This window comes from Haliotis rufescens, unplaced genomic scaffold (genome assembly GCF_023055435.1).
Source record: "Haliotis rufescens isolate VD_foot unplaced genomic scaffold, xgHalRufe1.0.p SCAF_12, whole genome shotgun sequence".
Lineage (NCBI taxonomy): Eukaryota > Metazoa > Mollusca > Gastropoda > Lepetellida > Haliotidae > Haliotis > Haliotis rufescens.
The window spans coordinates 27,835,350-27,907,438 of record NW_025963802.1 but is presented as its reverse complement, the minus strand read 5'-3'; the positions used below and the strand labels follow the sequence as shown (position 1 = coordinate 27,907,438).

Sequence of the window (72,089 nt, the reverse complement as noted above, 5' to 3'; positions counted from 1 at the left end):
ATATCGCTTGTAGTTGATGTCTGATTGTCCAATGGATGCACTGGTGTCATATCACTTATAGTTGATGTCTGATTGTCCAATGGGTGCACTTGTTTCATATCACTTATAGTTGCTGTCTGATTGTTCAATGGGAACACTGGTTTCATATCACTTGTAGTTGATGTCTGATTGTCCAATGGGTGCACTGGTTTCATATCACTTATAGTTGATATCTGATTGTTCAATGGGTGCACTGGTTTCATATCACTTGTAGTTGATGTCCGATTGTTCAATGGGTGCACTGGTTTCATATCACTTGTAGTTGATGTCTGATTGTCCAATGGCTAGCACTGGTTTCATATCACTTGTAGTTGATGTCTGATTGTCTAATGGGTACACTGGTTTCATATCACTTATAGTTGATGTCCGATTGTTCAATGGGAACACTGGTTTCATATCACTTATAGTTGATGTATGATTGTTCAATGGGTGCACTGGTTTCATATCACTTGTAGTTGATGTCCGATTGTACAATGGGAACACTGGTTTCATATCACTTATAGTTGATGTCCGATTGTACAATGGGAACACTGGTTTCATATCACTTCTAGTTGATGTACGATTGTTCAATGGGTGCACTGGTTTCATATCACTTGTAGTTGATGTCTGATTGTCTAATGGGTGCACTGGTTTCATATCACTTGTAGTCGATGTCTGATTGTCTAATGGGTACACTGGTTTCATATCACTTATAGTTGATGTATGATTGTTCAATGGGTGCACTGGTTTCATATCACTTGTAGTTGATGTCTGATTGTCTAATGGGTACACTGGTTTCATATCACTTATAGTTGATGTCCGATTGTACAATGGGAACACTGGTTTCATATCACTTGTAGTTGATGTCCGATTGTCTAATGGGTACACTGGTTTCATATCACTTATAGTTGATGTCCGATTGTACAATGGGAACACTGGTTTCATATCACTTCTAGTTGATGTACGATTGTTCAATGGGTGCACTGGTTTCATATCACTTATAGTTGATGTCTGATTGTTCAATGGATGCACTGGTTTCATCACTTATAGTTGATGTCTGATTGTCCAATGGGTGCAGTTGTTTCATATCAGTTATAGTTGATGTCTGATTGTCCAATGGGTGCACTGATTTCATATCACTTATAGTTGATGTCTGATTGTCCAATGGGTGCACTGGTTTCATATCACTTGTAGTTGATGTCTGATTGTCTAATGGGTGCACTGGTTTCGTATCACTTATAGTTGATGTCTGATTGTCCAATGGGTGCACTGGTTTCATATCACTTATAGTTGATATCTGATTGTTCAATGGGTGCACTGGTTTCATATCACTTGTAGTCGATGTCTGATTGTCTAATGGGTACACTGGTTTCATATCACTTATAGTTGATGTCTGATTGTCCAATGGGTGCACTGGTTTCATATCACTTATAGTTGATGTCTGATTGTCCAATGGGTGCACTGGTTTCATATCACTTATAAATGATGTCTGATTGTCCAATGGGTGCACTGGTTTCATATCACTTATAGTTGATGTCTGATTGTTCAATGGGAAAAGTGGTTTCATATCACTTGTAGTCGATGTCTGATTGTCTAATGGGTACACTGGTTTCATATCACTTATAGTTGATGTCTGATTGTCCAATGGGTGCACTTGTTTCATATCACTTATAGTTGATGTCTGATTGTTCAATGGGAACAGTGGTTTCATATCACTTGTAGTCGATGTCTGATTGTCTAATGGGTGCACTGGTTTCATATCACTTATAGTTGATGTCTGATTGTCCAATGGGTGCACTTGTTTCATATCACTTATAGTTGATATCTGATTGTTTAGTGGGAACACTGGTTTCATATCACTTGTAGTTCATGTCTGATTGTTCAATGGGAACACTGGTTTCATATCACTTGTAGTTGCTTTCTGATTGTTCAATGGGAACACTGGTTTCATATCACTTGTAGTTGATGTCTGATTGTCCAATGGGTGCACTGGTTTCATATCACTTATAGTTGATATCTGATTGTTCAATGGGTGCACTGGTTTCATATCACTTGTAGTCGATGTCTGATTGTCTAATGGGTACACTGGTTTCATATCACTTATAGTTGATGTCTGATTGTCCAATGGGTGCACTGGTTTCATATCACTTATAGTTGATGTCTGATTGTCCAATGGGTGCACTGGTTTCATATCACTTATAAATGATGTCTGATTGTCCAATGGGTGCACTGGTTTCATATCCCTTGTAGTTCATGTCTGATTGTTCAATGGGAACAGTGGTTTCATATCACTTGTAGTTGATGTCTGATTGTCCAATGGGTGCACTGGTTTCATATCACTTATAGTTGATATCTGATTGTTCAATGGGTGCACTGGTTTCATATCACTTATAGTTGATGTCTGATTGTTTAGTGGGAACACTGGTTTCATATCACTTGTAGTTCATGTCTGATTGTTCAATGGGAACACTGGTTTCATATCACTTATAGTTGATGTCCGATTGTACAATGGGAACACTGGTTTCATATCACTTCTAGTTGATGTACGATTGTTCAATGGGTGCACTGGTTTCATATCACTTATAGTTGATGTCTGATTGTTCAATGGATGCACTGGTTTCATCACTTATAGTTGATGTCTGATTGTCCAATGGGTGCAGTTGTTTCATATCAGTTATAGTTGATGTCTGATTGTCCAATGGGTGCACTGATTTCATATCACTTATAGTTGATGTCTGATTGTCCAATGGGTGCACTGGTTTCATATCACTTATAGTTGATGTCTGATTGTCTAATGGGTGCACTGGTTTCGTATCACTTATAGTTGATGTCTGATTGTCCAATGGGTGCACTGGTTTCATATCACTTATAGTTGATATCTGATTGTTCAATGGGTGCACTGGTTTCATATCACTTGTAGTCGATGTCTGATTGTCTAATGGGTACACTGGTTTCATATCACTTATAGTTGATGTCTGATTGTCCAATGGGTGCACTGGTTTCATATCACTTATAGTTGATGTCTGATTGTCCAATGGGTGCACTGGTTTCATATCACTTATAAATGATGTCTGATTGTCCAATTGGTGCACTGGTTTCATATCACTTATAGTTGATGTCTGATTGTTCAATGGGAACAGTGGTTTCATATCACTTGTAGTCAATGTCTGATTGTCTAATGGGTACACTGGTTTCATATCACTTATAGTTGATGTCTGATTGTCCAATGGGTGCACTTGTTTCATATCACTTATAGTTGATGTCTGATTGTTCAATGGGAACAGTGGTTTCATATCACTTGTAGTCGATGTCTGATTGTCTAATGGGTACACTGGTTTCATATCACTTATAGTTGATGTCTGATTGTCCAATGGGTGCACTGGTTTCATATCACTTATAAATGATGTCTGATTGTCCAATGGGTGCACTGGTTTCATATCACTTATAGTTGATGTCTGATTGTTCAATGGGAACAGTGGTTTCATATCACTTGTAGTCGATGTCTGATTGTCTAATGGGTACACTGGTTTCATATCACTTATAGTTGATGTCTGATTGTCCAATGGGTGCACTTGTTTCATATCACTTATAGTTGATGTCTGATTGTTCAATGGGAACAGTGGTTTCATATCACTTGTAGTCGATGTCTGATTGTCTAATGGGTACACTGGTTTCATATCACTTATAGTTGATATCTGATTGTTCAATGGGTGCACTGGTTTCATATCACTTGTAGTCGATGTCTGATTGTCTAATGGGTACACTGGTTTCATATCACTTATAGTTGATGTCTGATTGTCCAATGGGTGCACTGGTTTCATATCACTTATAGTTGATGTGTGATTGTTTAGTGGGAACACTGGTTTGATATCACTTGTAGTTGCTGTCTGATTGTTCAATGGGAACACTGGTTTCATATCACTTGTAGTTGATGTCTGATTGTCCAATGGGTGCACTGGTTTCATATCACTTATAGTTGATATCTGATTGTTCAATGGGTGCACTGGTTTCATATCACTTATAGTTGATGTCTGATTGTTTAGTGGGAACACTGGTTTCATATCACTTTTAGTTCATGTCTGATTGTTCAATGGGAACACTGGTTTCATATCACTTATAGTTGATGTCCGATTGTACAATGGGAACACTGGTTTCATATCACTTCTAGTTGATGTACGATTGTTCAATGGGTGCACTGGTTTCATATCACTTCTAGTTGATGTACGATTGTTCAATGGGTGCACTGGTTTCATATCACTTATAGTTGATGTCTGATTGTTCAATGGATGCACTGGTTTCATCACTTATAGTTGATGTCTGATTGTCCAATGGGTGCAGTTGTTTCATATCACTTGTAGTTGATGTCTGATTGTCCAATGGGTGCACTGATTTCATATCACTTGTAGTTGATGTCTGATTGTCCAATGGCTAGCACTGGTTTCATATCACTTGTAGTTGATGTCTGATTGTCTAATGGGTACACTGGTTTCATATCACTTATAGTTGATGTCCGATTGTTCAATGGGAACACTGGTTTCATATCACTTATAGTTGATGTATGATTGTTCAATGGGTGCACTGGTTTCATATCACTTGTAGTTGATGTCTGATTGTACAATGGGAACACTGGTTTCATATCACTTATAGTTGATGTCCGATTGAACAATGGGAACACTGGTTTCATATCACTTCTAGTTGATGTACGATTGTTCAATGGGTGCACTGGTTTCATATCACTTGTAGTTGATGTCTGATTGTCTAATGGGTGCACTGGTTTCATATCACTTGTAGTCGATGTCTGATTGTCTAATGGGTACACTGGTTTCATATCACTTATAGTTGATGTATGATTGTTCAATGGGTGCACTGGTTTCATATCACTTGTAGTTGATGTCTGATTGTCTAATGGGTACACTGGTTTCATATCACTTATAGTTGATGTCCGATTGTACAATGGGAACACTGGTTTCATATCACTTGTAGTTGATGTCCGATTGTCTAATGGGTACACTGGTTTCATATCACTTATAGTTGATGTCCGATTGTACAATGGGAACACTGGTTTCATATCACTTCTAGTTGATGTACGATTGTTCAATGGGTGCACTGGTTTCATATCACTTATAGTTGATGTCTGATTGTTCAATGGATGCACTGGTTTCATCACTTATAGTTGATGTCTGATTGTCCAATGGGTGCAGTTGTTTCATATCAGTTATAGTTGATGTCTGATTGTCCAATGGGTGCACTGATTTCATATCACTTATAGTTGATGTCTGATTGTCCAATGGGTGCACTGGTTTCATATCACTTATAGTTGATGTCTGATTGTCTAATGGGTGCACTGGTTTCGTATCACTTATAGTTGATGTCTGATTGTCCAATGGGTGCACTGGTTTCATATCACTTATAGTTGATATCTGATTGTTCAATGGGTGCACTGGTTTCATATCACTTGTAGTCGATGTCTGATTGTCTAATGGGTACACTGGTTTCATATCACTTATAGTTGATGTCTGATTGTCCAATGGGTGCACTGGTTTCATATCACTTATAGTTGATGTCTGATTGTCCAATGGGTGCACTGGTTTCATATCACTTATAAATGATGTCTGATTGTTCAATGGGTGCACTGGTTTCATATCACTTATAGTTGATGTCTGATTGTTCAATGGGAAAAGTGGTTTCATATCACTTGTAGTCGATGTCTGATTGTCTAATGGGTACACTGGTTTCATATCACTTATAGTTGATGTCTGATTGTCCAATGGGTGCACTTGTTTCATATCACTTATAGTTGATGTCTGATTGTTCAATGGGAACAGTGGTTTCATATCACTTGTAGTCGATGTCTGATTGTCTAATGGGTACACTGGTTTCATATCACTTATAGTTGATGTCTGATTGTCCAATGGGTGCACTTGTTTCATATCACTTATAGTTGATATCTGATTGTTTAGTGGGAACACTGGTTTCATATCACTTGTAGTTCATGTCTGATTGTTCAATGGGAACACTGGTTTCATATCACTTGTAGTTGCTTTCTGATTGTTCAATGGGAACACTGGTTTCATATCACTTGTAGTTGATGTCTGATTGTCCAATGGGTGCACTGGTTTCATATCACTTATAGTTGATATCTGATTGTTCAATGGGTGCACTGGTTTCATATCACTTGTAGTCGATGTCTGATTGCCTAATGGGTACACTGGTTTCATATCACTTATAGTTGATGTCTGATTGTCCAATGGGTGCACTGGTTTCATATCACTTATAGTTGATGTCTGATTGTCCAATGGGTGCACTGGTTTCATATCACTTATAAATGATGTCTGATTGTCCAATGGGTGCAGTGGTTTCATATCCCTTGTAGTTCATGTCTGATTGTTCAATGGGAACAGTGGTTTCATATCACTTGTAGTTGCTGTCTGATTGTTCAATGGGAACACTGGTTTCATATCACTTATAGTTGATGTCTGATTGTCCAATGGGTGCACTGGTTTCATATCACTTATAGTTGATATCTGATTGTTCAATGGGTGCACTGGTTTCATATCACTTATAGTTGATGTCTGATTGTTTAGTGGGAACACTGGTTTCATATCACTTGTAGTTCATGTCTGATTGTTCAATGGGAACACTGGTTTCATATCACTTATAGTTGATGTCCGATTGTACAATGGGAACACTGGTTTCATATCACTTCTAGTTGATGTACGATTGTTCAATGGGTGCACTGGTTTCATATCACTTATAGTTGATGTCTGATTGTTCAATGGATGCACTGGTTTCATCACTTATAGTTGATGTCTGATTGTCCAATGGGTGCAGTTGTTTCATATCAGTTATAGTTGATGTCTGATTGTCCAATGGGTGCACTGATTTCATATCACTTATAGTTGATGTCTGATTGTCCAATGGGTGCACTGGTTTCATATCACTTATAGTTGATGTCTGATTGTCTAATGGGTGCACTGGTTTCGTATCACTTATAGTTGATGTCTGATTGTCCAATGGGTGCACTGGTTTCATATCACTTATAGTTGATATCTGATTGTTCAATGGGTGCACTGGTTTCATATCACTTGTAGTCGATGTCTGATTGTCTAATGGGTACACTGGTTTCATATCACTTATAGTTGATGTCTGATTGTCCAATGGGTGCACTGGTTTCATATCACTTATAGTTGATGTCTGATTGTCCAATGGGTGCACTGGTTTCATATCACTTATAAATGATGTCTGATTGTCCAATTGGTGCACTGGTTTCATATCACTTATAGTTGATGTCTGATTGTTCAATGGGAACAGTGGTTTCATATCACTTGTAGTCAATGTCTGATTGTCTAATGGGTACACTGGTTTCATATCACTTATAGTTGATGTCTGATTGTCCAATGGGTGCACTTGTTTCATATCACTTATAGTTGATGTCTGATTGTTCAATGGGAACAGTGGTTTCATATCACTTGTAGTCGATGTCTGATTGTCCCATGGGTACACTGGTTTCATATCACTTATAGTTGATGTCCAACTGTCCAATGGGTGTACTGGTTTCATATCACTTGTAGTTGATGTCGGATTGTCCAATGGGTGCACTGGTTTCATATCACTTCTAGTTGATGTCTGATTGTCCCATGGGTGCACTGGTTTCATATCACTTCTAGTTGATGTCTGATTGTCCAATGGGTGCACTGGTTTCATATCACTTATAGTTGATGTCTGATTGTCCAATGGGTGCACTGGTTTCATATCACCCGTAGTTGATGTCCTATTGTCCAATGAGTGCACTGGTTTCATATCACTTGTAGTTGATGTCCTATTGTCCAATGAATGCACTGGTTTAATATCACTTGTAGTTGATGTCCGATTGTCCAATGGGTGCACTGGTTTCATATCACTTGTATTTGATGTCCGATTGTCAAATGGGTACACTGGTTTCATATCACTTGTTGTTGATGTCCGATTGTCCAATGAGTGCTCTGGTTTCATATCACTTATAGTTGATGTCCGATTGTCCAATGAGTGCACTGGTTTCATATCACTCGTAGTTGATGTCCAATTGTCCAATGGGTGCACTGGTTTCATATCACTTCTTGTTGATGTCTGATTGTCCAATGGGTGCACTGGTTTCACATCACCCGTAGTTGATGTGCGATTGTCCAATGGTGAACTGGTTTCATATCACTTGTAGTTGATATCCGATTGTCCAATGAGTGCATTGGTTTCAAACACTTGTAGTTGATGTCCGATTGTCCAATGAGTGCACTGGTTTCATATCACTGGTAGTTCATGTCCGATTGCCCAATGGGTGCACTGGTTTCATATCACTTATAGTTGATGTCTGATTGTTCAATGGGTGCACTGGTTTCATATCACTTGTAGTTGATGTCGGATTGTCCAATGGGTGCACTGGTTTCATATCAATTGTAGTTGATGTCTGATTGTCCAATGGGTGCACTGGTTTCACATCACTCGTAGTTGATGTCGGATTGTCCAATAGGTGCACTGGTTTCATATCACTTGTAGTTGATGTCGATTGTCCAATGAGTGCACTGGTTGCATATCACTTGTTGTTGATGTCCGATTGTCCAATGGGTGCACTGGTTTCATATCACTTGTAGTTGATGTCCGACTTTCCAATGGGTGTACTCGTTTCATATCACTTGTAGTTGATGTCGGATTGTCCAATGGGTGCACTGGTTTCATATCACTCGTAGTTGATATCGGATTGTCCAATGGGTGCACTGGTTTCATATTACTTCTAGTTGATGTCTGATTGTCCAATGAGTGCACTGGTTTCATATCACTCGTAGTTGATGTCCGATTGTTCAATGGGTACACTGGTTTCATATCATTTGTAGTTGATGTCCGATTGTCCAATGGGTGCACTAGTTTCATATCACTCATAGTTGATGTCCGATTGTTCAATGAGTGCACTGGTTTCATATCACTAGTAGTTGATGTCCGATTGTCCAATGGGTGGACTGGTTTCATATCACTCGTAGTTGATGTCGGATTGTCCAATGGGTGCACTGGTTTCATATCACTTGTAGTTGATGTGCGATGATTCAATGGGTGCACTGGTTTCATATCACTTCTAGATGATGTCGGATTATCCAATGGGTGCACTGGTTTCATATCACTTGTAGTTGATGTCGGATTGTCCAATGGGTGCACTGGTTTCATATCACTTGTAGTTGATGTCGGATTGTCCAATGGGCGCACTGGTTTCATATCACTTGTAGTTGATGTCTGATTGACCCATGGGTACACTGGTTTCATATCACTTATAGTTGATGTCCGACTTTCCAATGGGTGCACTGGTTTCATATCACTTGCAGTTGATGTCGGATTGTCCAATGGGTGCACTGGTTTCATATCCCTTCTAGTTGATGTCTGATTGTCCAATGGGTGCACTGGTTTCATATCACTTATAGTTGATATCTGATTGTCTAATGGGTACACTGGTTTCATATCACTTATAGTTGATATCTGATTGTTCAATGGGTGCACTGGTTTCATATCACTTATAGTTGATGTCTGATTGTCCAATGGGTGCAGTTGTTTCATATCACTTATAGTTGATGTCTGATTGTCCAATGGGTGCACTGATTTCATATCACTTATAAATGATGTCTGATTGTCCAATGGGTGCACTGGTTTCATATCACTTATAGTTGATGTCTGATTGTCTAATGGGTGCACTGGTTTCGTATCACTTATAGTTGATGTCTGATTGTCTAATGGGTGCACTGGTTTCGTATCACTTATACTTGATGTCTGATTGTCCAATGGGTGCACTGGTTTCATATCACTTGTAGTCGATGTCTGATTGTCTAATGGGTACACTGGTTTCATATCACTTATAGTTGATGTCTGATTGTCCAATGGGTGCACTGGTTTCATATCACTTGTAGTTGATGTCTGATTGTCCAATGGGTGCACTGGTTTCATATCACTTATAAATGATGTCTGATTGTCCAATGGGTGCACTGGTTTCATATCACTTATAGTTGATGTCTGATTGTTCAATGGGAACAGTTGTTTCATATCACTTGTAGTTCATGTCTGATTGTTCAATGGGAACACTGGCTTCATATCACTTGTAGTTGCTGTCTGATTGTTCAATGGGAACACTGGTTTCATATCACTTGTAGTTGATGTCTGATTGTCCAATGGGTGCACTGGTTTCATATCACTTATAGTTGATATCTTATTGTTCAATGGGTGCACTGGTTTCATATCACTTGTAGTTGATGTCCGATTGTTCAATGGGTGCACTGGTTTCATATCAGTTTTAGTTGATGTCTGATTGTCCAATGGCTAGCACTGGTTTCATATCACTTGTAGTTGATGTCTGATTGTCCAATGGGTACACTGGTTTCATATCACTTATAGTTGATGTCCGATTGTTCAATGGGAACACTGGTTTCATATCACTTATAGTTGATATCTGATTGTCTAATGGGTACACTTGTTTCATATCACTTATAGTTGATGTCTGATTGTTCAATGGGAACACTGGTTTCATATCACTTGTAGTTGATGTACGATTGTCCAATGGGTGCACTGGTTTCATATCACTTATAGTTGATGTCTGATTGTCCAATGGGAACACTTGTTTCATATCACTTATAGTTGATGTCTGATTGTCCAATGGGTGCACTGGTTTCATATCACTTCTAGTTGATGTCGGATTGTCCAATGGGTGCACTGGTTTCATATCCCTTCTAGTTGATGTCTGATTGTCCAATGGGTGCATTGGTTTCACATCACTCGTAGTTGATGTCCGATTGTCCAATAGGTGCACTGGTTTCATATCACTTGTAGTTGATGTCGGATTGTCCAATGGGTGCACTGGTTTCATATCACTTGTAGTTGATGTCTGATTGTCCCATGGGTACACTGGTTTCATATCACTTATAGTTGATGTCCAACTGTCCAATGGGTGTACTGGTTTCATATCACTTGTAGTTGATGTCGGATTGTCCAATGGGTGCACTGGTTTCATATCACTTCTAGTTGATGTCTGATTGTCCCATGGGTGCACTGGTTTCATATCACTTCTAGTTGATGTCTGATTGTCCAATGGGTGCACTGGTTTCATATCACTTATAGTTGATGTCTGATTGTCCAATGGGTGCACTGGTTTCATATCACCCGTAGTTGATGTCCTATTGTCCAATGAGTGCACTGGTTTCATATCACTTGTAGTTGATGTCCTATTGTCCAATGAATGCACTGGTTTAATATCACTTGTAGTTGATGTCCGATTGTCCAATGGGTGCACTGGTTTCATATCACTTGTATTTGATGTCCGATTGTCAAATGGGTACACTGGTTTCATATCACTTGTTGTTGATGTCCGATTGTCCAATGAGTGCTCTGGTTTCATATCACTTATAGTTGATGTCCGATTGCCCAATGAGTGCATTGGTTTTATATCACTTGTAGTTGATGTCCGATTGTCCAATGAGTGCACTGGTTTCATATCACTCGTAGTTGATGTCCAATTGTCCAATGGGTGCACTGGTTTCATATCACTTCTTGTTGATGTCTGATTGTCCAATGGGTGCACTGGTTTCACATCACCCGTAGTTGATGTGCGATTGTCCAATGGTGAACTGGTTTCATATCACTTGTAGTTGATATCCGATTGTCCAATGAGTGCATTGGTTTCAAAACACTTGTAGTTGATGTCCGATTGTCCAATGAGTGCACTGGTTTCATATCACTGGTAGTTCATGTCCGATTGCCCAATGGGTGCACTGGTTTCATATCACTTATAGTTGATGTCTGATTGTTCAATGGGTGCACTGGTTTCATATCACTTGTAGTTGATGTCGGATTGTCCAATGGGTGCACTGGTTTCATATCACTTATAGTTGATGTCTGATTGTCCAATGGGTGCACTGGTTTCATATCACTTGTAGTTGATGTCCGACTTTCCAATGGGTGTACTCGTTTCATATCACTTGTAGTTGATGTCGGATTGTCCAATGGGTGCACTGGTTTCATATCACTCGTAGTTGATATCGGATTGTCCAATGGGTGCACTGGTTTCATATTACTTCTAGTTGATGTCTGATTGTCCAATGAGTGCACTGGTTTCATATCACTCGTAGTTGATGTCCGATTGTTCAATGGGTACACTGGTTTCATATCATTTGTAGTTGATGTCCGATTGTCCAATGGGTGCACTAGTTTCATATCACTCATAGTTGATGTCCGATTGTTCAATGAGTGCACTGGTTTCATATCACTAGTAGTTGATGTCCGATTGTCCAATGGGTGCACTGGTTTCATATCACTCGTAGTTGATGTCGGATTGTCCAATGGGTGCACTGGTTTCATATCACTTGTAGTTGATGTGCGATTCTTCAATGGGTGCACTGGTTTCATATCACTTCTAGATGATGTCGGATTGTCCAATGGGTGCACTGGTTTCATATCACTTGTAGTTGATGTCGGATTGTCCAATGGGTGCACTGGTTTCATATCACTTGTAGTTGATGTCGGATTGTCCAATGGGTGCACTGGTTTCATATCACTTGTAGTTGATGTCTGATTGACCCATGGGTACACTGGTTTCATATCACTTATAGTTGATGTCCGACTTTCCAATGGGTGCACTGGTTTCATATCACTTGCAGTTGATGTCGGATTGTCCAATGGGTGCACTGGTTTCATATCCCTTCTAGTTGATGTCTGATTGTCCAATGGGTGCACTGGTTTCATATCACTTGTAGTTGATGTCTGATTGTCAAATAGGTGCACTGGTTTCATATCACTTGTAGTTGATGTCGATTGTCCAATGAGTGCACTGGTTTCATATCACTTGTAGTTGATGTCCGATTGTCCAATGGGTGCACTGGTTTCATATCACTTGTAGTTGATGTCCGACTTTCAAATGGGTGTACTCGTTTCATATCACTTGTAGTTGATGTCTGATTGTCCAATGGGTGCACTGGTTTCATATCACTTGTTGTTGATGTCCGATTGTCCAATGAGTGCTCTGGTTTCATATCACTTATTGTTGATGTCCGATTGTCCAATGGGTGCACTGGTTTCATATCACTTCTAGTTTATGTCTGATTGTCCAATGGGTGCACTGGTTTCATATCTCTTCTTGTTGATGTCTGATTGTCCAATGGGTGCACTGGTTTCATATCACTTGTAGTTGATGTGCGATTGTTCAATTGGTGCACTGGTTTCATATCACTTCTAGTTTATGTCTGATTGTCCAATGGGTGCACTGGTTTCATATCACTTCTTGTTGATGTGGGATTGTCCAATGGGTGCACTGGTTTCATATCACTTGTAGTTGATGTCTGATTGTCCCATGGGTACACTGGTTATATATCACTTATAGTTGATGTCCGATTGTCCAATGGGTGCACTGGTTTCATATCACTTGTAGTTGATGTCGGATTGTCCAATGGGTGCACTGGTTTCATATCACTTCTAGTTGATGTCGGATTGTCCAATGAGTGCACTGGTTTCATATCACTTCTAGTTGATGTCGGATTGTCCAATGGGTGCACTGGTTTCATATCACTCGTAGTTGATATCCGATTGTTCAATGAGTGCACTGGTTTCATATCACTTGTAGTTGATGTCCGATTGTCCAATGGGTGCACTGGTTTCATATCACTCGTAGTTGATGTCCGATTGTCCAATGGGTGCACTGGTTTCATATCACTTGTAGTTGATGTGCGATTGTTCAATGGGTGCACTGGTTTCATATCACTTGTAGTTGATGTCGGATTGTCCAATGGGTGCACTGGTTTCATATCACTTGTAGTTGATGTCGGATTGTCCAATGGGTGCACTGGTTTCATATCACTCGTAGTTGATGTCTGATTGTCTCATGGGTACACTGGTTTCATATCACTTAAAGTTGATGTCCGACTGTCCAATGGGTGCACTGGTTTCATATCACTTGTAGTTGAAGTCAGATTGTCCAATGGGTGCACTGGTTTCATATCACTTTTAGTTGATATCTGATTGTTCAATGGGTGCACTGGTTTCATATCACTTGTAGTCGATGTCTGATTGTCTAATGGGTACACTGGTTTCATATCACTTATAGTTGATGTCTGATTGTCCAATGGGTGCACTTGTTTCATATCACTTATAGTTGATGTCTGATTGTTTAGTGGGAACACTGGTTTCATATCCCTTGTAGTTCATGTCTGATTGTTCAATGGGAACACTGGTTTCATATCACTTGTAGTTGCTGTCTGATTGTTCAATGGGAACACTGGTTTCATATCACTTGTAGTTGATGTCTGATTGTCCAATGGGTGCACTGGTTTCATATCACTGATAGTTGATATCTGATTGTTCAATGGGTGCACTGGTTTCATATCACTTATAGTTGATGTCTGATTGTTTAGTGGGAACACTGGTTTCATATCACTTGTAGTTCATGTCTGATTGTTCAATGGGAACACTGGTTTCATATCACTTATAGTTGATGTCCGATTGTACAATGGGAACACTGGTTTCATATCACTTCTAGTTGATGTACGATTGTTCAATGGGTGCACTGGTTTCATATCACTTATAGTTGATGTCTGATTGTTCAATGGATGCACTGGTTTCATCACTTATAGTTGATGTCTGATTGTCCAATGGGTGCAGTTGTTTCATATCAGTTATAGTTGATGTCTGATTGTCCAATGGGTGCACTGATTTCATATCACTTATAGTTGATGTCTGATTGTCCAATGGGTGCACTGGTTTCATATCACTTATAGTTGATGTCTGATTGTCTAATGGGTGCACTGGTTTCGTATCACTTATAGTTGATGTCTGATTGTCCAATGGGTGCACTGGTTTCATATCACTTATAGTTGATATCTGATTGTTCAATGGGTGCACTGGTTTCATATCACTTGTAGTCGATGTCTGATTGTCTAATGGGTACACTGGTTTCATATCACTTATAGTTGATGTCTGATTGTCCAATGGGTGCACTGGTTTCATATCACTTGTAGTTGATGTCTGATTGTCCAATGGGTGCACTGGTTTCATATCACTTATAAATGATGTCTGATTGTCCAATGGGTGCACTGGTTTCATATCACTTATAGTTGATGTCTGATTGTTCAATGGGAACAGTGGTTTCATATCACTTGAAGTCAATGTCTGATTGTCTAATGGGTACACTGGTTTCATATCACTTATAGTTGATGTCTGATTGTCCAATGGGTGCACTTGTTTCATATCACTTATAGTTGATGTCTGATTGTTCAATGGGAACAGTGGTTTCATATCACTTGTAGTCGATGTCTGATTGTCTAATGGGTACACTGGTTTCATATCACTTATAGTTGATGTCTGATTGTCCAATGGATGCACTTGTTTCATATCACTTATAGTTGATGTCTGATTGTTTAGTGGGAACACTGGTTTCATATCACTTGTAGTTCATGTCTGATTGTTCAATGGGAACACTGGTTTCATATCACTTGTAGTTGCTGTCTGATTGTTCAATGGGAACACTGGTTTCATATCACTTGTAGTTGATGTCTGATTGTCCAATGGGTGCACTGGTTTCATATCACTTATAGTTGATATCTGATTGTTCAATGGGTGCACTGGTTTCATATCACTTGTAGTTGATGTCCGATTGTTCAATGGGTGCACTGGTTTCATATCAGTTTTAGTTGATGTCTGATTGTCCAATGGCTAGCACTGGTTTCATATCACTTGTAGTTGATGTCTGATTGTCTAATGGGTACACTGGTTTCATATCACTTATAGTTGATGTCCGATTGTTCAATGGGAACACTGGTTTCATATCACTTATAGTTGATGTATGATTGTTCAATGGGTGCACTGGTTTCATATCACTTATAAATGATGTCTGATTGTCCAATGGGTGCACTGGTTTCATATCACTTATAGTTGATATCTGATTGTTCAATGGGTGCACTGGTTTCATATCACTTGTAGTCGATGTCTGATTGTCTAATGGGTACACTGGTTTCATATCACTTATAGTTGATGTCTGATTGTCCAATGGGTGCACTGGTTTCATATCACTTATAGTTGATGTCTGATTGTCCAATGGGTGCACTGGTTTCATATCACTTATAAATGATGTCTGATTGTCCAATGGGTGCACTGGTTTCATATCACTTATAGTTGATGTCTGATTGTTCAATGGGAACAGTGGTTTCATATCACTTGTAGTCGATGTCTGATTGTTCAATGGGTGCACTGGTTTCATATCACTTGTAGTTGATGTCCGATTGTTCAATGGGTGCACTGGTTTCATATCAGTTGTAGTTGATGTCCGATTGTCCAATGGGTGCACTGGTTTCATATCACTTGTAGTCGATGTCTGATTGTCTAATGGGTACACTGGTTTCATATCACTTATAGTTGATGTCCCATTGTTCAATGGGAACACTGGTTTCATATGACTTATAGTTGATGTATGATTGTTGAATGGGTGCACTGGTTTCATATCACTTATAGTTGATGTCCGATTGTACAATGGGAACACTGGTTTCATATCACTTCTAGTTGATGTACGATTGTTCAATGGGTGCACTGGTTTCATATCACTTATAGTTGATGTCTGATTGTTCAATGGATGCACTGGTTTCATATCACTTATAGTTGATGTCTGATTGTCCAATGGGTGCAGTTGTTTCATATCAGTTATAGTTGATGTCTGATTGTCCAATGGGTGCACTGATTTCATATCACTTATAGTTGATGTCTGATTGTCCAATGGGTGCACTGGTTTCATATCACTTATAGTTGATGTCTGATTGTCCAATGGGTCCACTGGTTTCGTATCACTTATAGTTGATGTCTGATTGTCCAATGGGTGCACTGGTTTCATATCACTTGTAGTTGATGTCTGATTGTTCAATAGGGACACTGGTTTCATATCACTTGTATTTGATGTCTGATTGTCTAATGGGTACACTGGTTTCATATCACTGATATTCGATGTCTGATTGTCCAATGGGTGCACTGGTTTCATATCACTTGTAGTTGATGTCTGATTGTCTAATGGGTGCACTGGTTTCATATCACTTGTAGTTGATGTCTGATTGTCTAATGGGTGCACTGGTTTCATATCACTTATAGTTGATGTCTGATTGTCTAATGGGTGCACTGGTTTCATATCACTTGTAGTTGATGTCTGATTGTTCAATGGGAACACTGATTTCATATCACTTGTAGTTGATGTCTGATTGTCCAATGGATGCACTGGTTTCATATCACTTATAGTTGATGTTTGATTGTCCAATGGGTGCACTGGTTTCATATCACTTATAGTTCATGTCTGATTGTCCAATGGGTGCACTGGTTTCATATCACTTATAGTTCATGTCTGATTGTCCAATTGGTGCACTGGTTTCATATCACTTATAGTTCATGTCTGATTGTCCAATAGGTGCAATGGTTTCATATCACTCGTAGTTGATGTCCGATTGTCCAATGGGTGCACTGGTTTCATATCACTCGTAGTTGATGTCCGATTGTCTAATGAGTGCACTGGTTTCATATCACTTGTAGTTGATGTCTGATTGTCCAATGAGTGCACTGGTTTCATATCACTTCTAGTTTTTGTCCGATTGTGAAATGGGTACACTGGTTTCATATCACTTGTTGTTGATGTCCGATTGTCCAATGAGTTCTCTGGTTTCATATCACTTATAGTTGATGTCCGATTGTCCATTGAGTGCACTGGTTTCATATCACTTGTAGTTGATGTCCGATTGTCCAATGGGTGCACTGGATTCATATCACTTGTAGTTGATATCCGATTGTCAAATGGGTACACTGGTTATATATCACTTGTAGATGATGTGCGATTGTCAAATGGGTACACTGGTTTCATATCACTTGTAGTTGATGTCCGATTGTCAAATGGGTACACTGGTTTCATATCACTTGTAGTTGATGTCCGATTGTCCAAGGGGTGCACTGGTTTCATATCACTTGTAGTTGATGTCCGATTGTCCAATGAGTGCACTGGTTTCATATCACTTGTAGTTGATGTCCGATTGTCCAATGGGTACACTGGTTTCATATCACTTGTAGTTGATGTCCGATTGTCCAATGGGTGGACTGGTTTCATATCACTTGTAGTTGATGGCCGATTGTCAAATGGGTGCACTGGTTTCATATCACTTGTAGTTGATGTCGGATTGTGAAATTGGTGCACTGGTTTCATATCACTTGTAGTTGATGTCGGATTGTTCAATGGGTACCTTGGTATCAAAGGTCGCTGTCAGATCTAGGAGGGTCAATGAAGAATGGCTCTCCTGTTTATTTGGCATCTAAGTTCACTGACAACACATACCAGTGCCGTCTCTATGTAGTGGTTCGCGCAGTATGAAGATTGGAGCTCAACTGAGAGTATATATTTGCAGACAGTGCGTTCAGAATGCATGAATTTTTTACACAGGTCTGTATTTTGTTAGATTCTTAATTAGTATCCAGGTCATTCTTTTTCAAGAGGATTCTGATAGCTTCCTCCTCGAGGTTCTCAGGAAATGTAACAGTAAACTGGCTTTCACCTTTTGGTTGAGGTTGGTTTTAAGACAACCATGTACTCAAGATGTAGCCTTGTATGCACTGGGTCCAAAAGGAAGGTTGTTTTCTCTGAGTATCGTTTATTGGTTTCTCACATTCACTAAGAGGTTAAAATTAAGAATGACTTCCACAGTTTTGGAGAGGTAGAGATTGAGTTGAATCTGTCACCTGGATAGGCTTTCCCTTATTTTTCTATTTTGCTATCAAAATATTCCGTGAAAGAATTTGTCAAAGCCTTCTTGTGATGTTTAGGCAATTCAGCTGGGGTCCTGCTTTTTTCCAGGAAAGGGAGCTTCCTGTCATTTCACTGGAAAATGTTTGTCCAATAAGTGACTGAGAGCTACATTATACAACTGAGACAGTTCGTTTACACCACGTGGTGGACCACGGTAGTACTGGATTCAAAAGATCGGATTTGAATTCTTCGCTTTTAATACCTTTCACTTTTTACAATTAACCCCGGTCATCTTCCGCATGTATTAGTATGGACCCTCAGATATAGTTAGTCGAAAGATGTGTAAGACACATTCTCAACAAGGCAGACTATTTCAATAATGAGACACAGTAAATATATCAGCCACAAATGACTTTAATTGTCTCTCGCGAAGATTCTGAATCAGTGCCATTGATGACATATGCTCCTGCATATCAATTAGACCATGAAGATGGTTTGGTTAACCAACAAAACACGGACCTAATGGTAATTCCAGATAAGAATGTTAAAGTAAACATTATTTTTTACAATATATTAAGATAATTAATAATCAATTGTGTTCATATTTGTCTGAATTACTCCAACCAAACGTATCCGATGAAACAATTGCAGCGCGCAACTGTGGTCAGGTGTTAATCTGCTGACCACGTCGAGCAGTGTTTGGCAAGATGTGTTTCATTAAAAATATTAAGACATCAGTGTCACAAATTTAGTATCCTTGTGAAAAAGTGTTGATAAAAAAAGAAAATCTATGAGGGAGAGTGGACCCCTGCCCCCAATCCCTGCACTGCATGTATCATGTATGTACATTATTATATCAGCAATATAGTATACGTTTCTGTTTTTATCAAATGGACAAGTATCAGAAATATTTTGTGTTGAAGTATTTGTTTGTCGTTTTATATTCCAGCTATATGACGGCGGTATTTAAATAATCGAGTCTGGACCAGACAATCAAGTGGTTGACATCACGAGCTTCGATCCACGCAATTGGGATACAATGACATGTATCATCCAAGTCAGCGAGCCTGACCACCCGATCCCTTTAGTCGCCTCTTACAACAAGCATAGTCGCTTTTACGGCAAGCATGGGTTGCTGAACACGGCCTGAAGACCTATTCTACCCCGGATCTTCACTGGTCTTGTGTGGATTTAGAAACGACGTAAGGACTCTATCAATTACGTTCGTTTTTGTGTAACATAAACGTCTACGGCCAATGCAACCGTGTTCATGTTTGCATCATTTGGGATCTGCGAGGAACTAAAGTCTGATGAAATACGACAAAGGGCATGAGTCGCAGAACATTCTAGAAAGTGCATACACTCGTTTATGCAGAGTACGCCTTGCGTTATTTAGTCGGAACGGTCTGGATAATCGAATGTTAGCGGAAGTTTAATACTTTTAGCGCAGGCGCAGTTAGTATTCTTTTACATCACACACGTGCTGCTAGAAGGGCACAGGCAATACCTCTAAAATGACAGGTTTAAAAATGATTTCGACTGCACGGATGTCAGCAAGATACCTGAAAAACTCACCTTTCCTTTTGCAACACAGAAATGCCTCTGATTTCTCGCGAAACGTAAGTAAAATGCGTTATGCAAGAGGTCATGTTCCTCCCGTGTTGAACTTGAGAATTTCCTCAGTGAGCAAAGCGTATCGCCTAAAACTATGAGCTACAGATGTTATTAAATGTATATTATTTTCTTTGGGGTAAGACGTTTTTTTCTTTGTTTAGGTTTGTACATAAATATTTGTGCGTCGGATATTCTGCATCAGACTATTATTAGTATCGGCCTAAATCTCTCCACATGTAGAGATAGCACGACCTCATCCTTAGCCCATGGTCAACTAGGAATTTCAAAGTATTCATAATAATTTTGTAATTGGTCATAACGTCGTAGGTTACAGGGACATTCTGAATATATTTGTATGTGTTTACAGAAACGAATTCCATTGATCGCCCATATATCAAGTAGACCTAATTTTGTCGACCCTGAATCAGTGTGGCACGATTTTATATTTCATACTGAAGCCAATGTTACTATGATATTTAATGTTTCATGTTAATTCGCCACATTGTTCCCCCCTGCAGTGGAGACACATATGCAAAACTCTTCGAGAAATTTAAGCAGTCACTGTAAAAATCATTGTCATTGTTGGTTCAGTTGCAGTTTGGTAAGAAACAACTCAAAGTGCAGAAAGTCATTGGTTGATTTAATTACATTGCAATCTCCATCAATAATTTATGGGCTAAAATATTTTGACCATGTGCAATGATGTGACATTTATAAATATCTTGTAAATCTGCTGAAGTGCACCACATGGACCCATTGTCCAAAATTGTCTGCCTGTCTGCTATTTGGGATAGGTAAAATTTATTCCTACCTCGCCAAGAGTCAAGTTATACCTTGCAGCTCTTATTATTGTGTTTATATGGACAGTCAGGGTAGCTTTACTGTATTAAAAAATGAAAACACTAGCTTTAAAATGCTTACTGCAAATCACAACTAAATTTCATTCTGGGTCGTGTTACCATTGCCTTGTTATCGGCCTGTGTGTTTACGAACTGTTAAAATGTGAGTGATTCACCTCGATGAGCGGGACAGTCATAGTGGAGGTACAAGCAATGAATTCCCTCTATGCCATAATGTGGATATGTAAGTTGCTGTATTCTTGCTGTATTCTTGCTGTTGCAAATTGTCTGAAAAAGGCCACACAGAAAATAAAGAAGACAAACTCAAGTATTGTGTCACATTAATTGTATTATATACATTGTATAACAGTTCATAACACCATATGCACACAGATCTTAATTCAGCACTACACAGCACATATCACACATCCCTTTCACATATTAAACCCTTGGCCCAGGGTTTGAAGTTCGTGCTAAGTAGCTTAGATGGTGTTTTGTCGCCTCCCTCTCAATTGAGCTCTAGGCTGCTTCCTCAAAGACCATAAGAATGGACTTGACTGATGGTGGATTGGGTAATAGTCAAAGAAGGTTCCTGAAGATAACCACGTAATCTATCTTTTGGTGGCTTGACACAACAGCAACAAACATGGGAACCATCTTCAGCTGTTGTCCCACCTTGAGGAACCCATGGATAACAGTTGGTAAAAGGGATCACACACAATCTTAAATGTGCCATCCACAAACCATTGCCAGTACACAATCCTGCAGGTTTTCTTTGCATTAAGTTGACACTGAGTTTTACAACTCACAACTGGATTAGTTTGAAATAGAAATACTGAAATGTTTTATCATTAGGATAAAAGTTTATTCATGTTTTTACAACAGATTTGTATACCGGTCAGTACAGAGATCAAAGTAAATTGATGAGATTGGTTAAAACAGCACATGAACTCTACAGGAAGATATTACATTGTAATAACAACATCTATCATGTAGACCCTGTCCACATCTTGCTCACATTGGATAGTCATTTATTATTATCATGGACATTTTGACTTTTTGTGTGGCCGTTTTGACTATGGGTTTGTGGCCATTTTGACTACAACCCATCTGAAACTCAGCAGAATAAACTGAGAGCTTTAAGGGCAAGCACACTTAAAAAACTGTAGGCCAAGTGGTAAAAATGTAGGCCCAAATATATTAGTTGAAGCAGAGACTATTGCAATATAAATCGTGTGCAAGCCTGAAAGTCAAGGCGACAAATGCCGAAATGTCATTTGACTTACATTGCCACTGACACAAGATGGAAATATTAACTTAGATTAAGTTTGACAAATTTTAGAAATGTATTTGTTTATTTTATTTATTGCTTTAGTTGATTTATTTACGATTTGCTTGAAACGTCTTTATATGGCTCTTTGTCATGTTCGATATGGACCCGTTGTCCCAGATTATCCTTTTTCAATAACACTGCGAGAAATAGTTCATATTGTAAATCTATTGATAAAATATGATAAATTGAAATGATGTACATATTTTCTGACTTTATGAAAAATGTGTGATATAACAGATAGTTTCATGCAACAAGATATTATTTAGACAGCCTGCATTGTTGAAAGAGTTAATGTGCAGAGTACTACTCGAACACTTGGGGGCACGGGTGGCCCAGTCGTCTAAGGCGCTGCGATTTGCTGTGCAGAGTTGCGTCCCTTGGACACGCCAGAAACCTATGATTGTGGGTTCGACTCCAGGTTCGCCCCGATTATGTTTCCAGGTTTGTCAGCACCATACCCATGCTCGTGGTAAACGTCTGAGACTCGCATCACTTCGGGCTTTCCTCCCACATTAAGCTGACATGCCGTGATATAACTGTAATACTGTTAAAAGCGGCGTTAAACCCAACTCACTCACTCACTATTTCGAACACTGAAGCCACTGGTTTAGGATGAATAGGAAGTATGACAACAGAAGACAAGTAGAGAGAAAAAGAAAGCGAAATCGCGATTATGACAATTATTGATGATCGAGGACATCTGTATTTCTGTGGCTAATTACCAACTAAAACAGCATATGGCATGCTCTAATTTATGCTGCACTAGTTGTGGGCCTTATGTTTTGTTATGTTGTCATTCAAAACTTGAAAACTGTCACTTTAGTTGTTCAAATCCTTGTTACCCTTGGTTATGTTCCTATGTTTGTCAGCACCATACCCGTGCTCGTGGGTTTCACCAGAGTAGTAAACATGGTAAACGTATGAGGTCTGCATCACTTTAGAATTTCTTTCCACATCAAGTTGAAACACCGTGATATAACTGGAACAATGTGGGATTAGATCCAACTCATTCACACATTTCTAGTATTTGAATCTAGGGTAGCAGGGTTCCTGTTTGACTTTAAACGCTTGGATGATGACAAGGACCTCTTGACTTGTTTGTTTGATATGGAATAGTGCTTACAATATTCTAATACCTTGTTTGGTGACTATAATTGGAAGCACACACTTGCATGTTCATTCAGCATGGTTTAGAGAACTGCCCACACAACTGATTAATGATAACACCTGGAAGCATAACCTGTGGTAATAAAGTGGTGCAATGACATTGCAGTGCAAAAGAGGCTTGAATAAGCTTGAAGTTTTTCTGATAATGGACAATAACTACAGTTTTGTTTGGAGAAGTGTTAATGGCATGCTTGATAATGGACAAAGAATTACAGGTTAAACAATTATGATTGCGCCTGTTTATAACTGTAGACTACATTAACACAAATGCGTAGTTAATGTTTGCTGCATGATCAGCAGAGAAACAACTGTTTCCCAGGACTGATCTTACTGTTTAATGAGTGTTTGAAAACACCTTTGACAACAAGGACAAGTGGTGACAGTTCTGTTGTCTTGCTGAATGTTTATTGTGGGAATTGCGAGAGAAACTAGGTCACGGCAATCAGACCTTTGTGCTCCCCTAATGTTGGACTGGCAGTAGCATTAACAATTGCACATCATTGCACATTGAGTTAATGTTTTTAGCTGATAGAGAACCTCTTTGTCTTTCTCCCTCCCCATTATGCTCATGTGCACATGATACAATGAGACATGTTTTAAGTTTAATCATGTACATGTATAAAACTTTGTATGTTTTGGTTTATCCATACTCTGCTAAATTGTTTTAGAGTCGAAACATGTTTACAATGAGCATGAAAACCATAATTTGACTAACCTATGTCTGCAACTTCTTGCAGTGTAATACAGTAATTGATTACTGCATACATCATATACATGGATGCATTCTGCATTTCCTTGTATAAAGCCAAGCCTGAGGCACAAACAGGATCCTTGTCACAAGTAGTAATGTTCCTCCTCATGGTCTCAGTGTTTTGCGGTGGGAAATTGGGAGAAGAATGCCACAGATTCACTTATCTGCTATATTTACACTCTTCTCTTTGCAGACATCCCTTCACAACATCATAGGCAAGCAATGTTGGACACAGAGGAGATACAGGTAGGTAGCAACAGCCTTGGCACAGCCAAGAGGGTCACACAAGTCTCCATTGTAATTTGTTGACTTGTTGTTAAGAGGACTATTTCTAATTCGTCTTTATCCAGTCAGTTGGTAGAGGCATGTTGAGATGAACTTTTCATTGGTGTTTACTGTAGATGTGTTTGTGTTGTAGGTCGGACAAGGTGCGTGGCCATGTTATCGGTATAGATCTGGGCACCACCAACTCCTGTGTGGCTGTCATGGAAGGCAAGGCAGCCAAGGTGCTGGAGAACTCAGAAGGTGCCCGGACAACACCCTCGGTTGTGGCTTTCACCAAGGATGGGGAGAGATTGGTTGGAATGCCAGCTAAACGTCAGGCTGTAACCAATGCTGAGAATACTCTGTCTGCAACAAAACGTTTGATTGGTCGGCGGTTTGAAGACAAAGAAGTACAGAAAGATATGTAAGTAATTCAACAAGCTTCAATGATGAAAGCTTTGCATTTGTGCTGATCATTTCCCTTGTTCATGATACAAATGTACGAACTATAGGAAGTAGTGATGATAATAAGGGACTCTTGGCCTTGTGTAAGATAATCCATTTTGATCTGGTGGTCCTGTTATAACCCTAATGTTGTAAGTTACATATGTAGGCTTCCCCAGAGGCAAATAGTGAATCCTATAGCAGCATCTTTAAGTGGTCACTCCATGCCAGTACTACTACTGAAGTGTACAGGACAACTTTCGGTGTTTCTGATGTCAGTGATGAGTGGGGTAGTTGTTATTTCCAGGCAAACTGTCTCCTACAAGATCACTAAGGCATCTAATGGGGATGCATGGCTGGAGGCCCAGGGCAAGGTGTACTCCCCAAGCCAGGTTGGAGCCTTTGTGCTGATAAAGATGAAGGAGACGTCTGGTAGGTGACACAGCCTGGCACACATTCGTTTAGTCCAGTGTATAGGTGGGCTGCTGGGGAAGCAAAAGATATGTTAGATTTGGCACCTGACTTGTATTATGGAATATGCATAATATTACAAGGGAAATATGATTAACTTGTTATCACCCTTGGATATAATGCAGGAGGTAAGGGGGTATATAGTCGACGTCTGTCTGTCTGTCAGTTGGTATGATTTTGGTGATAACTTGATTTTGATGACCAGATCAACACTTTGTCCAGCTCCCATGAATGCTGACATGTCATCACAAACTATGCAGGGTTTTACATTTTACAAAATTCACCATAATTTCCTGAAATACTGGCACAAGATTTTGATACACGTCAATGCAGTAAATTCCCTTAGGAAATTCAGACTGAGTATTTCAATATTTAAAAAAGTAATTTTGTCTTCTAACCTTAACCTCCAGGTCCTCCAGGTGGCCTGCAATGGATAGTGACGTATATGGATTCCAATGTATTCTTGGTTATTTCTGGAATGACACCATGTATTGGTGTGAAGAAATAGATGACTCCCAAATTGAGAAAATGCACCTCCCCTGCCCCCCTCAAAATTTCGATAATGCTTTTGTGGTATACATATTTTACCTATTTCTCATTGTGTTTAATTCCTGTGTGGATTGTAGTGCCAAGTATCTGATGTCTGTTTCCAGAGAACTACCTAGGAACAAATGTGAAGAATGCTGTTGTCACAGTGCCTGCATACTTCAATGATTCCCAGCGACAGGTCAGTTCAGCCTTAGCGTGAATCTCCTATGCTCTTCCTACATACTGTTCTCCAGTATACTTTTCCGAAGTAGCTGACGGCACCAGGGCCACACAAAGTGACTGGCCCCACTAGTGCTTACTTTCACAGCTTGATATAGCAAATATATCTGCCATATCTGTTCTTTTATTTTCATGTTTATTAAATTATCAAATAAGTAGAGATGGCATTTAATATTAATTTTTCTCGCCTAGCTTATTGGAACATATTACAGGCAATCCTCTGTTGGAGCAGTGTGTTCACCCTGTAGCAGTACTGGAGATGTTATTTGAATATTACAAGCCACACTATTGCTACCCGAGAAGATCCGTGGTAGAATAGGTCTTCAGCAACCCATGCTTGCCGTAAAAGGTGACTTTGCTTGTTGTAAGAGGAAGCTCGCTGACTTGGTTGATGCATGTCATCGTATCCCAATTGTGTGGATCGATGCTCATGGTGTTAATCACTGGATTGTCTGGTCCAGTCTTGATTATTTACAGACTGCCGTCATATAGCTGGAATATTGCTGAGTGCAACAAACAAGTTACACTCTTGCGGTCTTACTTGTGTTTGGTTGATGCCAAGAATCACATTACTTTGTATTGTCCAGGCGACGAAGGATGCTGGTCAGATAGCAGGACTGAATGTGCTGCGTGTCATCAATGAACCTACTGCTGCTGCCCTGGCCTACGGCATGGACAAGTCTGCTGACAAAGTGTGAGTGAAGGCCTTTGTCTTACTCCCATCCTCCATGGTAATGATAAAAAACTATCATTATCAAAAGAATAAAATTACTTTTTGAATACCATGGAAACAAATTTATTTAGCTGTTGTAGGTGTTGTTTCCGGAACAGAACTAAGGAACTATTAAAGATTTTTTCATCCAAACTTCATACATGGATTAATCAGGGGCTGAAGTGGTGCATTTTGCTATTTAGGAATTCAAGACAAATATAATTTTTCCTGTATCCATGGCAACAAGTTTGCCTTTGACTCTCTTGGTGTTGGTGTACCTGACAGAAATATTAAGTTCCGAAATCCCAATTCCATGGTATTGTTTTGATTGCTCAATAACAACTGTTGTATACTGACAGCCAGATTAGATAGAAAGATTCTCATCAAGTGTTTTTGTTTAATGCCGCACTCAGCAATATTCCAGCTATATGACTGCGGTCTGTAAATATCAAGTCTGGACCAGACAATCCAATGATTGACATCATGAGCACTGATCTTCTGATCAAGTGTTCAGATGATATGTTCTTTCGAATTTGTAGGGGCCGGGGGATTTGTTATCGTCTGATGATTTTGTTTCAGCTGAAATGTGAAGTTTTACTGTAAAAAATATCAATGCACCTCCCTTCCATGCTAAAAAAAACCCCCACAGCTCAGGCTAAAAAAAATAAAAATATTCTTGGTTCTCTGGCACTGTCTGCATCATCCTAAAATTCCACTGCATGATTCATTTTATATTTCCTTTTTCAAAATTTAAAATATGTTGGGAGGCCCTTTTCCAGGTTCATAGTACGCAACTGTGCCTTTGGTTACATACCAGTTTGAACAAGCGGGACCCCCCCAGCAACACTGCCCACTTGCTCTATTTTTTCAAAAGTTATTGTCTGAGAACCCATTCTTTTATTTTTGTAAGCTTTATTCACAAAGAATTTGCATTTATTGAATTCTCTATTATTGGCCATGATCCTGGTTGGGTATGAGTGATGCATCCAAGTCCTGGTGTAGGTTCCATCAGTCCAGACATCTATTGCTGCTTGCTCTTGCTACATGAGTATATTGGCTTGGTTTGTTGCAGTATTGCTGTGTATGATCTGGGTGGCGGTACGTTTGATATCTCCATCCTGGAGATCCAGAAGGGGGTATTCGAGGTCAAGTCCACCAATGGCGACACTTTTCTGGGTGGAGAGGATTTCGACAATCATCTTGTCTCTTTCCTAGCCAAGGAATTCAAGAAAGATGTAAGCAAACATTGGATTTTATTTTTGTGGCAATTTGTTTTGTGGCAGAAGTACTATTTGTTCTTTAATTAATCTTATTAATTCACTTCTCACACATAGACCTAAAAAAAGTGAAGTGCTGCTTGAGATAATGAATTCCAGCATGCCACCATTATTTCAACTGCTGTGGTGGCAGTGGTCATTATGACAAGAATCGTGGCCCATCCTAAGGAGGTGACCGTTCATTATTTAGTGGTGATCTGGTGATCAGGCATCAATATTGGTAACTAAATCCCAAATGTCTTGAAATGTTGTTTTTTTATCCCCCGCCCCAACGAAGTTGGTGAGGGATATAGAAATGGGTTCCGTCCGTGTGCGTGCGTGCGTGCACGCACATACTGGACTGGTGCCTCTTGCTATTTAGGAATTCTATAAGGGTGGTGTTTGTTTCCGGAGCATAACTAAAAAACCATTAAATCCTTTCTTACAAAAACTTTGCATGTCTACTAGGCACATACTGAACTGGTGCCTTTTGCTATTTAGGAATTTTATAAATTTTTATTTTTCACGTTTCCATGGCAACAAGTTGGACTAGGTTCTATAAGGGTGGTGTTCGTTTCCAGAGCATAACTCAAAAACTGTTAAATCCTTTCTTACAAAACTTTGCATGTCTACTAGGCACATACTGAACTGGTGCCTTTTGCTATTTAGGAATTTTATAAATATTTATTTTTTACGTTTCCATTGCAACAAGTTGGACTTAGGTTCTATACGGTAGAGTTTCTTTCCGGAGCATAACTCAAAACCCATTCAATACTTTCCAACAAAAATTGTGCATGTTTACCAGACACATACTGGACTGGTGCCTCTTGCTATTTAGGAATTTTAGGAATTTTTATTTTTCACGTTTCCATGGCAATAAGTTGGACTTAGGTTCTACAGGGGTGGTGTTCGTTTCCAGAGTGTAACTCAAAAACCGTTAAATACTTTCATACAAAACTTCGCATGTCTACCAGGCACATACTGAACTGGTGCCTTTTGATATATAGCACTTTTAGAATTTTTTATTGTTTATGTTTCCATGACAACAAGTTGGATTTAAGTTTTAATATAGGATTGGTTTACTTAAGTAGTATAACAAATAAACTGTTAAATATTTCCTTGCCAAACATTGCATGTCTATATATAAAGCGCATACTGAACTAGTGCCATTTGATAATAAGGAGTTTTAGAAGTGTTTATTTTAGAATTTCCATTGCAGCTATTTTGACATGGGCTAAGAGAAATGTTGGGTCAGTTACCTTGTTTGGGACCATGTGTTAAAATGGGCGGGGGATATAGATGACTTAGTCAACTATATGCTTGTTCCCTATGAATATGCCACGAAGGAGGTGCAAAGTTGGCAAATAATTGGAATGCATTCCACAGGGTTGACCTTAAAAGCTATCAGACATCAACCGGGCAGTTATCAGTTAAGAAAACATGGTCCAACCAATGCTGTTAAAGCTCTGCATGCTAACGTTGAACTCATTCGACAGAGGTGTCCATCCCCGTGCATCTGATGTCGAACCCATTCGACAGGCAAATAGCATAACAACACCCCAAAATAAAACTCGCCATATCTATTTACCAAGAAGGCTTTGCGTAACATTTAAATTACGTATGACATGCATAAATGCTCAGCTTGCTCAATATCAAAACGTTCAGTCATTAATTACCTCAAAAAGAAAATATCGCGAGTTAAAAATGTTTCGGCCAAACTTCTCGGGACACAACTACCAGAAACGGCCATTGTTGACTTTTGGCACTTCACGTTGAGCAGCATGCAGTCCGATATTTTCTTTACAATTTCATCATTTTTCCTATTCGATCATAATTTTTTGTATGCTGACGAAAGGAAAACACTCATGTTCCTTTATTTATAAAAATTAGCAACTTTCGGTGTAACTAATTGTAAACAAAAACAATCTGAATCGTAACATCATCGCTTGGATGGAACTTGTACGATCATGGCAACGGCGGTAAACAAACAACTCCACATGCATAGTTATCCCGTTAGACTATTACAATCATTTTGTTACATCTAACTTAATTTTCTAGAATTATTGACACGTATGTATAAATCTTTGTAAAAAGAATTTAATTTTTACAGAGTTTGCAAATGATTTCGTTTGATAAACTTTCCGACACATTGCCAAGCCGACAAACGTCAGTGATATGTTTGGGCGTGGCCTAACTCGCGATTTGTTGAGTTGAACAAAGTCAACAAACACTGCGAAAAATGACAAATATTGGATGATACGCAAAATCTGAACTGATATACATTCTAGGTAAACCATTCAATAGCAAAATAATGCATTTTACGAGAAATAATCAAAATACTTGCAATTTTAGCTATCATTTCTGAAACCGGAAGCACGTACCGCATGTGACACATGGAAGCAAATATGCAAAAGTTTGTAAGCTATCATAAAGAAATTCCGAAATAGATTCAAATTCAAAAGAAAATACATAATTTACTATTTTTCGTCAACTATTTACTATTTATTGATCTGGAGAGCAGTCTTCACTCCTATTTGTTTCATATTTCTTCGTGATTGTCGCCATCAAATGTGTAAGTCTAAATCCGAAACCGTAATGGATTTCACGCTCGATGATTTTAATTTTAAAAATATTTTCTAAAAACGAACGCAACGAAGAGCGCTACAACGTATTGATATGCCATAATAATAACATAATATTGTTATTGGTCTAACATTACAAAAAGAACAATTTAAATATTAAAGATGTTGTTGAAAACTTTCTGAGTACCTCCCGTCCTCTGAACCGAAAAAATTTTGGTACACAACGAGGCTAGTGTAAATATATATAGATTCTAGGCTCCTATATATGTGATTTTGTACCATAAACAAATTAAATTGTACCCAAAATACTTTGTGAATTTGTACCTAAGAAAATAAGACAATAGATCTATAATTATATTTATGTTTTCATGTAGATGAACAGAACACATGATAAAATATTTCAGCAAGTTCCAAATATGATTATGACTGATCCTTGAAATTGATTGTTTAGTGTTGAGAGAAAATTGACGTCTTGTCACTGAAGGAGAGGCCAGTTAAGTTGGTTAAACCTAAGTTAGAATGAATTGTTTTGATAGGAAAGTGATATTATGTTAAGTTTAAGACACCAAATTAATGTATATCTTTGAAATAATTCTAGGTAGATCTACAAAATCACATACCCATTTGAGTAACAAATTACTAGAAATTTTGGGTACAAAAGTCACCACTGTACATTTCAACTGATTTTCGTGAATCAATGGGATACAAAATTTCGTCTGAATGATTCCTTTTCTCATTTTTTAAGACAAGAATTTGTTTTACATAACAAAACAGGCAGATCTCCACGGATCACGCTTAGTCCTAAAAATGTGAAAAATATGGACACCTCAGAAATGAAGGCTTATAAGTATAATTCTACCTAACTAGTCACATGGTTTGACTTAGATCTAGGTCTATCTAAGAAAAGTCCTTATGAAAATCTTTCTTTAATTTTTTTATGACACTGACATTTCTGGCACTTAGACAAAGAGTATTCAAGGAAAGGCAGATATGTTTTTGAATGAAAATATGACTTTCCTTTATAATTCTTTTTTCATGATGACAGGGGAACTTTTATACACACCAGCTGAGGAAGTTGTGATACTGTGATTGCATACAAAGAAAAAAACAGGTTGGAAGCAGTACCTGTATGTATAAAATAGACCACATAAGGTGAACAAAAGTAATGGATTGGCTGACTGGAAAAAATACATCTGGCAAGGGTAAACATGTACACAGGCATGTTTCTTTTCATTCCAACCAGAAGACTGAGATAGCATTTTCTAAGAAACCTATGGCAAACCTACTAGCTCATGTGCCACCATGGTTCTTGTGATTAAACAAACAAAAATGTCATGTACTGTTACAAGTACTGTTACTGTAATTAAATTAAATTAATTCCTATTAAATTATATTTCAGAATTGTTTTATTTGGAAACAAACCACATAATGCACAAGATTAATGTCCATATGAGTTTAGTATGTATATGTTAAGGATCTGATTTATTCATTATTCATGGAATACTAAAATTAAAATGATGACATCAGAGAGTTACTTATTCACATAGTTGATTTTCAGAGTGCAAGATAATAACTGTTGAATAAATATGTTTAAACTAAAGATAATAACTGAAGTTTGATCAGTTACACTGTGCTGCTGCAAAGACTAATATTTACTGTCCCCACACACCATCATTGTGGGAAAAATAACTATTAAATATAACTTAAAATTTTAAAACCTGTAAACAGCTGTAAATAATTAAACAATTACAAATCTATCATCAATACGCAATCATGGTGGTCTTCATATTTTTGGAATAAATTTAGAAATCCTTCGTGTAACTGTTCTAGAATCATGCTAGAATCTATGAATGTATTCCCGAAAGGAAAACTATCCTAAATGTAATGTGGAACTAACACCGAAAATATGTACGTAGCATTTTATTGCTTATATATACCCTATCATATTCAGCAACGCGGGGATGTTATTTTGAAACACGTTTTGTCAAGCCCATTTTCGCGCACCTGTTGTTGAGGGTGATCTTGCTGATCGACGATATCCATAGACGTATTACGTGGGATACACTTGTTGTAGTGAAACTTATCAGCGTGTACATCGCAGAAATATGAATCATGTCCCATTTATATTCACAACATTGAATGGTGATTCTTAAAAATCAACAGAAGTTCAAATGAAAGATACCGAGAAACTTGCATGTGGCATGTTGATTTATCGTCTACCGTTTCCGGGCCACGGGAGCATGCAAGGTCAAACGGATTAACTAATACGCGAATTATATCGTCAAAGTCACATTTTTATTTCATGTTAGTGGTGATTACTGATACTGTGTATCGACTTATATTTTTGCTCTATGTGATAGGCGAACTATTTCAAAATTTAATGTAATTGTTTTGTTTCGAAAGCTTATCAGCAGACTACCCCTGTCTGTGACATCACATCCGGTGACCTTTGCACTTATTGAAATAGTGCTGTCAGAATTCACGATCTTTATTTTCATTTTTCTCTCGTCATATTTATTGGAATATGACGAATAAAACATTCTTCGATTGAGAAGATCGTCAACTTTCGCCAAGTTATATTTATAAAGGCAATGTAAACTTTGTTGATATTAAAATAGCAATAAGTTATGCGGAGGTCGGGCGAAGCGCGCCATGTTTGATTTTAGGACGTCTGCTAGCATCATGACACGGGTGTTGTTTATTTTTGTATATCGTAAATATTCAACCAAAACGCTTGAAATTAGGAATGGTGAATATTTATAAGTCATTAATTATTTCCTGCAAATTTTATAACATGACACGTCAGATTAACCCGAATATTCGTATTTCTGCAACCGACATGATGACCTCGAAAATTAAGTTATTTTTCTGTTTAACGTTTAGATAATAAATTCACTGAAATGGTTCATAATTTACCATCGCGCTGATATATGCCGATTATAAAACCCGAATTTTTACTCAATTAAAATTAAGATATCGGAGATATGATTATTGAAATCAATTTGTACAAATGTTACGATATTAAAAGGTTCCTAGCATGAAATGCAAACCACCTTCAATAACGCAATTCAGGTAAGTTCAAGAAAATTTACAAATTTTGTGTTCGCTTTGTTCTTAACCTTGGTATGATTGAAAACACAAGGATATTTTTATATAGAATTGTGTAGTTTTCTATCAGGAATAAATGTGCAAAATATTTCTTCAATTGGCCCTTGTTTAATGAGGCACCGACTGTTTGAAATCACCCACCCTCTTTAGAGCGCCTTATGCTAAAATTAATCCAGCAGGCAGGGGTAAGAAGTGTGGAAATAATTCAGCAGGCTAAAGGTTAAGGGCCTTTCATGGTCAGGACGACCTCCTGTGACATGAAGACAAGTCACTGCTTGCATCAGTACGAAAACAGACACTTTCAAAGAGCCTGAGAACTTGAGTATCATGTTGAAATTAAGACTCGTGGTTTGATGGTGACTTTTTATTGCAGCAAGGCCTAGACATCACCAAGGACACGATGGCAATGCAGAGGCTGAGAGAAGCGGCAGAAAAGGCCAAGATCGAGCTGTCGTCCTCCTTGCAGGTCAGTGAAAGGGCACAGAGGACCGTACTCTATACAGCTGGTGAAGGATGTTGTAGAAGGCACATTTTGCTTAGTTTCTCTGAAATATCGTCATTGAAAAATTCTAGGGAAACTTTTAGATTTCATTAAGGTTTATCCTAATACCTGAAAAGGACTGAACAGCAACTGAAGGTGTATCATTTTATGAAGGTGTTTGTGAGTCTCAACCACCACAGATAGTCAGCAGGTGGTACTTGCCATGTATGACCTTGCGTTACATCTGTGGCAGAGGAATCTCAGTAATGGAGGCAGCCATGTTGATCTGTTCTGGGTCTCTGGTTGTTTTCCATGCTGAGAGAGTTCTTGAGAGTTGGTCAGATCCTTGTGTGGTTCTGGTCATAGTTATTTGAACTCACAAATATTTCAGCATCATATAATGAGAGCTTGCTGTGGCAGAATGGTTCACAAGTTTTACACCTGTTGTGGTGGATACTTTGTCACTCAGAGGACCTTCTTTCCTCCTGCACTGGTGCCGTGTTTGCCATCTTCACGGGGTGTTGGTGAAGTTACAAACTGATTGGGTTCTAATCGCATTGGGTTCTGATTCATGGTTCAAAAGAACTTGATCTTTGCTTGTTTTTAACATGTATATATTCATGAGTATAATTTGAATGATTTTAGTTAATTCATACAACTACCAATTGGGCAGAATTAAGCAGTGGTTTTATGTAACCAGAGTCCTTGATTTCTCAACTTGTTAATCCATGAATCATTTCAGTCATTAGACATGTTAGTGAACAGTTGATACATGTTAAAACTGCAGTCAAGGCATGTCTTTCTCTGACTTGGGTAATTGCTAGTTTCAAATCGTGTAAAACAGTGTGTTTGTGTGTGTGTATTTTAGATGTGGCATCAGCATTGTTTCAGTGATTAGAACAAGTTATTGAATTAAATAGCATGCATCAATTTGAAGGTGAATGTGAGGCTCCTAATACAGTATTGTGCTCAATACTTTGTACAATTTCTGTTTTAAACAGCATCACCACAGATAGTCAGCAGGTGGTACTTGCCATGTATGACCTTGCGTTACATCTGTGGCAGAGGAATCTCAGTAATGGAGGCAGCCATGTTGATCTGTTCTGGGTCTCTGGTTGTTTTCCATGCTGAGAGAGTTCTTGAGAGTTGGTCAGATCCTTGTGTGGTTCTGGTCATAGTTATTTGAACTCACAAATGTTCTTGTAGCATAAACAAAATGGGATTCATACTTTTGTTGTTAGTTGTTTAACGCCGCACTCAGCAATATTCCAGCTATATGATGGCGGTCTGTCAATAATCGAGTCTGGACCAGACAGTCCAGTGATTGACATCATGAGCAATGATCCACGCAAATGCAATGACATGCATCAACCAAGTCAGCGATTCTGACCACCAGATCCCGTTAGTCTCCTCTTACGGCAAGCATAGTTGCCTTTTACAGCAAGAATGGGTTGCTGAAGACCTATTCTATCCCGGATCTTCACGGGCCGGATTCATACTCTATGTACTGGTTGTGTATTCATCATGCTGTTGTTCATGCATTATTTTTTATGGCTAATCAACTGCCTCCGTGGCCTAGTGGTAGAGCATCCGCCTGGAGAGCATGGGTGCGGGAATTAAAGGCACTTTTGTTTGCCATTAAGCAGTCTACATACATACTAGGTTCGCAGGCGCAATCTGATATGCATTACTGGCTGTGATGAAACTGTCAGGGTTTTGCGTTGACTTACAAAAGACTTATCCTGAGACTTGATACAAAAGTATCTAATCCATTCAAGCTGACATCAATGCAAACTATGATCAATATTCTATCTTTGTCAACCTTGTGTCTTTTTCCTTTCTTCACATTCTCTGATGACGACTTTGTCCGTCTGTTTTATGTCCTCTTAATCGGTTTTGTTGTCAAGTACCATACATTTTGCACCAACAGCAATGTCCTCTTGAGAGTAAAACCTTTCTTGTTTGGTGGTGTTTGGAATTTTTACAAAAATGCTATATCCTCATTGATGTGCAAGTGACTAAATAACAGGCCTCAAAGTTGTGACTAAAAGGATCGCCAATGCGACCTAATTTTCAATTTGTCTACTGTCTAAAATTCAGAGGTAGCCAAATGACTACCTTGAAAAATATCTTGTGGCCTCTCAATTCTATTGCTACACATATTTAGACTAAAAAATAAACATGTCTGCTACTAATTGTACTCACAAATAATTCTTCCTAAAGTCAACAATGAACAGAAATACATAAATATTAATGTAATTAGTATTTTATTTTAGTCGATAGTTTATTGGATAACGCAAGGATATCCCTATATAATCTACTAACATAAATTGCATCATTGTTCGAGTCACAAATAAAACTCAAGTACAGTTTTCCACTAATATACAATAATAGTTATTTGATCAAAGATAATTTCAAATGCTTTTGGCTACCTACACTATTGGCTTGACTACTTAATTTTACCACTGGCTACCTGGAAAAAAAATATTTGTAGCCATACGGCTACTTGGTAAAAATGTAAACTTTGAGGCCTGAGTAACCTAACATTTTGAGATTGTTTAATTACAGTAAAGTGTCTTCTTTTCAAAGGTATCCTAGTTTGTCTATTACTTGTGTTCTGTGATGTTGATGTCTACAGACTGATAGGTTTGACTTTGTTGCCACAGATAGTCAGAATCTCAGTAATGGAGGCAGCCATGTTGATCAGTTCTGGCTCTCTGGTTGTTTTTTGTTGAGAGTGTTCTTGAGAGCTTGTCAGATATTTGTGTGGCTCCGGTCATAGTTATTTGAACTCACAAGTATTTCTAGTAGCATAAACAAAATAGCATGTACTGGTAGTAAAATCATTCTGTTGTTATTCATGCTTTTACAACACTTACATTGTTTAGTATTTGTGCGAGTTTGTGACTTAAAACCTTATGGTCCTTTACCTATATTACTTCAGACGGACATCAACCTCCCATACCTTACGATGGACTCCAGTGGCCCTAAGCACATGAACCTGAAGTTGAGCAGGTCAAAGTTTGAGACCATAGTAGATGGGCTCATCAAGAGAACAGTGGGGCCCTGTCAGAAAGCACTGCAGGATGCTGAAGTGAAGAAGTCGGATATCGGCGAGGTCATTCTCGTCGGTGGCATGACCAGAATGCCTAAAGTAAGTCAGTTAATCTTCCCGTCTTAGGTTGGAAGCTGCCTCTGAGAAATGACTTGCTTGCACTTCTTCATAGCTTTAAATTGGAAGTCTCATAAAGGTAATATATTGGACATTAGAGGCATTCCAAGACAACGGATTGGGGATTTACAATGGGATCTGAGTACTCCATGGTTGTTGTAGAGAAGGTGACAGTAAGAACTGGTATCACATGACCATCCACTGTCACATGATCACATTCTGTCTGAGGCAGGATGTATTCCAAAAGTCACACTGACCTGGATTGCTTTGAAAAGACCAAAATATTTTCAGGAAACAATCTTGGTTTTGTCAACTCAGTGAACCATATTTTAAAGAGTTATCTCCCTTCTTTCAGTACTGTCTGAAATTTATGATGCTGCAAGGATGCAACACATGAGGCAAATGGCAGCAACTGTTGAATGCATAAGAGATGGGAAATGTTGAAAACGTTCAACAACATAGAGGAATTTGCATTGAAGTAGAACATGCAGTGTGATCTGCATGAATCTCAATCTGTGATGCCTTGAGTGTGTGCTGCTCACTTTGTTGCCACGCTACAGTTACGTACTACAGTAAAAGTGAAGACAGTGGGTGTTTTGCTGAAAGAGATGTGACTTGGTAAAACGACTCTTCCAACCCCAACCAGTTCCGACATTTCGTTTTGATTTATGGGACGATAAGAACTAGAAAAAGCCTTTCAACACTCGGCAAAAGCCTTGAATTTGGTGGGTTAATGTTTCCAACAGCCACTATGCGGCTGAATGTGATGTTAAATTTAACTCATTCATTCTTTGTTTTCCATGTGGTAGAGGATAGAGCATCTGCCTGGTTTCTATCCTTGCTTACCAAAAGATGTTAAAAGATGGTACATGATGTTACCCTGCCTGGCACGCAGCATTAATAGGATAATACAAGGACTGGTCCGTATACTGTGTCTGAGTGGGGTCTTCATGTTAAACTGAGGCATGGTATGTCAGTGGTCTAGCACTATAAAACTGGCATTAGTCTGGTCTAGTACAAGCAGCCACACACACCACGTAAGTGCAGGAATCTTGAATGTTAAACCCCATTTCACCTCGTGTCACTGTTTCCCACCAGGTTCAAGAAACTGTCCAGGAGCTGTTTGGGCGGACTCCCAGCAAGTCTGTCAACCCTGATGAAGCTGTAGCTATTGGAGCAGCCATCCAGGTGAGACACCGGCTCACACGCCTCAAGATGCAAGATGTCTTTCACACATAATGGCAAACATACACACTGCACATACTCACCATGTACACATGCAACATATCACTTGCTCACCGAACATATACATGCATCACATACGTGCGCATGATATACACATGCATCACTTGGACACATCAAATTCATACACACAACACATACACACAACACATACACACAACACATACACACAACACATACACACAACACAACACATAACACAACACATACACACAACACATACACACAACACATACACACAACACATACACACAACACAACACATAACACAACACATACACACAACATAACACAACACATACACACAACACATACACACAACACATACACAACACATACATACAATACAACACATACACACAACACATACACACAACACATACACACAACACATACACACAACACAACACATACACACAACACATACACACAACACATACACACAACACACAACACATACACACAACACATACACACAACACAACACATAACACAACACATAACACAACACATAACACAACACATACACACAACACATACACACAACACAACACAACACATACACACAACACAACACATAACACAACACAACACATACACACAACACATACACACAACACATACACACAACACATAACACAACACATACACACAACACATACACACAACATAACACAACACATACACACAACACATACACATAACACATACACATAACACAACACATACACACAACACATACACACAACACATACACACAACACAACACATACACACAACACATACACACAACACATACACACAACACAACACATACACACAACACATACACACAACACATACACACAACACATACACACAACACATACACACAACACAACACATACACACAACACATGCACACAACACATGCACACAACATACACACAATACAACACATACACACAACACATACACACAACACATACACACAACATACACACAATACAACACATACACACAACACATACACACAACACATACACACAACACATACACACAACACATGCACACAACATACACACAATACAACACATACACACAACACATACACACAACACATACACACAACATACACACAACACATACACACAACATACACACAATACAACACATACACACAACACATACACACAACACATACACACAACACATACACACAACACATACACACAACACATACACACAACACAACACATACACACAACACAACACATACACACAACACATACACACAACACATCACATACACACAACACATACACACAACACATACACACAACATACACACAATACAACACATACACACAACACATACACACAACACATACACACAACACATACACACAACACATACACACATCACATACACACAACACATACACACAACACATACACACAACATACACACAATACAACACATACACACAACACATACACACAACACATACACACAACACATACACACAACATACACACAATACAACACATACACACATCAAATACACACAACACATACACACAACACATACACACATCCCATACACACATCACTTACACACATCACATACACACATCACATACACATACACGCATCAAATACACACATCAAATACACACATCACTTACACACATCACATACACATACACACATCAAATACACATAATACACATCAAATACACACAACACATACACACAACACATACACACAACACAACACATACACACAACACAACACATACACACAACACATACACACAACACAACACATACACACAACACATACACACAACACATACACACAACACAACACATACACACAACACATACACACAACACAACACATACACACAACACATACACACAACACAACACATACACACAACACATACACACAACACATACACACAACACATACACACATCACATACACACATCACATACACACAACACATACACACAACACAACACATACACAACACATACACACATCACATACACACAACACATACACACATCACATACACACATCACATACACACAACACATACACACATCACATACACACAACACATACACACAACACATACACACATCACATACACACAACACATACACACATCACATACACACAACACATACACACAACACATACACACAACACATACACACATCACATACACACAACACATACACACATCACATACACACAACACATACACACAACACATACACACAACACATACACACAACACATACGCACATGTGTACAATTGTTGCTCCTTGCGAGGGCCCTGTGTCTCATTACTCCAAGCGTGTTGTAAGAGGTGACTGAAGTGACTGCTATGTGTAGGTCATTGTGTGATATTGTACAGATTATTGATGTGCTCTATTGTTCCACAATGTGTGTGATGTGTGTTTCCAGGGTGGAGTGTTGGCTGGTGATGTGACAGACGTGTTGCTGTTGGACGTCACTCCCCTCTCCCTCGGTATCGAGACTCTGGGAGGAGTGTTCACCAAGCTCATCAACAGAAATACAACCATTCCCACAAAGAAGAGTCAGGTAAACTTGTGCCTTGTTTCAGTTTCTGTACTTGCCATTACTTCAAATTGAGTGTGAACAACATTCATAAAATATGCAACCAACAAACACATTCAGCATTACTCTTTTTGATGTGGTCTTTAACTATTACCGTAAAAGGCGACTATGGCTGTCGTAAGAGGTGACTGACAGGATTGGGTGGTCAGGCCCGCTGACATGGTTGATGCATGTCATCATATCCCAATTGCATGGATCGATGTTCGTGATATCAATCACTGGATTGTCTGTTATTTACAAACCGCCATCATATAGCTGGAATATTGCTGAGAGCGGTATAAAACAACAAACAAACAAAAATAAGTATTACCATAACAGTGTGATGTATGATTGTTGTGCTTGTTGCAGGTGTTTTCGACAGCTGCTGACGGCCAAACCCAGGTAGAGATCAAGGTGCACCAAGGGGAGCGGGAGATGGCTGCCAACAACAAACTCCTGGGCCAGTTCTCTCTGGTGAGGGGGGTACTGTGTGGAGATTGGGGGTGGGGTTAGACAGGTGTCTACATGGACAGTTCTCCTTGGTGAGGGGTCTGCTTCAAGGCAAATGGGGATAGGGTAAGACAGATTTCTTCCTGATGAGTGAGGTTCTTCAAGGGGAATGGGGGTGAGGTTAGACAGGTACCTCCAGGGACAGTTCTCATTGGTGAGGGGGTGGCTTCCAGGGGTGGGGTTGGGTTGGGTTGGTAGCATAGATGTTCAGGGTACCTTGTAGTCATAAAATAAACTGAACGTGGAATTTATGCCACAGTCAATGAATTAGTAGTACATTAATGCGCCTTATGTATGAATAGGACATGGCTTGACAGCCTGCCTTGTTTGTTTGCTTGTTTGTTGTTCAGCTGCAACACTCGGCAATATTCCAGCTATTTGCTTGTGGTCTGTAAATAATAGTCTTGACCGAACAATCCTGTAATTAACATCAGGAGCAATCATCTACGATATAGGGATACAATGACATGCATCAACCAAGTAAGCAAGATTGACCACCCCATCCCGTTAGTATGGCAAGCATGGGTTGTTAAAGACCAGTTTTAACCCGGATCTTCACAGGTCATGTGACCTGGTACAACCTCACTACTATTTGGTGGCTGACTATGTTTTTGCATCTTGAACATGTGGATTGCTTTCTGAGGTCAACTTGTCAGGTGCAGGCTATCCTGCTGAGAAATTTATAAACCACATTTAGACTGTTGAGTCATTGTGATGTCTATTTCAGGTTGGTATTCCACCAGCTCCTCGTGGGGTGCCACAGGTCGAGGTGACTTTTGACATTGATGCAAACGGCATTGTAAATGTTTCTGCTCGGGACAAGGGTACTGGTAAAGAACAGCAGAGTAAGTGAGATCTTGTCTTCTGGGAGAATGATGCCACCACAGATAGTCAGCAGGTGGTACTTGCCATGTATGACCTTGCGTTACATCTGTGGCAGAGGAATCTCAGTAATGGAGGCAGCCATGTTGATCTGTTCTGGGTCTCTGGTTGTTTTCCATGCTGTGAGAGTTCTTGAGAGTTGGTCAGATCCTTGTGTGGTTCTGGTCATAGTTATTTGAACTCACAAATATTTCAGCATCATATAATGAGAGCTTGCTGTGGCAGAATGGTTCACAAGTTTTACACCTGTTGTGGTGGATACTTTGTCACTCAGAGGACCTTCTTTCCTCCTGCACTGGTGCCGTGTTTGCCATCTTCACGGGGTGTTGGTGAAGTTACAAACTGATTGGGTTCTCATCGCAGGCACCTGTTTCACTGATTCATGGTTCAAAAGAACTTGATCATGTTGATCTTTGCTTGTTTTTAACATGTATATATTCATGAGTATAATTTGAATGATTTTAGTTAATTCATACAACTACCAATTGGGCAGAATTAAGCAGTGGTTTTATGTAACCAGAGTCCTTGATTTCTCAACTTGTTAATCCATGAATGATTTCAGTCATTAGACATGTTAGTGAACAGTTGATACATGTTAAAACTGCAGTCAAGGCATGTCTTTCTCTGACTTGGGTAATTGCTAGTTTCAAATCGTGTAAAACAGTGTGTTTGTGTGTGTGTATTTTAGATGATGGCATCAGCATTGTTTCAGTGATAAGAACAAGTTATTGAATTAAATAGCTTGCATCAATTTGAAGGTGAATGTGAGGCTCCTAATACAGTATTGTGCTCAATACTTTGTACAATTTCTGTTTTAAACAGCATCACCACAGATAGTCAGCAGGTGGTACTTGCCATGTATGACCTTGCGTTACATCTGTGGCAGAGGAATCTCAGTAATGGAGGCAGCCATGTTGATCTGTTCTGGGTCTCTGGTTGTTTTCCATGCTGAGAGAGTTCTTGAGAGTTGGTCAGATCCTTGTGTGGTTCTGGTCATAGTTATTTGAACTAACATGATGGTATAATGGAAAGTGATCAAGCTGTGATCAGTTTGTGAACTTGTAAGTTTGTAACTGTGAAAACAGTTTGTGATACATTGTTTATGCATTGACGCAAAAATGAAAAGTAATGTTTAGTTTAATATTGCTGTGAGCTAGTGCGTCATTTCAGCTCAGCTATTTAAGTTTCATGCTTATGCTGTGAAGTGATGTTGTAACCATGGTAACCTGTTGTTTATGTAGTTGTGATCCAGTCATCAGGAGGTCTGTCGAAGGAGGACATTGAGAACATGGTGCGCAATGCAGAGAAGTATGCCGAGGAGGACAAGAAGAGGAAGGTAAGCAACTCTAAGTGTCTCCTCCAGGGGTGTAACAATACATCGGACTATCGATGTAGTGCAATTGTGAGTGACCCAATATCAATTTATCGATGGGAGTCATGTTTTGCATTCGATAGTATCAATTTAAGTGTCGAATATCGATAGTTTCAATAGTGTACATACTTGTTTTATTTTGTAGCACTTTAGTGTTGTCTTTAGTAAAAGTTGAAAATGTAATCTGATTGAATAGTGCACAATACAGTGATCCCTCGTTACAACGCTACCTTCAGGGTCCAAATAATTGATGAGCATTACAGATGATCAGCGGTTTAATGAGGGTCGAGTCGTAGGTGATAGATGACCAACAAACAGTACACATGCTCTGCCTACCTAACACGATCTACGTTGCATGTTTCAGAGTTTAAAAAAAGATTAAAATAAAAGTGATTTATTATTCATAGTGTAAAAATACATTTATCGAGTATTAATATGCGCTTTCAAAAAACCCACAATGTATCCCTTCAGCAAATTCAGGTGAATAAACAGGTATAGCAAACTTAGTCAATAAAAGTATGAAATTTGATATAAAACATCACGAGACTTGAAGATTTACCATATAGAATGTATTTCCTGCTCTCCAAGGCATTGTTTTATATGCAGAGATTAAGATTACCGTAGCAAATCAGCTGTGCACAAGTTTCCTCCCAATCTACCGGTGATTTAGTTTAAAGGTACCCAATGATACAACTTCAAAGAATTTTGATGCAATGGTCGGAAGAAATTGTGTCTGAAATTATTATTTTGTCAGGAAAAATATATTCCAATCATGTTTTTATAGTTGCAGCTGCCACTATATTTACTTAAAATTATAAGAACCATAAGCGTAACACTTTGGTACAGGTGGTATGCAGGATCTTTTTTTGCGAAATACATTAAAGACATTTAATATTCAAACTGCCTCAAATATGACCTTTAGCGGGTCATGGTACAGCATTTATGATATGTGTATCAATTCTCTTGCAACTTAAGTTCGTTTCAAGGTGTCAAAAGCGGTAATCTGACCTTGGTTGCTGCAATTAACAGTGAGTTGTGCGATCTACCCATCATTTCGCATACGATTTCAGCGAAAATTATTGTAAACATTATTTTAGTTATTGAATGAAATTTTGAATTAATAAAATATATTGCAAACATTAGTCCAGATAAACAATGAACAGGTCTTTTTAACCAGATATTATAATAATAGGATTAATTTGCGTACTTCAGTTCAGATTTGTTGACCTAGGTCAAGTGGTAGAGCGTCCGCCTGGAGAGCAGAAGGTCTGGGGTTCGATCCCCGGCCGCGTCATACCAAAAGACGTTAAAAGATGGAACTTCTTGTTACCCTGTCTGGCGCTCAGCATTAAGGGGCTAAAACAAGGACTGGTCGGCTCGGAGTCAGTATACTGTGTCTGAGTGGGGTATTCATGTTAAGCTGCAGCATGGTATCTCAGTGAGCTAGCACTATAAATTGGCATCAGTCCGGACTAGTACAAGCAGCCACACAAACACACACACACGTACATGCACGTCGCTATATAAGTGCAATGATCTTGGACGCGACGTTAAACCCCATTTCACCTCACCTCAGATTTGTTGACTGGTATTTCCGGTGTTACATGATCTTGGTGATCAGCTGATAATGTTATCTGAGATGGGGGAAAACATTGAAAATTTAAATAGTGCTAACTAGTGCTATATTGTTTTTTAAGTTAAATCAGCAGTAAAATAAATTCATATTCTACCATGAGAGAGTTTTATTACATTAAGTAATACGTTACCACTGTTATACCGAGGCTGTTGTCTCCCACAACTGCTGCTATAGCGAAATCTACCACAGAGATCTCAATTACCTCATGCAGCACGTGCGTAGCCACCTAGCTGCCATGTGACACCCTTCACTCTTGTCTCCTTCGCTTGCGTTAGCAAGACGTGTATCCTACTGCTGAAGTGTTCCTCGAATATTCGGTGATATTTATTATAGTTTATTCTCTAATAAACTGTGCTTTTATGGGGCGTTGCGATAGCTACGCTTTGATATAATTTCCCCGCCAAACGGAAAAATTTTCCCGCCCTTTTTTCTCTATACTTGCGGGGTTCGCATATGCACGTTGTGTTTTACGTTTCCCCTGTTCTTGTATGTTTTAGGGGTTAACATCACTTATTTGTCTATATGTTATATGTGTATGTTATATGTTCACATTGTTTGTTTATTTTTTTCTTGTGAAAATGCTCGTTTGTGAATCATTGTGGTGCGTGGGTTGTAACCATGTTTTGCTCTTTGTTCACAGAATCAAAAAATGTCTGACATGGAAATGTCCCTGGTTTCAACCCCCTCTACCCCTGCTCCTCGGAGTTGCGGGGTGTGCCGCAAATTCTTGTCGTCCCGGGATCCCCACGATCGTTGCCCGCGGTGCAGGGTTCCTTGCGGGGACACCCGGTGCACCCTGTGCGAAGGTCTGGGGCCTGCGGAGTTTGAGCGCTACCGACTGTACGTCCAGTCCGTCTCCACCCCTGTGGTGCAGGTACCACCTCCTCGGCTGCGGCGGATCCCTTGGCAGCCCTCGGGCTGTCCGGGGATTCCGTCGCCGCATTGTTATCTAAACTTGTGGACTCCAACTTGTGGCCTATCCTGAGATAAGGCCGCCAGCTGTTCCGTCCCCGGCCTCTTCGGTGGCCGCGGGTTCGGACGCGGGGTCCACCGGTACGGCTGCGGCTGCCGTGGTCACCGGTCCTTCCCCCGAACGGTTGCTCCCGCTGTCCGTTAAGGACCGCATGGCCATGGTTTATGACCTCTTCGAGGACATGCCCAAGCCCCTGCCGATACCGCGGGGAATCCACGGCTCCGTGGGTTCCTCCGAGGTGTACGACGAGTCGTCCGACAAAGCTTTCCCGGCATCAACCTTGCTGCATTTATAACTGCCTGATTGGTTTAAATGCTTCCCTGGAGTACGTTGCCGGGGCTTCGGCCTTTATTTCCGGCACGTGCCATTTTCTCCGGCGCCAGTCATATCTGGTTGCCTCAGGGTTGGACGCTGCTAATCAGGAGGTGCTCCTTTCGCAGCCTTGGTCTGCTCGGTCCCTGTTTAAAAACAAGATCCCTGGGGTTCAGAAAGAACAACAGGCCGCTGTGTCTGCCGAGGCCTCTCGGCACACACTGGATCTTGTGGGGTCCTTGCATAGGCGCCTGGGTGCTGCTCCTAAGCGGAGTGCGCCCCAGGATGCTGCGGCCGGCAGGCCTAAGGGGTCGGGTTCTTCTTCCTCCGGGAAGAAGCACCCGCCCTGAGGGCTCCGGTAAGGGCCATCAGCAGCCCTTTCGCGGGAAGAAGGGGAACTGGGGGAAGCCCAAGTCGTCTAAGAACGGCAAGGGCCCCCTCCAGGTGACTCTCATTGGAGGGGTTCGTATGCTGACAGCGCCAACTCCGGTTGGCCCGTAGGCGAACCCGAGTCACTTTGCCCTGGACAGTTGCGCCTGCCGCAGCCTGTCAGGCCCCCCTCTCCTTCCCCAGTGGGAGCCAGACTCCAGACTTACTGGGAGAATTGGGAACAAGTGTTCGACGACCCGTGGGTGGTCAACACGATTCGATACGGCTATCGGCTCGATCTCAAAGTGAATCCGCCGCTCACCGTTGCCCCGTCGGCAGGTTTCTATTTGGAAACCGATCTTCCCATCCTCGCCGATGCCATCGGCAGGTTGGTGGAGAAGAGGGCAGTTCGGGAGTTAGCTCTACCAGAAATAACACCGGGGTTTTTACTCCAGGATATTTCTCGTTCCCAAGAAAGACAGTGTCGAACTCCTGCACAAGCCGCCCAAGTTCAGAATGTTGAGCTTGGCAGACCTGAAAGCTCTGATCATGCCGGCCGACTGGCTGGCTTCGATCGACCAGAAGGATGCTTATCTGCATGTTCCAATTCACTCGGATCATCACAAGTATCTCAGGTTGTCTTTCAAGGCAGGCACTACGAATGGGTTGTACTCCCATTCGGTCTTTCATCCGCTCCCTGGCTGTTCTCCACCGGAGGGATGTTTGTTACTTCGCGTACCTGGACGACTCGCTAGTAGCAAATCGAATGACAGACATGCTGTCTCGGCAGCTCGATTTCGCACGTCGGCTCTTGGAGCAATTGGGGTGGATTGTCAATCTCCCCAAGAGCGAGTTAACCCCTCTCAGAACTTGCAGTTCATCGGAGGTCGGTTCAACACGGTGACCCATCGCCTCTCAGACCGGTGGCACAAGATTCAGGCGATGATTGCCAAAGTCTTAGCGGTGCAACAGACTGTTTACTTTTGGGAACAGCTGTTAGGGTTACTTGTGGCAGCCCAGGACTGCACCGAACGGGGTCGTCTCCAACTCCACCCGCTGCAACGGTTTTTAATCCAGTTGTTAGCACAGGAGGAGAACAGTGCGACCGTCGCCCACCCGTATCGGCTCTGACCGCATCTGGAGTGGTGGACGGTCCCTTACAATGTCTTATCAGGAGTCTCTATGCGGCCCTACCGGGCCACGTTGAACCTGTATACAGACGCCTCTCTAGTGGGCTGGGGCGCCCATCTAGAGGGGGAGGTGAGCTCGGGTTGGTGTAGCGTAGACGAACTAGGTCTTCACATCAATTGTCTCGAGTTCAAGGCAGTGATCAACGCAGTCAATCACTGGAAGCATCGTCTCGTCGACGCCCGGCTCATGCTGGCAACCGACAACACGACGGTAGTGTCCTATGTGAACAAACTGGGGGGAACCCACAGTCACTCTCTACTCGATCTCACGTTCGAGTTTTATGCTCTGGTGGACAGTGTCCCTTGCCAGATACGCGCCCGTCACATCCCAGGTGTGCGGAACGTACTGGCCGACGCTCTATCGAGGCCTCAGGATCCGAGCCCAACAGAGTGGATGCTGAACCCAGTAGTGTTTCAGTGGCTGTGCGAACGTTTGGGTCGTCCGATGGTCAACCTGTTCGCAACACGGTTCAACAATCAACTCCTGTTGTTTGTATCACCAGTCCCGGACCCGAGGGCCATCGATCACGATGCTCTCGCGTTAGACTGGACGGGCTTGGACGCTTATGCTTACCCGCCACATTCTAAGCCGGCTCCGAGGAGTTCGCTGTCGAATGTTACTGATCGCGCCCATGTGGCCGAACAGATCGTGGTACCTCGACTTGCTGACCCAGGTCACGCAGTCGCCACTTCCACTGCCTGTGAGATTGGATCTCTTGATCCACCCTCACACCCGTCAGCTTCATCCAAACGCAGGGCAGTTCAATCTGCACGTGTGGATGTTGTCACCGACCGTCTGAGGAGTAAAGGTTTTTCTCGTCAGGCGTCTCAGGCATATGTTAGTATGCATCGTGATTCTACCCAGAAGGTGTATAATGCACGTTGGGTTATTTTCACGAAGTGGTGTTGTAAACATCACATTCATTCGCCAGATAAGGTATCTGTTCAGGATATTGCTCGTTTCATGTCTCACTTGCGAGAGACCCGGAAACTCTCTGGGGGTTCCATTGCCAACTATGTCTCGTCCGTTGCTACGGTACGGGACGTTGCATGGGTACCAGTCTCTCCAAAGAGCCGGTGATACAGGGTATTATCAAGGGTTTCAAACAGCACGATCTTAAGAAGGGCCGCCTTCGGGCACCGGCCTGGGATCTTTCCCTAGTGTTGCAATCACTTATGGAAGCTCTGTATGAACCCTTGCATAGAGCTTCGTTCCGGCATGTGACTTGGAAAACAGCATTTCTCCTCTCCTTTGCCACAGTGGCACGTGTATCCGAAATTCATGCACTTGATGTCGCCAAGGTACGATTCAATAGGAGCGACGAAGGAGCGGTCCGCCTAGGCCTGCTCATGGGCTTCGTCGCCAAGAATCAGAGAATCGGGCAAACGGAGAGAGAATTCACTGTAAGATCACTCAATGAAATCTAACATCCTGCTGATACTGAGGACAGAGCGCTGTGTCCGGTTAGGGCCCTTAAGTATTACCTTAAGGCTTCGAATGCACGTAGACAAGGGCGTGACCGTCTGTTCATATCGTGTAACCCTAATCGCACGGTTGACATAACTCACAACCCGATTGCGTTGTGGCTTCGTTCTGTCATCAATCTGGCGTACCGGTCTCGGGGGTTACCGGTAGCGGGGTCAAACCCGCACGAGGTCAGGGCTCTAGCGGCAACATTTGCCCTACACTGGAATATCTCTGTTCACAGAATATTACGAGGTTGTTACTGGCGTTCTGACTCGGTTTTTGCCAATCATTACCTCAGAAAGGTTTCTGATGAAGCCGGGGAGGGGGTGCACCGTCTTGGGCCGCTGATCGCGGCACAAGCGGTCATCTAGGGGGTGTGTCCAGCGCAATTCCAAACTCCGCAGTCGTCAGTCCTTGCACTGTGGTCAATCTGGGTCGTCTCCAATGTTCCCACGTCGTGGGTACAGGAGTGGGGGTCCTGCAAACCAGCGCACTCACACCACAGGTGAGGCGGCTTTTTGTGTGTTTTTTCCTTATCTGTATTTTGACAATTATGCATTTAATTGTCTGTCGTGTATTCCAATCTTGTGATACATGCTTACGGATACTGGAATTAGGTCACACGCCTATTACATACTTTAAGTAGGCTTGCTCGGGGATATACGGTCTGAATGAAATTAATTTCCCTCTTTTCGACTGTTTAACCTGATCTAAGATTTAGCTCACACGGATACTGTGTTCTCATCCGCTGCGAGTTACCAATCGTTTTGGCAATGACGATTGAGCCTTACGGTATGCGCTTGACAGTGCTTTGGTATTCCTATAGGGTAACGCCTAGCTTGGTGCATGCGCATCGAGTACTTCCGCCTTGGTGTTTATTTCCGCTGGTCGGAAGGAACGCTAGCAGTCAGGATTCGGGTTGTAGGTGCTCCCCACCGCCTACTGTGGTAGTCAGCTTCGGTATAACAGTGGTAACGTATTACTTAATGTAATTTGTAGAATTTTCCTATTGGAAATATTCTATAAGTAATACGTTACCGCTGGGCTGCTGCCCGCCCGTCCGTCCCCCGAGCACTTGCTCTCGCAAGAGACAAGAGTGAAGGGTGTCACATGGCAGCACGTGCTGCATGGGGTAATCGAGATCTCTGTGGTAGATTTCGCTATATCAGCAGTTGTGGGAGACAACAGCCTCAGTATAACAGTGGTAACGTATTACTTATAGAATATTCCGAATAGGAAAATTCTACAAGTTTTTCATTTTGGTATGGTTGCTATTGTTTACTGTTTGAAAATAAAACAAAACTTGGTAAAGTTTGAAATGTTTTATTGTTTGTTAAAAGATTTTAAAGTAATGGTTGACAATAGTTATTGCAATAGTTGTTTGCAATAGTTATTGATATCGCAATAGTCTTTTTGGCCCTCACACAGCCACAGTCTACAGAGTAGTCCACTCTGGTGTACTGCTTGTTCAGTTGAGCACTGTAGCCAGGGAAGGTCGTTGAGTACTGCAGTCAGGGGAGATCGTTGGGTTGAGTAGTGTAGCCAGGGGAGATTGTTGGGTTGAGTAGTGTAGCCAGGGGAGATTGTTGGGTTGAGTAGTGCAGTCAGGGGAGATTGTTGGGTTGAGTAGTGTAGCCAGGGGAGATCGTTGAGTAGTGCAGTCAGGGGAGATCGTTGGGTTGAGTACTGCAGTCAGGGGAGATTGTTGGGTTGAGTAGTGCAGCCAGGGGAGATTGTTGGGTTGAGTAGTGTAGCCAGGGGAGATTGTTGGGTTGAGTAGTGCAGTCAGGGGAGATTGTTGGGTTGAGTAGTGTAGCCAGGGGAGATCGTTGGGTTGAGTACTGCAGTCAGGGGAGATTGTTGGGTTGAGTACTGCAGTCAGGGGAGATCATTGGGTTGAGTAGTGCAGTCAGGGGAGATTGTTGGGTTGAGTACTGTAGCCAGGGGAGATTGTTGGGTTGAGTACTGCAGTCAGGGGAGATTGTTGGGTTGAGTACTGCAGTCAGGGGAGATCATTGGGTTGAGTAGTGTAGCCAGGGGAGATTGTTGGGTTGAGTACTGCAGTCAGGGGAGATTGTTGGGTTGAGTACTGCAGTCAGGGGAGATCGTTGGGTTGAGTAGTGCAGTCAGGGGAGATTGTTGGGTTGAGTAGTGTAGCCAGGGAAGGTCGTTGAGTACTGCAGTCAGGGGAGATCGTTGGGTTGAGTACTGCAGTCAGGGGAGATCGTTGGGTTGAGTAGTGTAGCCAGGGGAGATCGTTGGGTTGAGTAGTGTAGCCAGGGGAGATTGTTGGGTTGAGTAGTGCAGTCAGGGGAGATTGTTGGGTTGAGTAGTGTAGCCAGGGGAGATCGTTGAGTACTGCAGTCAGGGGAGATCGTTGAGTACTGCAGTCAGGGGAGATCATTGAGTTGAGTAGTCCAGCCAAGGGAGATCGTTTGGTTGAGTAGTGTAGCCAGGGGAGATCGTTGAGTACTGCAGTCAGGGGAGATCGTTGGGTTGAGTAGTGTAGCCAGGGGAGATCGTTGAGTACTGCAGTCAGGGGAGATCGTTGGGTTGAGTAGTGTAGCCAGGGGTGATCGTTGAGTAGTCCAGCCAAGGGAGATCGTTTGGTTGAGTAGTGCAGTCAGGGGAGATCATTGGGTTGAGTAGTGTAGCCAGGGGAGATCGTTGAGTACTGCAGTCAGGGGAGATCATTGAGTTGAGTAGTCCAGCCAAGGGAGATCGTTTGGTTGAGTAGTGCAGTCAGGGGAGATTGTTGGGTTGAGTATTGCAGTCAGGGGAGGTACCGTATATCGCTGTGTATAAGGCGACCCCACGTATAAGACGACCCCCCTGTACACGCCTTAAAAATCAACCCAAAATCCTATACTCCGTGTATAAGGCTACCGGGAATGAAACACATCACAAGTCTGACTGATATAGAAGATTTAACGTGCGCTTTCCGACTGTAGCGTATTTCGCACACGGACATCACAAGTTAGTTAGTTAGTTAGTTACTTTGGAGATTTAACATGCGCTTTCCGACTGATGCGTATTTCGCACACATCACAAGTGCGCACACAAACCTTAGATATGCAATAAAAATATGTTTATCTTGCGTTGTTTTTTTTCTACAATGATAGGTCGCGTGTGTAACTCCAGCACACGTCGCCATTTCATGTTTACACGGTACGACACCAAATTGGTGCCCGTAAAATAAAATTCATTTATGAAGTAATAACATATAAGAGACAATGGTGAGTAATTTAATCGCCAATTAACTATGTTGTAACTAACTAGGCTTATGTTTGCTTCACATTCAGCGTGTATATTCCACAATCACTTGTACACACCGTCTCCAACACTTGTTAATACAACTGTAAAAACAGCGGGAATTGATTTCAGCTTCACCGGTTATCACATGTTAGGTCACATGTGCAATATGCAAATGCTTACCGGTACTTCCGGCTCTCTACTCACGGATGTTGATTGTTTTACCGTGTCAGGTGGTTTGACAATATGCATCGAGGCGAGGGTCATTTCAACTTTATTTGCAGAAATTATTAAACTTTATTCAAGGAAAAGAGATACAAATCATGTTTATGTATGGAAATAGTTATTGGAACAGTTATTTAGGACGAAATGCGAAGTTTTATTGTCAAATGCTGGGCTGGCTATCGGACGCCGGTTGACATCGCCAGTGGAAAAAAATGTGAGATCTTTGACTCCGTGTATAAGACGACTCCCCTTCTTAGCCCCCCCATTTTAGGTACGAAAAACTCGCCTTATACACAGCGATATACGGTAATTGGGTTGAGTAGTGCAGTCAGGGGAGATCATTGGGTTGAGTAGTGCAGTCAGGGGAGATCATTGGGTTGAGTAGTGCAGAGTAGTGCAGTCAGGGGAGATCATTGGGTTGAGTAGTGCAGTCAGGGGAGATCATTGGGATGAGTAGTGCAGTCAGGGGAGATCATTGGGATGAGTAGTGCAGTCAGGGGAGATTGTTGGGTTGAGTAGTGCAGTCAGGGGAGATCATTAGGTTGAGTAGTGCAGTCAGGGGAGATTGTTGGGTTGAGTAGTGCAGTCAGGGGAGATTGTTGGGATGAGTAGTGCAGTCAGGGGAGATTGTTGGGTTGAGTAGTGCAGTCAGGGGAGATCATTGGGTTGAGTAGTGCAGTCAGGGGAGATCATTGGGTTGAGTAGTGCAGTCAGGGGAGATCATTGGGTTGAGTAGTGCAGCCAGGGGAGATCATTAGGTTGAGTAGTGCAGCCAGGGGAGATATTGTGCTGTGAATTTTGACTATGATGAGGGTCTGAGGTGTGACTCTGTTATGTGTGTTATAGGATGTTGTGGAGGCAGTGAACAGTGCAGACAGCATCATCCATGATACAGAGACAAAGATGGATGAATACAAGGACCAACTGCCAGCTGATGAGGTGAGTATGCCTCCTAGCAGTCTGACTACTTGGCACAAGGCAGTGATGTTTCTATTTTTCGTCTCTTACAAGCTGTTGTGTTTGTATGAGGAAACTTATGTCTGAGCCTTGATATTAGCAAAGTTTAGATTCAGAAACATGAGACACAAGTAAAGTTTTAGAAATAGACTGAGAAGGAACCTCAGGATAGCGATAAGTGCTAAAGGTCACCCGATTACTTGGTGAAGGCAGACCCTGTTACTTTGGCGTCTGTTGGGTGGGAGTTGGGAGGGTGGAGGAGAGCAATGCAGCTGATGATTAGTGAGGAGGGGAGTCATGCCTTGAGGTAACATCAAATTTCAGGAGTACAACATATTTTCAAATATGCAAGTGATGGTAACAATGGGGGCAAGGATGAATATGACCTTGGTGTACCCAAAAGCTAGTGGTGACAAAATCTTTGAGTTTTGTGACTGAAAATTTCAATGGGCTGTGATAACACAACACCATTTAAAACAAAAAGATGCATAGAGTAAGAATCATCCACAATTTGACCTCTTGCTGAATATGAAGGGGTTAAGGGTAAACAAGGTTGTACTGTATTCTGGTAGATGGTTTTGTGTCTTACACCCTGTGTTTGTGTGGGCAGTGCAACCAGCTGAAGGAGAAGATCACCAAGGTGAGGGAGGTGCTGGCCAACAAGGACAACGAGACAGCCGACAGCATCCGCGAGGTCACTTCTGACCTCCAACAAGCATCACTCAAACTCTTCGAGATGGCTTACAAGAAGGTAAGGACGCCTGTCGCACAAAATTTCACATTGCAACCATGGAATTATCTTTCATGGGCATTCCAAGGCCATGATGTTCTTATTTTTCGTCTCCTACAAAGCAGCAATGCTTCTGCGGAATACAAAGTCTGAGCCTTGTGATAATTATGTGTTTTCACCAACAGTCTGTTATCTTGTGTATTGGCAGTTTGTCCATATATGCTGAGATTGACTCTTGTTTTTAACGTGGTAGATGGCGTCGGAGAGGGAATCCTCCTCCTCTTCCTCTTCCCCTGAGGAACCCAGTGATTCAACATCATCATCATCATCATCATCCGAGGAGAAGGAAGAGAAGAAGGATAAGAACTAAGTGTTTCTGATAGAAGTTGTGACGGACAGACATTGAACAGTGGCTTCTTCTGCCAGCACATGACACAGACACTTGTGAGAAACACGGATGTGAACATTATTGTGTGTGGGTTAGATGTTCATTGTGAATACCGAGTAGTAGTCAGCTCATCAAGCAGAATACGTGCAGTTCATGCATACAGTCTTGTACAGGTCATCAACAGGTAGAACAGTCATCGGATATCATCTTTATAGAAAATTTCTTCATAAAACAGATCAAAATATTTGTTGATGATTAAGATCATTTTGGAAAGCAAGATGTATTTGATGTGAGCACAACCTATGTAATTTCCTGAGATCGTGATACATTGTCAGAGCTGATGGAGTTGTGTAGTATTCGGGGGGGGGGGGGGGTGGGGAGAGAAGAGACCAACCTAAACTTTTGCATTTTCTGTACATAGTAGCTATACACAGAAGCATTTAGTCTATGAGATTTGAGTGTGTGGCCATTTTCAGTGGAAGGATGTAAACTGTAGATATGTGTGTGATTCATAGTCCTGTGGGACTCAAAATGAAACATTGGTTACCTCCCTTTTGTAATCCATTGTCTCTCTATATCATAATATATATACATGTGCAGAAGTGTGTACTGTTCCTCTTTCATCCATATGTACCATTATGTTACATACTAGAAGTGAGGCTTGTTCTATCTGTACCATAGTTAGGGCTGTAACGACGCTATTCATTGTTTCAATGCATATCTCTGGTATAAGTGGTATTGGAAATTAAATAGGAAAGTCAAGGGATCTTTGTCACCATCCTAATGTTAGAAGGCAAACATGTAGGGGGGGCATTAGATTCTAAGAATACAGGATCAAACCTCTGGAGCCATGGGACCCCTCTTGATTAATCCATTTTTACTGGAAAAGATTAGTAGCACAACTAAAATAAGTATGGTAGAATTAAGTTGATTAATAACACAGGCTTGAGATCTCTTGTACATTTAAGGAGAAAATAATTTATTTTCCTACCTGTCAACCTTTTTATATCTATATATGATGTACTGTTGTCTATATATGATGACTCAATAACTGTCCATACTGTAGTCATTATAGCATAGAGTATCGTTACACCCCTAATAGTTGGTCCAAATCTAATGATCAACTATTTCAAATCCAATGATTAAAGTTGAATCTCAAGAGGACAGTATTAGCATGTAAATTTGATTGTGTCATTGTTCTGTGTGAAAGTACAAATTTTGTGTTCATGCATGAGTTTGTTTCACTTTGAAGTAAGAGAACAAACTGCTGTCTGAGATATGATATTTAAAACCCAAAACGTGCTGTCACAGAAGGCTGTGTTGTCTGATTCATCTTCAGTTTCTTTAATAAGCATGTTAAAGATATTTAGGGGTGTCTCCAGAGTAACTTCTGATAATTATGGTAATAGTGTATGTTGTTCAGATACTATTGGAATATTTTATGATCTACAAATCATTTGAATTGCAAACATGCTATCATATTGCCAAATGTCATTTGAAAAGAGTTTTTGCATTGTATATTTATGAAACTAGTATTGTAATTATTTCGGAGTAAATAGAAATGCTATAAAGTAAAAGAACACTGTGTATTGTTGTTTTTTGAGACTTTGTTTTTGAGTGCATTCTTGTGTAAACCCTTGGTTTGATCATGTTGAGACATAATCAAAGGCACGACTGATTTTAGTCAGTGCATATTTGCATGAAAGTCCTGCTCTGTAACATCCAGCAAGGTTTTCACTGCTCACTGGCATACCTCTTGTCGTATCTTTGAGTGGTATTTTTTAATGTTGTATTAGTGACAGTGGATTTCTACTTCCCTATGCTTTCAATGTAACATACGTTTTTGTTGTTGTTTTTTGCACTAAGCAATATTCCAGCTGCATGAGGGTGGCCTGTAAATTATCACATGAACAGGATGTCATATTCGGTTAATGCATCTCTGGAATTCATACCAAACCGCCACATTAACAGCTCAAACAATTCCTGGGTTGACACCAACTATTGGCAGAACTGTACACAACCAGTTGAGGGAGTTTAACATCCGCCCTTGACTTTCACTGATTCCACGTTGCTGTCAGGCGCGCCAAGCTTGATGTTGATCTCGTCTGAGGTTCAGAAGAGAAGTCAGTAAAATGTTCACAGATGAGTCCAGGTTTCATCTGGAATGTTTGTGGTTTAACGTTCGGTAATGTGACAGCGGTCTGTAAATAAATCGAGTCTGGGCCAGACAATCCAGTGATTGATGTCATGAGCATCGATCTACTCAATTGGGATACAATGACATGCATCCAACCAAGTCAGCAAGCCTGACCACCTGATCCTCTTACGACAAGCAATGGCTGCTGAAGACCTAATCTCTACCTGGATCTTCACGGGTCTGTGACACGGATGCATGTACATGTATTAAGCAATTGATCAGAAATGGTAGGACAAGGGCGACAGAGTTGAAGCTTTAAAACCAGGGGACAACCTCTGGTTCTTGTGGCTGAGATGGTCTTGTTTGAAAATGACGTTCGTTCGTTTGTTGCATAATTGAAGAACGGCGAATGATCTCATCCGTGTAAAATTGTGCCATTCAGTTCTCCAGAAGTTGCAGAAAGTCTGTCCTACAGAGTGTAGGAAATTGCTGCCCACATCACACTACCGCCACCAAATGTATCCACTCCCTGTATGTAGGTTCGTGCATAACGTTCCCCTTGACACCTGTAAACATGATGTATACCATCACAGTTTTGGACATACACTGTGACACCATTGACGTCGCAGCCAATGATGCAGGTCTATCAAAAGGACACCTCGAACTGGTCGTCTGGCACGAATACCGTCAGTGCGTCAACGGTTCCTCACTGTCTGGGCTGATATCCTATGCAATCATGGTCTTGCCGTAGTAGCAGAGATGGCCGTGGTGATTCTTTAACGTAAGTGACCTAGCCTGTAGGAATCTGTACTGTGCTCTAGTTGTGATAAGTGGACGACCGGATTTGGGAATGCCACGTGTGTCTGATGACAGTTCCAGTCTTGTAATGTTGCTTGGTGCTACGTGAAAAAAACCCGGCTGCAGCTTAAGATGAAGAAAGATTTGTTGTTTCCCCTCACAGTTGCATGTCTTGAAGCAGTGATAACTTTTATCTGTCCAACAAAATACTTGGCCCGTTTCAACAGTGCAACTGTTTCTGTAATACTGGACACATTTTATGTCAGTTTCTTCTCTTTTCAAGAGCTCGCCCGTTAAATCCCGTATGGAAACGAGTTCCTGCCTCCTACCCTTACACGGCCTATCTTGCTGTTGATGCCATCTTAGTCCATGACCCAGACCCCTGATTTTTATGTTTGACTACTAAATGGGGGGACAAATTTCCATTGTGGTTTTCAGATAGCTTGATGTCCATACAACATGAAATCACCTTATGGACATCCGATATGTCCAGCTAAATGTCATTTTGGCCGCCATTTTCAAGATGGCCACCATTCTTTTCCAAATAGCTCCATTGAATTTGTGTAATGAAATGTGTCCGGCACTAAATTCCACACATTTTTATGGACAATTTATATGGTTTTGTGTAATAAATGTTTCTGTTATAAAATTGTATTGAAATATCTTTTGCTTTTTTATATTTTTCATTATTCAAAGAAATTAAGAATGTTTTACTCCAGCGTTATGACTTTACATAGTATTAAAATTTTGTGATTGATCGCAGTTGTATGTTGTATTTATAATAATTTGCGATCACAGAAATTACTTTGTTTTCTTGCATTGCAAAGCCTGTTTTCCTTGCTCAAAATTTACACACAAATTTCCAGCTGCTACCCCACGTGATGAAATCTCTGCATTTCAATTTAAAAATAAATAAAAAATTTTTTGCAGATATTACCAAAATAAACATCCATTTAAAGCCCTGCAAGAATAAAAAAAAAAAAAAATTTTTTTTGTTTCATATGAAGTTTAATTACTCATAATGAAACCTAAAATTGTGCAACAAAAATATATTTCCCCATTTACATGTGACACTACTGTCTGTTGTCAGTTAACCGATAAATAAAATGCAGGACATTAATAACGCAAAGTAATAACGCCAAAGCGCATTCTACTTCCATGGGTTATCAAAACTGTGACAGGTAATGTAGAGCTGATCAATACTCTAAATCGCTTGGGACACTCTTGTTCATACTCAATCTTGGAGGAGATTGACACTGCGCTGTGTATTTACAAGATGGAACATGAAGACATTGATGAAGTACCTCTTCCAGCAAGCAACTATCAGTCTGTTCAACTGCACTTGATTTTGACAACATTGACAGACAAGAGGAAGTTCGAAGTGGATCAGGGACATCACATTGTGTCAATGGCATAACAGTTCAGCCAACTTCTCTGACATGTATGGACACAAATCAAAAACCAATGTGGACAAGAAAGAAAAGAGGCGAACAATTGAGCCTTCTGATCAACAACTTCCTATCTACACTGTGGGGGAAAAGGGAAGGTGTGTGGTGTAAAGGTCCACCCCCCAGTTGTGGCAGCTGACCTTTCTACTGATTTTGAAGTCGCAAGTGCACACCAGCAAAACTAACCCTGGATTCTTGTCAGAATGCATGATCCAACAAATCGGACAATAAATTCTTGGACAGGATATCACAATTAATGCACCAGCAACAGAAATGGCAACTGTGCAAGAAGTAGTATAGGTAATGGGGGTTCTGGCTCACTTCCACTGGAGCCAGATTCATGTACCTATACTGCTACTACAGAGAGAATTTTTTATGCGTAAATGATGATGCGATTCAATGATAGTCATGAGATTAAGTTGTAACTTCTTAAAGAGTTCATCTCGTGTTTGAACGTTCTACCGTTGAATAATGATTCTTTTTACTGTTCGTGTTTAATATGCTTTTTTACCACATACTTTTTAACACCCTTGGCTTTTCTTATCTCCCCATTATCGGACTTCTTTATAGAATACATCTTAGGTCTTAATCCTACATACTCCGCTATAGGGGTCCCAGCACATTCATCCTTCATCTTACCTAAAACCTTTTTATTTACAACGCTGTGCAGTGGATTATCTTTTGGGTAATCGCTCGTGTCGTACATATCTATTTTTTCTGCCATATCTTTATACACATCCTCGGTTTGTATTTCCATCAACAAAGAATCTGTGTCGGTATATAACACCTCGCATCTATCGCCGTATTGCTTCTTAAGTTCGTTGTAATAAAAGTCATACATTAAGTGTTTTGACAAGTAGAGTATACTCATACCGACGTACACCGGTCTGTTGAATTTTATATTACTCTTCTGCATATGCAACGCGGCTAAGTCGTTATCGAATATCTTGCTTCTGTTAAAAGCCGGACTGGCTATAAGTTTCCTGAGTCTTTCTTCCTCATTAGATCTGACTAATTTAACATCAACACGCTTCCTTAGATTCTCCATAGTTTTACCAAATACCGAGTTATTCATGAGCTTATACAGATTCTTTTCGAAATCGCTGGTAGCTATCTTTCTTAAATCTGTGTTCAACCTTATATAGGGCTCCATCCAAGGACTTTGATCAAACTTTAGAACTCTGTGTATTTTCTTTAGTTTCATACCTAACGATAGATACAACTGGAGATTTCTGTAGTGAACTATATATTTTGTCTTATCCATCAAATTTGGTACGAGTTTTTCTACGTTAGCTAACCTACTATTACCCATCAAGGAGCGTTGATATTCCGACATCCAATCTTTATTAACCATTAATCTTTCGGGAGCTAGCGGATAACTGTTATGGTCTTTATGTAATGAACTTGGATATTCCAAGTCAACTTCTAGTATGTACCCTTTATTCGCATCATTATTATGGATATTAATAACATTGATATTATCGATATCATCGACCCAATCAAAACCACCCGTGGGTAAAGGTTGACTCATCGCCCATCCGTACAAATTGTTAGCGTCGAGATACAATATGTGAGTGTCGGGTTTACTAGGATCGTATCCTTCCACTAATTTATTATTAGCCTTAGAATACCTTTTCACTGCCATCGATATACCCCCTCTTAATCCTTTCTCAATAAACAAGTGCATATCGTAATCTGTGAGTAATTTTAGTTGTACGCCGGTCTTCTTCAACAATGCATCCAACGATAGTCCGGGACTGGAATAGTACCATGCCGGGTCCAAGCCGTATTGTTTTAAACATGTCTTTCTAAATATCTCGAATATATTCTGCGAGTAACAGTACATCGGTTTTTAAGTACAGATCGTGATAATCGCCTAAATTCTTACAACCTAATTTATCCCACACCGTCAGAGCGTGTTCATAATCGGCATCTGTTATTTTAGATTCTGTTAAGTTACTATAGAATGATTCGAGGGGTGGTAATTCAGTTTCTTCGAATCTAGACCAATCATCCATATATTCGTAAGGATATACACCTTTTCTTAGCAACAAATGACGAGTTATCTTATCGGTATATTGATTTGTTATCGCAAAGTCATCGGGATTGTTCGCATTAGCTAAATTGTCCAGGGAAGATAACAGAAACTGTACAGAGTCTATGAATCTAAGCCCATTACTTTGCTTTATTCTAGATTTCCCATCCTTGTCCCTATAATGTATAGGTTTAGTCAACGAGAATTATATGTATTTTTCCATATTGTTAGGAATGCACGTTAAACCGCCGTCGGTCTTTGAGATAGCTTGCATAATGAGATGTGAATCGTATCCCCTAAGGTTGTGAAACACAACGGGGATGGGTATTGTTTGAGAGTTCATTTTTAGTTTCAAGTTACACTCGTTATGAGCGGCCCCCCAATAATTACCCGTGACGTGACAATGATCTCTTACGGAATCCCCATCCAGGGGTTTATTACAAACATGACAACTCGTTGACTTCTGATGGGCCCTCCAATCATCATTGTCATACGCATGGGTTTCTTACACAATAGTTTTTCCCTGATTATTCTCTCTTCATTTTGTAGATATTCTAGGAACTTTCCCGCTGCATCGGGACCTCTGTAAATCACGGGAGTGTTTGTTTTCCCATCATACCTTACAACTATATATCCAAACCCACAAGGAATATGTTCTTGAGTTTTGTACATAAAACTATTATTAGTATTGCTATGGTTGGTATTTTCTATGGGTTTGATAAGCGCTTCGAAGTAGGCGTAAATTATGTACGGTACTGGCATTTGATTACAATAATGTTCAAATTTTAATATATTTTTTCCCTCTTTAGGCATATCGATCCTGATAGCATTCTGTCCAACACCTCTACAGTCTTCTTTATGCGCTTCTAATAGATCTTGTCTGCTGTACCCATGTAGGCATCTTTAGCAGAAATATTTCTTTTCCTTATGTTTTGTTTGATCGTATAGCACCCTGTTTAAACTCTTTATCCATGTATAATGATCTTTTCCATCTCTTTCGATCAGAAATGAATTGATTCTGGGAATATGTTCCGGAGCGGAGCTTATCCTGTGTACAACAATTCCTTTAGAATGTCCGAAAACATTTATAGCTAAATTATTTTGCTTTTCCACCTTATCAATTTGCGATATTGGTGTAGGTTCGTCTATACCGTCGAAGTTGAGTCCATCGTTTTGGGGATAGCTAGAAGGTCTATCCGGATTTTTGTTTACGGGGAACAATGCAGATCTTATTATCATTCTTAAACAATCATCGGATTTATTTTTTACATTAATTATGGCTTTTTTCTTCTTATAATACGGGGGTAAATCTATATAAGATCCACCTTTGAAGGGCATATAATTTGCTATATCTAAATATAAACTATCGATTTTATCCTCACCCCAACCCGAACCTCTATTAGTCCAGCGTTCTAAAGTTTCCTGTATCCTCTGAATTGATGTATCTAATGATGAGTTTATAGTATCGGATTCGGTTATAACTTCTTGATTGCTACGGAAATATGGTTCGGTGTATTCGGTGCTATCGTCTGTGTTACTTTTACTCAATGACATTTTAATAGTCAGCTGGTATTTTATACCATGTAAATCATCTAACTCCTCGTTAATTTTACTCCATATGATGGGCTTAATATCGTTAACATCCATGTTGGAATTAACATCCATCTTCCAACCTCTTAGATATTTACCAACGCCCGCGGATATGGGTACAAATATTAATTCTTGTTGTTGTTGTTGAATATCATCATCATCATTAGGTTGAACATCATTATTATCTAGTAAAGCGATCAATTCAGCTCTTCTCATTCGAGAATAACCTCTCAGCCCACTGTTTCTCGCTCGAACTTTGAGTTCTCTAACAGTCTGGGGTTTGTTGTATTCCAAACCGAGTAAGGTAATCAATTCAGCTTTTCTCATACGAGAATATCCATGTAGACCACGTTGCTTTGCCATAGCTTTTAACTCTCTGACAAAAACCATTGTGGTTGAATGGTATATGCAAAATGAGACAAATGTCTAATTGGTTGTTTTCATATATCTAAATACGTATTCTCCCCAACCTATTCCTCTCATTGATGTAATCTCTCTTCCTAGCATAAATAATCTGATTCCTGACCCTATCAGCACCGTGTTTCTTACATAAACAATAACGACCTTTGACCCCTATCCCGCATTCAGAACACGTATAGTTTATGTGTCCGCGCCTGATGTAATAATTGTGTTTACCGCAGTAAATATCAACACCGCGTCGATTACATAGAGTCGTCTTCCCCATGAGTGTAAATTTGCAATTATTCATGGTTATACATCTATCATATCATTTGTCTAAATGCAAATCACATCTACACTAGTGAATAGCTGAAAATCAATACAGCAGATAACGCAATAATCACAAATGCGACCTCGCGGTTCTTTTGTTCCTCTGACGGTGTATAAAACTGACTCATTGTTGGTCTCGGTATTGGGTCTAGTTTTTTCCCCAAAACGAGGTAGTATTCGTGCATGGCATGTTCGACATCCTTAAACGTTTGAATTGAATGTCCTTCCTTAAGCAGTTTTTCATGAATAAAGTCTAATCTCTTCATTCTCTGCTGCGTATATTGTAACTGGGCTGCTTGGAATTGTTCTAAAGCTTCGTTATGTCGTTTACGTTCCTCTTCAACTTCTTTAGCGTTTGATTCCCTCATACTAGAAAATAAATAATTACTCCCTGAAAAAGCTAGAGCATTAACAACAGCTCCACCGACCATCATCGCAATTGATGCCATAGTTTATATGAATATAATATATTCAAATCTTTAAATGAATATAAATATTCAAATGTTTAATTACTTCATTTTGTCTTCCGGGATAAGTCCTTGTTTGATGAGCATATCCTTCGTTGCCATTGCTAATCCAATATCAAGAATCATCATACCAATATCATATCCATTAAAATCTAGCTTGGGAGGTGTGGCTTTAGTAATCATTTTCGCCATACGAGCATAGCCAATGGCCAAGCCGGTGACCACCGCTGAATGATACGTCGCGTTTACCAACATTTTACCGTCTGTAACTGAAGTAGTCATGCTTATTATAGCATTATATGCAGGCTAACCTCTAATTGAACTTGTTGTGGCGGCGGGGGTTACGTTTTCTCTTCTCCGGTCTTATAAAAGAACCATACAGCCGCTATACCAGCAACTCCTACTAGTGCCCATGTTTTAATCGGATTAATATTTGAATTATTTATTAATTTCGCTTTCCTCGCCAGTCCTCCCTTTCTTCCTGCGGCTATTTTTGGGGGGTTCTTAGTAACTCTAGCTTGTTTTTGTGTTTGTGGTGCATTCACAGGTGGTGGTTCCTCATTCACTTGTTGTTGTGTGTTCACTTGTTGTTGTTGCTTTTCCACAATCTGGTGTTCCTCGTTCACAATCTGTTGTGGTGTCACCTGTTGAGTCTCCATTATTATTAAGTGGGCATGTATGTTTAAATTGACAACACCTAGCCGTTATTTAAGCTGTGGTGGGTGGAGCTAAGAACATTCCGAATCTATGATAAAACTCACAGCTCACTGCACTTATAGCGTGTTCGATGAATGGGTCTTTCTCGAGAGATTCGCATAAATATATGCGATGTTCTGCCGGGATGGGGAGAAACGTACTAGCTACGACTGTGTATAGTTGTAATATAGACAGCCCTATCGTTTTAGTCATGGTAGCTCCCAGTCTAGACTCGTAACGCGCGTACAGTTTTTTAATTTCTTCGTCGGTCTTGTTATCAATTTTTTCGATGGTATAATTTTCTCCCAAATATTGGGAACATTTTCCACCGGCTACCAAAGCCGCGAGTCTTTCTCTATGTTTATCTAAAGATTTATCTACATCAGGCTCAGATTCTTTGAGCATTTGTTCGATGAGTTCGTCGCATTCCATAATGTAATACCTCAGGAGATATTTAAGTCTAACATAATATAATATGGCGTATCCAATACATCCCGTTATAATGAACTGTTGCGAAAGAATGAGGATTTCGACCCACATTTTATGTAATATTAACCACTAATGTTCAATTTGCTACATTTTGCTACATTTTTGCTACATTTTGCTACATTTTGCTATAATTTGCTAAGCAATTGCATAAGCAGCTGGTTGATCGGTTTTTAATACGAGTTTACAGTGCTTCATTGCTGATAACAGTTTTCTGACTTTATCTCGTTCCCCCTTGGTATAAATGACATCATTTTCGCGTAAACATTCCTCGAATGAATCTCTGTCTTTGCAATGAAACAGCGCTACCTATTTGGTCTGCTCTCTGAGATCTTTCAGGACAGAGTTGTATTTATGAGTAAGAACCCATACGCTATGTTGAGTATGCCGTCTGGAGAATGCTAAATACGAAAGCATATCTTTCTTTTTTGTTAATTCTTTACTAGCGCTGCAGTCGTCTATTACGAAAAGGGTTGATTCTCCTTTGTATTTTTCGTGACATACTCGGAGACAGTCTTGTAAACGATTGCCCGGATCGACTCTGTGTACCCCGTCGTCATTCATTACCCAATCTCTCGATAGGTAGGTTTTATTAACGCTTATAGTCGGGCACAGAATAATAATATGATCGAAAACGTCCCGATAACGACTTTCTAAAATATCTAGAACAAAAACTGTTTTTCCACAGCCCGTTTGCCCGCATATTATAGCGCAGTGCGGATCTTTAGGTAAAAGATTATTAATAGATTGATTGCACGAATCTCCCATTCTGTATATTAAGTTGCACATCCATAATCACGTACAAATATATGTTTAATTTACCAGCTGATTCCTGAAGCTTCGTAATCTGTATGGTGGCACCCTCGCTAGCATTTTCTATTCTCCTCCCACTGCCGTGTAGTTGGTCATCGTCCGTTGTTCGCATGTCGAGCCATAGCGCGTACTTCGTGGTGAGGTATTCACCCATCGATACACTCCCGAGAGACAGATCTTTCACAGCCGCGTTAACTTCCGGGGAACGTTTTATAGAAGGAAGTTCCCACTGGTGATACGCTAGCATTCCTTGGCTATATAGTTGATTAGGAACGCCCTCGATAGTCAATTCTACTTTTGTAATCTTGGGATTGTAAAACTTCTCGGTATTTCTTTTAAACGCATCGGAGGGGTCCTCGAACAACATTAAAATACCCTTCAACGACCTCATGGGGACGTTTAGAATGATATTCCACATCGTATCTTTTTTGTCCCTCGTGATCTTTCGATGTCGCAGCAAGCGATCGTACAAAATGGCTAAACTTCCTGTATAATGGTTACGAATTTGTCTGGCTAATTCGGGATCCGTTATCATATCGTACTCCAGAGAGATATTGTCAATGGAATAGCTAGCATCTTCACCACCGGTTCTGATTACTCTACCGTAGTCATTAAAAGTGAGTTCGTATTCTAACCTATCGCCTAGGGATGCTTGATAAAAGGGCATGTGGGAATCTAGTAATTCAAAGTCTAGGGGAACATAGAATCGGTTACCTAATGCGTCAGCAACGGCCTTATCTTTTTCGTTGGTATCAACACCATTTTCAGCACCCACGCGCAGTCTCAATGTGTTCTTATTACAAATACCTTGGTACTGTAAGTTTTCCCGCTCTTTATCCGTTCTCCAGGGATCCATGTAGCAATAGTATACATCGCTATCGTCGATACTCAAAACCTCATTACCGCTAATTTTAATCGCGATTTTCTTAACGATAGCACGACCTATGTTCTCTGTTAACGTCGGTAGAAGTCAAACTAATCGTAAATGCTAGTCGGACAGTTCCCAGAACTAACACATTAGGAAAGCGAACCAGAAGCTTTTGATTCTGATCGATGGTACTAGGGTTATTAGTTATAGTTACAGACTGACGAATTGCTTTGACCCCTAATGGATCTCGAAGTCTACGTTGTGGGTTTAACTTGCGTCCGTATTGCGAAGACATTGTTATATTGAAAACATGTACCCTATGTTTAATATAAAAAATGGCTAATTTTGAACATAATGACTTAGATCTAAGTACCTTTGATGATCCGAATCGAACCGAAGAGGGTACTGATGAAACCAACTTTGGTGGCACGAATCTTAACGATGAAATTTTACAATCAACCGTCGATGCTTATTACGATGCCTTAAAAGAAGATAAAAATTATGTTATCCCAATAGGTCGTGACTATTCAAATTTTATGCTAGATAGTAAAAGAATATTGCGACTGCGTAACTCTCCGCATATTGATCTTATGCATTATAGTACTTGTAAGCCCCTAGCCTTGTTTACTATAGCTGGTAAATATAGCCGCGAGTTTGTTCGTGATAAATTAGGTTTTGTAGAATACGGACGACCTCCCGCGAAGACTACTAAGATTCTTACTACTACGCTTGATAAAATCGATAAAAATGCAGATGATGTGGGAGCAGCCTCGATGGTGGCCTCGAACGGACTCGGAGAAATCTTGGCCACCTACCATGATCCTCAGTTACCGGTATCACCATCCTTAGAGGTCACTATTAGGGAATTACGAGGTCTTGAAAAGGCAATGCAAACAATGCGGGGAGAACTCATGAATAATACGGCCAAGATATCCGAAATCGACAAGCATATAGCTTATGAGAAAACAAAACTTGAACAGGCGGGCGATGAGTTCAGTAGATGCAGCGTAGCGGAAAGATTACGTGACTTAAAAGACGAAAGATCAGCCTACCTCGAAGCGGCTTCCAGTAATAGAGAGGCACTTCGTTCGCAAATCAGTAGAATTCGAGAAACTATCGATCGAGTCCTCAACGATGACACTACACTGGCCGATAAAATTAAAACATTGTTCAGATAACAGGGAATAACAATTACCAGTATTTTAACCGCGTTGGGATTTATTATATCGACTTTGACTCTCTCGTTAACAGGTGGCAGTACAGGTGGTACAGGTGGAGGCGGATCACCTCCTAGTGATAAAAATGGTATTAAAGAGTGGATAAAAAAGCATTTAAAAGCATTAGGTTCAGCACAGGGAAAGCCTCGGCCGCACTTCCCAGTATAATAGGGAGTGTTGTTTCCTGGCTATTGAATTTATTAGCTAAGACCACCACTTGGCTTAGTCAAAACTTGTGGGGGCTGATCGTAGCAATCGCAGGGCTGTTGTATGTATTCGCTAAGAACTATTTAACCAAATCAGTTTGCTAACCAAATCATGAATAAACCAACAGCGACTCCACCCACTACAAGGGCTGTTTTTTCATCGATATGTTGTTGATTTTTAGCCGCAATATGCGGTGACACTTGTGCATCAGTAGATGTTTGTGAAACATGTGGTGTTTGTGGCTGGACTATTCCCTTTTCGCCCGTGATTGTTTGCGTTATTAATTCGACGTTAATATCTGAATTTATACCCGGTTTTTGTTGATCGGTAGCGATAACAATTTTATTATTATAGCCTATCACTTGACCGATCTTAAGTTCCATATTACTCGGAGACATGTATAGTCCCGGCGCATAAACGAAGTCCACTTTGGATTGAGCTTACTGTAATGCATCTTGAAAACGCTTTATAGACGATGGTATGTCAACTGGTGAATTAATGGCGTCCTCCACGTTTGAGACAAACTGTTTTTGCGCATCGAGCGCCGTCCCAGTACCGATGATTCCCGTTCGTGTTTGCGATTGTGCACCGAGAATTGCCCATACATAAGTTCTTATCGATTCATGAACTCTTACAAATCCTGGGTTAGTAAAATTATTTTCCGTTTTATCATTAAGAAATTCATTCCAAGCGTCATCGTTCAGTTGTACAAATTTTTTAACAATATAAATAGACCCACTCTTAAAACTCATAATACCCCCTCTCCAATCGTTACTATAAAGTTCCCAGCCTTTATACCAATGACTGGTTTTATGCCAATGATCATATATTCTTGCGTAAAGTTTGCTGTCCTGCCGCAACTTACCAAAATTAACTGGATATATATCAAGTGTTTTATATACATAATCGCTTTCTTCTTTGACGGATATATTTTCCTCTGTGTAAGGAACACCTAGACCATGGTTTGCTTCTTTAATACACCAATCTTTACTCGTAGAAACATTAAATTCCTGACAAATACGCTCATACGCGGACCTATCATAATTATTATTTGTGGAATTCCACGCTCGATCCTGCGGTAATGGAGCATTAATTTCTTTAAGTATACGTCTAATCTGATAATACACGTGAAATGTTATAACAGACTTATTCCGCATATATCCTGGGGCATTAACAGATACACCACATCCCGCTGTGGCACACCATACGGCAAAGTTTAACTGATTCTGCCAAAATTGCATCGGATTGTGAAACCAATCGTGCACCATTTTATCGCTAGTTGCCGTGACCCTGTACTTTTCAAAGATATCGGGGAATTTAACGAAAAATTCAGCACCAGAATAATCGATTGATTAGTAATGTATCTCGATTTCATATTTAAGTTATGATATAGTATCATTGTATATTTAATATGTATGTTACACTCCCTGGAATAACAAATGGTCAGTCTATTGAACTGCTTCATACTATCGATAACTCGGATGGACAACTCGAAGTAGCTCTATGTGATATAAGGTATTACCCACGGTGGACCAATATAAGTGCTGCGAGAAGAAATAATGAGATAATTATACCAGGTGAAAACAATGGTATTGACAAATCCATTATTATACCTGATGGGTATTACAGCGTATGCTCACTCAATGATGAAATTTTTAAGCCTAATGGAATGAGTATCACACAAAATGAGGCGACTGGGGCAGTGAAAATATACACTGGAGAAACAAGTATATTTATTGGCGAGGACTTAGCAATTACACTTGGATTTGAACAGCTAGTATCAGTAACATTACCACACAACATAACAGTGACTGTATTGGCATTACCCGATTTAGTTCCCTATAAAGAGTTGTGCATCCATCTTGATCAAATCAGCACGACGGATAATATTCAACTAGAAAGTCCTTCAACTCTGCTCAGAAGTGTTCCAGTGAAAAATGAAAAATACAATAGTGGTAGAACGGAATCTTTCTCAACATTACAATATAAAAAATTAAAGCGGGGTATTATTTGGTTACTGAATTCGATGATATTAAAGATAACTTGAGCGGGGTATTATTTCAGACCTCAAAATTTCTGTATTAGATGTAAAACACCAACCTGTACATATAGGATACTTAAGTGTAACACTCCATATTATAAATAATGGTTAATTCCATATTTAAGTTATGATATATTATCATATGTATGTTACACTCCTGGGAATAACAAATAGTCAGTCTATTCAACTGCTTCGTACTATCGATAACTCGGATGGACAACTCGAAGTCGCTCTATGCGATGTAACGTATTACCCGAGGTGGACCAACATAAATGCTGCAAAAAGAAATAATGAGATGACTATATTAGGTATTTTCGACCCCATTACTATACCTGATGGGTATTACAGCGTAAGCTCACTCAATGATGAAATTTTTAAGCCTTTGGGATCTAGTCTCACACAAAATGAGTTGAATGGGATACTGAAATTAGACACTGGAGAAAAAGGTATATTTATTCATGAGAACTTATCAGATAAACTTGGATTTGCACGAGCACTAATTGGTGAATACGGATATATGGAGTTATTCAAGGCAACATCTTATGGATCTAAATTACCCGATTTAGTTCCCTATAAAGAGTTGTTCATCCATATTGATCAAATAAGCACGACGGATAATATTCAACTAGAAAGTCCTTCAACTCTGCTCAGAAGTGTTCCAGTGAAAAATGAAAAATACAATAGCGGAAGAACGGAATCTTTCTC

The 72,089-nt window shown here is 40.2% G+C and overlaps 1 protein-coding gene and 4 non-coding genes across 5 annotated transcripts; all 5 read left to right on the top strand.

The window, feature by feature from the left end:
* The first annotated feature begins 20,203 nt into the window (after positions 1-20,203).
* On the top strand, positions 20,204-57,432 carry LOC124116240 (stress-70 protein, mitochondrial-like). Its single transcript, XM_046477500.2, has 17 exons — positions 20,204-20,385; positions 24,664-24,716; positions 24,889-25,158; positions 25,486-25,610; positions 26,303-26,376; positions 27,005-27,111; positions 28,202-28,364; positions 34,449-34,541; positions 37,501-37,710; positions 38,827-38,916; positions 41,436-41,573; positions 41,958-42,062; positions 42,826-42,943; positions 44,222-44,316; positions 54,624-54,716; positions 55,345-55,485; positions 55,718-57,432. The coding sequence occupies exons 1-17, from the start codon at positions 20,281-20,283 to the stop codon at positions 55,832-55,834; spliced, it is 2,097 nt and encodes a 698-aa protein (XP_046333456.1). The 5' UTR covers positions 20,204-20,280; the 3' UTR covers positions 55,835-57,432.
* On the top strand, positions 34,750-34,939 carry LOC124118240. Its single transcript, XR_006858447.1, has one exon. It is a non-coding gene; the product is annotated as a small nucleolar RNA SNORA74 (small nucleolar RNA).
* On the top strand, positions 35,562-35,751 carry LOC125378409. The gene has a single exon (XR_007220241.1). It is a non-coding gene; the product is annotated as a small nucleolar RNA SNORA74 (small nucleolar RNA).
* Positions 42,979-43,168, top strand: LOC124118232. Its single transcript, XR_006858445.2, has one exon. It is a non-coding gene; the product is annotated as a small nucleolar RNA SNORA74 (small nucleolar RNA).
* LOC124118244 lies at positions 43,807-43,996 on the top strand. Its single transcript, XR_006858449.2, has one exon. It is a non-coding gene; the product is annotated as a small nucleolar RNA SNORA74 (small nucleolar RNA).
* Positions 57,433-72,089: the final 14,657 nt, after the last annotated feature.

Bases quoted from the DNA above. Each gene is read 5' to 3' on its own strand.
- LOC124116240 (XM_046477500.2), top strand. From the start codon at position 20,281: ATGACAGGTTTAAAAATGATTTCGACTGCACGGATGTCAGCAAGATAC. The intron at 34,542-37,500 runs GTCAGTGAAAGG...ATATTACTTCAG, and splicing joins AGCTGTCGTCCTCCTTGCAG to ACGGACATCAACCTCCCATA. The intron at 42,063-42,825 runs GTGAGGGGGGTA...TGTCTATTTCAG, and splicing joins TCCTGGGCCAGTTCTCTCTG to GTTGGTATTCCACCAGCTCC.